General features: G+C 33.2%; 2 protein-coding genes and 1 pseudogene across 3 annotated transcripts; 2 read left to right on the top strand and 1 right to left on the bottom strand.

Moving 5' to 3' along the window:
* Positions 1-6,920: 6,920 nt before the first annotated feature.
* On the top strand, positions 6,921-8,798 carry LOC111400049 (UPF0481 protein At3g47200-like). 2 transcript variants are annotated; one of them, XR_002703828.1, is made up of 2 exons: positions 6,921-8,366; positions 8,464-8,798. XR_002703828.1 is itself a non-coding variant. In XM_023027507.1 (2 exons), exons 1-2 carry the CDS (start codon positions 6,958-6,960, stop codon positions 8,299-8,301), a joined length of 1,251 nt encoding a protein of 416 aa, XP_022883275.1. In that variant the 5' UTR covers positions 6,921-6,957; the 3' UTR covers positions 8,302-8,440. The 2 variants fall into 2 exon arrangements, 1 of the variants encoding a protein (XP_022883275.1); XM_023027507.1 differs by lacking the exon at positions 8,464-8,798 and having other exon boundaries at positions 6,921-8,178; positions 8,272-8,440.
* A 12,614-nt stretch (positions 8,799-21,412) lies between these two features.
* LOC111399884 lies at positions 21,413-23,623 on the bottom strand (annotated as a pseudogene).
* Positions 23,624-44,123: 20,500 nt separating this feature from the next.
* LOC111399883 lies at positions 44,124-46,373 on the top strand. The gene is made up of 2 exons (XM_023027367.1): positions 44,124-44,700; positions 46,234-46,373. The coding sequence occupies exons 1-2, from the start codon at positions 44,124-44,126 to the stop codon at positions 46,371-46,373; spliced, it is 717 nt and encodes a 238-aa protein (XP_022883135.1).
* Positions 46,374-72,089: the final 25,716 nt, after the last annotated feature.

The raw sequence follows: 72,089 nt of genomic DNA, 5'->3' as shown, positions 1-72,089 counted from the left end.
CCAAGTCTTGGTTAGTGTTAGGCTTTGGGATATTTTTTGAATTAGTAGATTGTGGGTTGGATTAATTGGTAGCCCATTAATTTAGGTTTTAAGAAGCCCATTTGCACAAGTTTTTGGCCCAAGTTGTATGTCTAACCTATGCTATATTTATCCAAATATTCCCAGCCATTTTTTGGATGGTGGTGAGTGGGTGTGTGTGGAAGAGAGGACCGTGAGAGAGAGAGGGCCGAGAGGGTTGAGGGGCAGCCGACTTGGAGCGTTTGTTGGAATGATTCCCACCATTGTTGTCTCTTCTTCTCCTTCCTATTACCACCATCATCCCTTCTCCTTTTATGGGGTTTGAGTGAGTTTGGGCAGTCCAAAGTGAAGGTGAAATTCTTGGGTCGAGCTAAGGTAAATCGGTGTTCGTTTTATTATTTTTTGAGCCCGGAATCAAGATTTATTGAGGGATTTCCGCAACAAATGGTATCAGAGCTTGTGTTGTTGATAAATCAATGATTTTTGGGGCTAAAGTCAAGCAGGAATTGGCCAGAAATTGATCTGGAAAATAGGTAGAAAACTGGACGAAATCTGGGTAGATTTTTGCAAAATTGGACAGATCTGTTTTGGTGTTTTTCGGACAAACAAATTGCCATTTTGAGAAATGGACACCACCATTGGACTATGCAGGTGGAGACGGTTTAGAAAGGTCGGGACATCACCGACGCGTTGGTATTCCGACGAAGAGCGTGCGGGCACATGAGGATTAATCTGGGGAAGTTTTCAACAGACAGAATGTTTCTGGAGAGGAGATAGCCCTTGTGGTATTGTCAAATTTCAATTTTGAGCAATGCAGTGAAAGTTGGACAATTTTGCCCTCGGTCGTTCGGGTGCCGGGTGCTGTTTTCGTGTTGCTGTAATTGCTGGTGACTTTAGGACAAACAGTGATGATTCTAAAGTGGTGAATTCACGTTTCTCAATATTTACGACCTTCAGACGTGGTCCGCTTGGTATCGTGTTTTTTACCTTTTATTATTGCAGTTAAAATATTGTTATGGTAATTATTTATTTTTCGCATTAGAAGTCATCATGTAGGATGATGTTAGGTTTGGGGTTACCGTAAAGGGGTAACCATTGTCTGTTGCTAGACTTAGAAATTATATGTTAATTAATTGTCTTAAATTCTATGTGAATTTGTCACCAATTTTTTCTACACCGATAGAATTGCATGTGATCTTAGGAAAGTTTACTTGACTATTCTGTGTGAATTATATGTCAATATTTTACTTGTGGTCATTATTTAGTATTGTTGGCATGCATAGGTCTAAGGCAAGTGCGAAAAATAAAATATATAGTTGAAAGAGATTGTCCAGGATGATAATAAAAGGAAAGATGAGGATAGAGACGAGGTGAATGTGACTTTAAGGTTGAGTAGTGATCCTAATGAGGTTTATTAAAAGAATAAACATGGTTACCGCATTGCATCTGTGTGTAATCCTTTCTGCATGTATGTGGTCACTTAATTCTGTTGCAATGTTAATGTTACACTTTCAATTTGTTTGTTATGTGTAATTGCATGAATTGAGTGTGATCTTATTACTTTGTATAATATGTTTACATTCATAGTGGGTTGAGTTTTGTGACGTACTCTATTTGCTCTGTGAGTGGTGTGAGAGTGTGGTAGTGATAAGAAAGTTGGGCAGCTACGTTTCTCCTTTATCTTTGTGAGCTTGTATGGATTGTGAAATTATGTGAGGCAGCCATGTTAGGGTTACCTTCTTTTTCTTTGTGAGCCTCTTTTGTGAGTGTAGTGAAGTAAACGACTCTTTCTTCGATTCTCTTTGAAAGTGCCACCTTCGCTATTTTTCTTTGTGGATTTTTTGGAGCATTGGTGAGTAGAGTAACCTTTGTGGTCACCGAAAGGTGTTGTTTTACCACAGTGAGTTTGTGATGCATTAGTAGTGAGTTGGATTTCTTTTGGTAAGGTGGAGTATAGATGCCTAGAAGTGCATTAGTGATATGCATGGGGGATAGAGTGTGACATTTGGATCACGAGTGGAGATGTGATCAAATGTGTAGAATCCTTTATCTGTAAAAGAGACCCTGATTAGGTGGAGTGTGAGAGAGGCACTTCTATCACTTCGATAAGGTGGAGTCCCATTATCCACGTAGGTTAGGAAAAGTGATGTGGTGATAGAGGATTATCCCGTGAACTTAGTATCTACTGTGACTTGCCAATTAGACATAAGTTGAGTGATCTGTTTAATGAACATAGTGGGCAATGAGAGGAGATATGTGTTCTCATGGTGGGAGTAACACGAAATGGGATAGGATAAGTGTGGTGAGATCTTGCTTGGGGTCATTTATGTATTTGTTGCATATGTGCGTGACCGTGTGTTGGTTAACTACGTGTTAATCTGTGGTTCTGCGTGAACGTGATTTTGAAAAGATCTGTTTGTGTGTTATCCTATATATCTTCATTACATGATTATTTGTTCACTGTGAATACTTGTTTCTACTTGGGTATTCTTGACCTTAGCCTTGGTAAGTACGTGGAGCAAGTATCGTATGCGTTTCAGGTTGGAAACACGAGGTAAGGTCTATGATTCCAATTTTATTGGATTACCTTGATTGTGCAAGTATAAACTATGTGTTTTGGTTGGTTGTATATTATTGGGCATCAAGGTGGATATTGTTGGGTTTTTTGATACCCAATAATCTAGGCGATGATTTAAAACAGTTGTCGGATTATTTATCGACACCATGGACTTGGCTCGGCTCGGAGACGAACTACACTTTTGGATGGCCCAAGTCTTGGTTAGTGTTAGGCTTTGGGGTATTTGTTAAATTAGTAGATTGTGCGTTGGATTAATTGGTAGCCCATTAGTTTAGGTTTTAAAAAGCCCTTATGTACAAGTTTTTGGCCCAAGTTGTGTGTCTAACCTATGCTATATTTATCCAAATATTCCCAGCCATTTTTTGGATTGTGGTGAGTGGGTGTGTGTGGAAGAGAGGGCCGTGAGAGAGAGAGAGAGGGCCGAGAGGGTTGAGGGGCAGCCGACTTGGAGGGTTTGTTGGAATGATTCCCACCATTGTTGTCTCTTCTTCTCCTTCCTATTACCACCACCATCCCTTTTCCTTTTGTGAAGTTTGAGAGAGTTTGGGCAGTCCAAAGTGAAGGCGAAAGTCTTGGGTCGAGCCGAGGTAAACTAGTGTTCGTTTGATTGTTTTCTGAGCCCGGAATCAAGATTTATTGAGGGATTTCCGCTACAATCCAAAGAAAGGTACTAAACCAGAATGCAACTAAAAAGAGATACCTCCTACTTAACATGTGTTGACTTGTCAATCTAACATCTATTTCCTTCAACCTTAAGGCCTCTAGCACATCTTCTAAAACATTACCACTTTATATAGGATATATATACATCTTCTAAGTCACCTATGACTCCATATAAGGTTTAAAAATGTCAAATTTGGCTGCATGAAGCCGCATGCTACTTGGACACGTCATGCTTGAATCCACTTGTCCTCTAATCACATTTTCTTAATCCTTAAGCAAGTCCCACGACCTCAATCTATTAAAGACCTATTATTCACTTCCTAAATAAGATAGCAATTCCTCTAACTCATCCCCAATTGATTCCAAGTGAAAAAAAGAGCAAAAGAGAGAAGGAAAATAGAAAACAGGAAGTCAGAATTGAATGTGTTGGGGCAGCCGTGTTAGTTCACTGTTTTAAGGTATGTATTCATTATTTTTGAATATTTTATGATCTCTTGAACACTCTGATCTTGCTTGAGACCATGTTATATGTTGTTAATGATTTTATGATGGCCAAATAAGGGTAATTAATTACTAGAACTTGGGAGAAAACAACCTGGACATAGATGTAGGTTGCTAGAGTTGAATGATTTAGACCTTGATTTTGGATGATAATTAGAGTATAACTTATATTTATCAATATTAACATTTTTATATGCAAGCATGTAGTATAGAGGTAATTTTTAATGGCCTAGAATTCTATTGGTGGCATACTAATACAATGGGAAACCGAAAACTGTCACAAGGAAAACAAAACTGCCTGATTTGACGTGGTGAAAAAGGGACTATTTTTTAGGCTGAAAACACTTCATTTGTCACGATTTTAGAGCATGATTACCTTCACATACATGTTATAGAAATGTAAAATTTGGAAGTCATCGGATATAGATAAGGGGGTGAAAGGATTGTACAAATAATTGGACGGGAATGGAAATCTGAAAACATGTTTGTCCATTTGAGTGTTTAATGTGATTTCAACATTTACATGTCAATTAATTATCTCTTGGACCTAGAAAATAGATTCTAAGGAGAGTTAGGTCATTGACAACAATTGGATGACGTTGATGTTCATAATTGGACTCGAGAAATTTATTGGACGAGATTGTAATGGCGTTAGTAACTTGAACTGATAAATTCGTTTAAATTATTTTGATATGAATGGACATATTTTGGGATTGTGTGTGTTAAGGCTATTAAATTGAGGATATCTTTAACATTAGTGGTAATATACATGATTTTTCGACGTTGAGTTAAAAAGGAAAGTAATCTAATCTCCGTAGAAGCTTGCACACACAAGGGCAAAAGGTAAGTAAAATTTCATTTGCAACTACGATGCAGGAACCTAGTATCTGTGATAGAGTAATGTTGGAATATTTACATGACTTTAGTAAGAGGCTCATTTACAGCATATGATGGTTATGATTATTGAGTATGTGGTTGCGGATCCCATTGACATTGAATTTCATTAAGTATGTCATTGAAAAGCATTTTCATCTGGATGCACGATATATGATCATGGTTGAAAATCCAACATGCAAAACATGGTTTCAAATCGAGTTTTCCATATAAATGTTTTATTGACAAGTACTAGGGCACCGAGGCATGTGAGAGAGAGGAAATTAAAGAATAATTCTTCTTCCAACCCCATCCCATCCCACCCCACTCCATCCCACCCCACCTCAACTTCATACTTCATTAATTATTTGTTAATTTCAATCCTTCGTCTTCTTCCCCTCTATTTTTTTCCCTCTTTGTCCTTTTTTGAAACTGGGTGCTTGATATTCAAGAAAATGGAGAATCAGGGGTTTTGTTAAACGTGAATTATTGTCTTTATCATATTACTTCCATGTTTTATTAAACACAATTCAATATTTATATTTTTTCTCTCTTTTTTTTTGGGATTAATAATAATTCCTATTCATAATTTACAGAATTAAATATTAAATTTTATTTGTACTCCTTTTGCATAAAATAATAAATGAATAGTCCATTCAGTTATTTATATGGTATTTTTTTTCATATTTACAAAAATGGCCTTCAGATTATTGTTTACTAGGTTGACTTATACGAGATTGAAAAACAAAGCTAGTATTCATTTCTATAGTGTCCCATCTCGTCTTGTCTAATTCAATTTATGGATTTATACATTTTTTTTTTCAAGATTTGTGGGATTTGGATTCCTAATTATTAACATAATGTTAAATCCTGGATTTTTTAATTTTCTTTTGAATTTTTAAACTCAATGCATTTTCTTGACAAATGTACAAAGGGGATTTGAAATTTGAATTTGATGGAGAGAGTCTATGACATTTCTACCAAATTAAATAAAGAAAAAAATTTCATTTTAGATATTTTAAAGCCCTCTTAAAATTTAATTTGTTACATGTATTAAAAATTGTAATATGTCTTGTACATCAACCGATTCTAGTCAAGAGTTCCAAAAGATCACACTATCTAATTGTTTATTAACATTTGTAATATGTTACAACTTCCATAAGATATGCAAAGCTCATTTCTAACTTTAGCTTTGATTATTATTGTTATTTGGTGATTGGTCTCTTTCTTTGATTCCTTTCTCTTTTCTAAGGAGAAAGTTAAGAAGGCAAGAAGATAGAACCAAGAAGGGATGAAATAAAAGTAAAATACTGAACAATTAAGGAAATAATATTCATCATGGGAGAATAAATTAGAGTATATCATCAACTTCCAAGGAAAAACTAGGAAATAATTAACAATCCTGCACCAAAAATCTTTTTCTCCTAAGCCAAATCTTCAAAATCTAGTTTTCTTAATTTTTGCTTTGATTTTTCTCTCCAATTTCTCTCTATTTTTCAATAGTACAACCCTCTTTTATTGACCTAAACAATTTCTTCTTAAATGGGGCAAAAATTCCAAAAATTGAGTTCTGGGGGAACTTCGATCAACTGCTGTCCAGGCTGAGCCCCTGTTTGTCGTAATTATTGCTGTAGTATTTGTATGCTTTTCTTTCGTTGTAGGTGAAGATTTAAGTTTAAAAAGTATTGTATTGTTTTAAGACATATCATATTAAATTTAGTAAAGTATGATGTTAATGGATCATGAGATAAGTAATGACATGTTGTACTCCAATAATTAAAGACATCATGTTAATGGATCATGAGATAAGTAACAACATATTGTACTCCAATAAGTAAAGGCATCTTCTAATAGCAACTGGAATTTTATATTTCATTCTCATACTATGAGTTGATCTAACGAGATTAGAGGTTGACAAAAAGTTGTCTTACATCGCATATAGCTCTTTATTTATGAGATATGTTGGATGCTATTAAGCTTTTCCTCATCATATACTTATCTAGTAATTGATAAATCATATGCTATTTTGGTTATTGGTAATTAATTCACAATTGGTTGAGGCCTGTGAAGTTAAATTCCAATGTTTAACATCATAGCCCGGAATTTATCGAGTATCAAAACCTTTATAATGTATGGAAAAAAGCTGTCAAAAATTCAAATAGGTATCTGGTCTGTCCTGTGTGAAAGTGGACATGTAAAGGAAAAGTTGATGGCCCACAGGCCCAGTACTTGACTTATAAAGAGAGTTGAGAATGCTGTTGCAGTTTGCATCAATTGTGATAAAGCAACCGTACGGCAATTGGAAATTTCAGTTCTTGAATGTAATGGAAGACCAGAACCCTTCAGCTAACAACACCAGAGATACTGAATGTACAATTACAGTAGATGAAGATCATCATCTGTATTTCGATGGTCGCCGAATACATAGAGTGCCCGAAGTAATGCGATTAAAGAAACACAAAGAAGAGGATTACTACGCTCCTAAGATTGTTTCCTTTGGACCTTATTACCATGGCTCGTCAGAACTTCGCATGGCAGAAGGACTCAAGCCTGAAGTCCTCACAGACTTTGTTTCACGCAGCGGCAAAGACAGAGAATTTTTCTACTGCCAGATCTTTAAAGTGATCGACCAGATTAGAATTTGTTACGTTGGGGTTTCTAGAGATGAATATGATGATCGAGCACTAGCAGAAATGATGCTTCTAGATGCATCTTTCGCTATATATCTTATGATGATTTTTGTGGGAGATGTTAGAAAACATGTCCACTTCTGCCAACATCTTGGAATGGCTTTATATACATTTGCATTCCAGGATCTGATTTTACTTGAGAATCAAATTCCACTCTGGGTTATTAAGCACTTGACTACATTAATATATGGCAAACGAGAAGAAGGGGCTAAGTTAATTTGTGATTTCTTAAGTACAGCGAGTTTCGGGGAAAAGAAGCTAACAAAAATTCCTAGAAAAGATGGAAGGCAACCACTTCACCTTCTGGATGCCGCTCATAGAATATATCTCCAAGAATTTGATAATTCAGGAGAACTTGTCGAAGATTTGGTTAATGAAGAAAAAAAGCCTGTTAGCAAATGTCTATGGTGCCCTTGGAGTGAACACAATCGTCAATCTCGTTCAGTCACTGATCTTAAAGCAAAAGGCATCCACTTCAAGCCTAGTTCACATTGTTTAAAGAATATTAAGTTCAAATCCTACAAATATTATGGGCAACTTGAACTCCCTGTTTGGTTTTTCACTGTCAATTCCAAGCCATTCTTTACGCAGATGATTGCATACGAGGCATCTCCAGAAATCAACACTGGCAATGTTATATTGTGTTATGTTAATTTCTTGAAGTCGCTCATTGTTAAACCTGAAGACGTGAAAGAACTGCGAGAAAAGAAGATACTCTTTAGCACCCTCGACACTGACGAGCAAGTTATGAAACTAATCAAAGAGATTGACAATTACGGACTTGAAGATGACTGGATTTTTGATGATGTGAGGATAAGAATTGAGAAGCACAGCAACAACAAGGCAAAAACATGGGTTAGTGAATTAATTAACACTTACTTTCACAGTCCATGGACTCTTGTTGCCTTACTCGCTGCCACTTTTCTTCTTTGCTTAAATATTCTCCAGACCTATTACGCAATGAATCCTCCTAGGTAAAGGCATGCACCAAATTCCATTCAAGTTTTAGTTGATATGTGTTTCGACTCTTCCAAATAAGAGAGGTTTGATGCTTTTGTATTCATTTTATCAATCTATGTTTGTATTATTGTAACAAATCTATCGAAGTAGGCTTCTAACAAAAGTTTTATCTAATTGTAGAGATTGAAAACAATGGTTATAAGCTCTTGAAGTCATATTTTGAATGCTAAGAATCCGGGGACAAACTATACCCTCAAGATGTTAGCTGAATTGCCTTGCCCAGAAGATTTCAATTACAGCACCATTGTTTCAGAAAGAAAAGTAAGAGAAGGGTGTGCAAATTAATGTTTCTAGTCAATTAACTATTCACGATAGTTAATATCACTTGTTCAAGATGAGTTGATAGAAACGTCAACATCTTATTAAAGGAAAAACCAGTAGTGCAAGGACTTGGGGAAATAAGATTGGGAAATGATTTTGTTTATGGGTATCTACCACAGCTCTAATCCAATAAATATGACAAAACTAATTGTTAGAAAGTTCTCAGCTGTGTAACAACCGCATTCATTAAAATTCCCCAAAAACCACCCTTCTCCATCTCATGTGCTTACCATATATTTTCTCTAATAGTGTATCTTTTATTGTTTAGTTTAACGTAAAGTCTAAAAGAACCTAAAATGTCCAAAAGCATTTAACGAGGATAAATATTAGTAGATATATTTAGAGTGATAGATTTTTTTTCTTATCTATGTGAATAAATTTGCAAAAATTTAAAAATATAATATAATTGTTTTAAAAATAAAATAAATATATATGCAAGAAGGGGATGATTTTGCAAGAGAATTTGATGCAAGAATCATATAGAATAATATGGGATGACCTAATGACATCCATGGGGTCCAATTTATAAGATGAGGGGTTGTGCCAAGAGACACGCCCCAAAACCCAGCATCTTTCTTCAAGGGTTATAGTCCTTTGTGGCGTTCGCCTAGAGCCCATGTGGCACTCAAGCACTATTAACAGGGACCTAGTGCTCGCCTAGTGCTAGAAGGCACTCAAGCACCAGTCATATATGCCGAATTCCTTACTTTTTCTTCCAAATTTTTTGTTCATCCGAAGTATATTTTGAGATTCCAAATATACTACGATTATCTATTCGATGAGTAGAATAAGTTAATCTATTTATTTTTGTAATTTGACTATCGGATCAATTCCAAATAATTGGCCAAATTTGATACAAAATAAAAGTTTTAAGGTTTTACTTAACCAAATTTCATCTTCTTTAAACGAAATCCCAATAACCTTCCACATGAACTGAAATTCCAATTATGCAAATGATAATGTTGACATTAATAGAGAAATAAGTGGAAAAACATTGCATCAAGAGATGTAACTTCTGGTTTTAGATCTTCCTTAGTGAAATACTATCATTGGCTAATTGATGAATGCGATGTCTTGAACCATTTAGACGTCGATGTAAAGAATGAAAACAATACTTCTATTAAGAGTATTATGCCATACTCGACTTGATTTAGTCAAGATATAGGGATGATTAAAAGCGTAATTTAACCTTTGAACACTCTGCAGAAAGCTCTTTGACTATCATAAAAATGAGTAGGAATTATTTCCTAAGTGCTTCATGAAATCTTCATAACTTAGTTGTCTATTGAACCAAGATCTTAGAATCTTCAGTCAACAAGGTTGGTTTACTATTACAAAGACTTTTACATAGTAGGCGTTGACCCCTTGCCATTCGTTTGATCTCTTGGTAAGCCTTTCGTAAGCAGATCTGCGATGTTTTCTTGTGATTTCACATAATCAATGAAAATAATACCCTTCAAGATCAATTGCTTCATGGTATTGTATCTGCAATACGTATGTCTAGGCCATTATACATACTATTTTGTGCCCTTCCAATATCCGATTGACTACCACAATGTATACTTATAGCAAGTACCAGCTTTAAGTCAACATGGAATGTCCTCCAAAAAGATACGAAGCAATTCTACATTTTCACTAGCTTTGTCTAAAGTAATAGATGCTGATTCCATCATTAATCAGGCAATACACGTTTGCTTTGTTGACTTCCAAGGTACAACAATGCCACCAATGGTAAAGGCATAAACATTCTATTTTCGATCGAGTGTAGTTCATAATATACATTAGGCTGCCTACTAAGAAGAATTGACTTAGGCACGAGTATCCGACATGATACGTGCCGAATATCCTGACACGTGATTTTTTTTAAAAATGTTTCTACATGATACGTCATCAACAGGGTGATTAAGATAATTTTTAGCTTATTTTAGTTTAATAGTCTAAAGTAATAATTTCTTATACTTATTGTATCATATATGCAAATAATTAAATAATAAGTAAAAATCAAAATTGACATTACATTCATACATGTTTGTTAATGCACAAGTTCAAAAAGTAAAATTTAATTACATCATTCACCTTGAACCTCTTCAACATCTTCATCTCTATCATCCGCAAATACTATCACCTCTAGTTTTGGTTCTTCTAGAGAAAAATTAGCAACTTCAAGCACACTGATATCTTCAAATGTATCTCCATCGATATTCCACATTTTAGTCTTTCCTCGTGAGTATAGTGCACTCCTCCTCGACAAGAGACGAAGATTGTTATAGATGAAGACTAAATTTTTTGCACATTTTGGAGTCAGCCTAGTCCAATTACGAGAATGCAAAGAGGAATAAGCACTTCAATTTTGCTCACAACAAGATGAAAAAGATAGTTGCCCCAATAATTTCTTTGCGTAAATTTGAAGCATAGTTGTGGAAGCGCCATAAATAAATTACCAAATCTTCGGGTCCAAGCAGAAACGATCGTGGATGCCCTCCAAAAAAATCGCCAAAGTCGTCTTCCATAGTTGAGAATTTAACATATTCCTTATTCACCATATTACAATCTTCATTTGACAAGTATCCCTTGATACATTTATTTTTTCTATTGAAATCTCTGCATCTCTATATAGACCAAGTCGAGTGGGATCTCACTAAGCCATTTGCGGCTATAGTACCTAAACAATAGAAAAAAATTAAATAAATGACAATTTATTCGATAACTAACTAATAATATTAAACATTATAAAATGTAAATAAACAATAAATATATGAGTAAGATTTTAAAATTACCGTGAATTTCCAAAATGAGACAAGCAATGAAGCGAAGTGTTATTTTTGTTACAAAGATAGAAGTATTCAATGAACAACATTGTAGAATGGTAATTCCTTTTATTTCCTCAATCATTGTATCCTGTCATAAACTAAGTAAAGACACAGTTTATCCATATCACAAAATCTGCGCACATCATATTTCGGAGAAGTGAAGTAAAGAACATAATTTATAGAGTCCCGCCGTAGATCATCAAGCACTTTCAATGTCATAAAGCTTGCCTTCGTCATGTAATTTTCTCAATAAAAGGACCATTTTTAACCAATAACCAAAGCTCGAAGACCACATTGGATAGGCTTAAATCTTTTAACATGACAATAATAGAAGTAAATATTGATAGTCTCATAGAATGGTTCATGATAAAAATAAAAAAAATAAAAAAATTTACAATCATTAGATCATCGTGAAAACTAGTAATATAATTGCATTCCTCATATGCGATCAAATTATTTTCAACATTCTTCGTGGCACAAATGTTCTTCAAGACAAGATGTAGTGTGTATACAAAACATGGTATCCAAAACAAAATGAGGATATTCCAATTCAATTATAAGTTCGACACCTTTGCAATTTGGAGCATTATCGATTATTACTTAACCACCTCGTCATGATCTCATTCACAAAGTCAGCAATAAAATAGTTATATTTCGTTTCATCGGAACAATCATCATTTTAAAAACATTGGTCCAATCTCGATCGCTGCCATAAAATTAATTATTTACCTTCTTTATGGATCACTCCTTCCATCACTTACAATAGCAACTCCTTTTTATGTCCACATGCCATTAATTGGATTTAATAACCTTTCCACATTTTTTCTCTCTTTTTCGAGAAGAACGGTTCTCAACTTGTTATAACCGGAAACCCAATACCCCAAAATTCAACTATTGGAAGTAAGGACTAATGTAATAAGGATTTCTTGCAGGAGTAAAAGGCAAACCACTTGAATAGAACATCCTAGCAATTTTGGAACCCAATTGGTCACATGTTGTCACATTAAAAGCGAATTCTATTGGACTATTCATTCTTTTCTTTTCCTCCAAAATATAACAATAGTTAGAACTCATATTATCCGACAGCAACGGTATTCTTTTTCCCCGCTTGGTTTGCGTTCTCAACTTGGCTTCAGTTTCCACTTTTCTGCATTTCAAATATATCTTTTATAGTTACTTTTCCACAAGCTCAAATTCCACAACCTTGTAATTTTAACAAATGTGCCCTCATTCTTTTGTATGAACTTGTCTTAGTTGCGTTAATGAAATTGCTTTGCCAAAGAATATTGCCACCATTTTCATTAATTTTATAAAGTTTTTAAGCATATTCCCAAAGAGTTCTAGATAAATCATCATCCATATCATTATCACTCAAAACATCAAAAGAAAAAAAATTTCAAAAAAAGTTAATTAAGATAGCAATGATATTATCCGAAACTTGAAAAAAAAATAGCCTTTCCTGGTCATGAATTTGATTCTTGAAGTGTGGATTGATGAAATTTTTGAAAAAGATGGAACAACAAAGAAAATTTTGAAGTTGTTATGAAAAGAGAGAAAAAATAAGAGAAAATATAATTCAAAAGACTTTTGTGTATTTTACTAAGAACCAAAGCCATATATTAATAGTCAAGAATCAAGGATACAATGGTAATAATTTTTAGGGCCGCAGAGGTACAATTGTCATTTACTAATAAACTTACCATTTACGACACTCCCCTTGAATGACACGTTACAAAATATTCGCCTCGTTAAAACCTTGTTTAATAAAAATTTAATGGGACAAAAAATCGAACGAAGGAAAAGAGTACGGTTATTTTGGAGTAAAAGTAAATGTTGCCTCATTAAAACAACCCAGTAGGATAAAACCTAAGTGAAAGAAGAAGAGAATAGCTACTCTTCCTATCGTTGATCGCTCAAAGTCGTAGTCAATGCATTTCAATTTTGTGAATCGATTTCTTGAATTTAGATGTCGGTAATGCTTTTGTGAATTAATTAGCTATATTGTCACTTGATCGAATTTGTTGAATGTCAATGTTGCCATTTTTCTAAAGCTCATCTGTATGAATTTTTTTTTTTTTGGACAAAAGTGTCTCTTTCTATCACCATCGATATCGCCTCCTTTACGTTGTGCAATAGAAGCAGCATTGTCTTCACATAAAATTGTTGGACTATCTTTTTGTTGAAATTAACTTGTATGTTGCTTAAATATGATCGGTCATGTTCCTTAACCATATACATTCTCAACCTGCTTCATGAATTACAATAATTTCAGAATGTTTGGAAGATGTTGCCATCAAGGATTGCTTTACAGATCTATACTAAATAGCTATTCCTTCACGTGTAAACAAATATCCCATTCGTGATTGATCTTTATGTAAGCCGGAGAGATAACTTGCATTTGCATATACCACTAAAATAGACCCCGACTTTTAAGAATAAAATAATCCCAAATCAATAGTGCCCTTTAGGCAATGAAAATATGTTTAACACCATTTCAATGTCTTTGAATTGGTGTAAAGCTATATCTTGCAAAGAGATTTATAAAAAAAGTATGCCGGGTTGAGTGCAATTTGTTAGATAGGTTAATGCTCCAATAGCATTAAGATATTGTTTCAGGACCAATAACCTTTTTTCCGTCTCCAAGTACACAAAATTGATCATTTTTCACATCAAGTAAGTGAACAACCATATGTGATACCAATGGATCTACATTATCCATATAAAAAAGCTTTAAAACTTTTCTTGTACACATAGATTTATGAACAAATAATTTTTTTGTGAAATATTCAATCTGCAACTCAAGACAAAATTTTTCTCAAATCTTTTATCTCAAATTCATTTTTCGAATAATCTGATATTTTGTTGAGCTTTTTAGAAATTTCAATTAAATTTAAATCATCAACGTAAACTTCCACTGTTGCAAATCCAATATTTCTGTTCTTTATGAAAACACATGGGCGGATATCGTCATTTTTAGAACCCTCATTCAACAAATATGCACTAAGGCATTATACCACATGCATCCATATTATTTCGATCCATATAATGATCTTTGCATTTTAATTGAAAAAAAGGTCCTTGGGTATGTATAATTTGTTCGTGGTACCTTAAGTCATTCAGAGACTTTCATATATATGTCACTATCAAGTGAACCGTTCAAATTGACAGTTACCATATCTATAAGGCACATATCAAGCTTTTACGATACAGTCAAACTAATTAAGATCTAAATGTGATGGTGTCCATTACGGGAGAATATATTTCCTCATAAGCAATTTTCTAGTCTTTGTGAGAAACCTTGAACCATGAGTCGAGCTTTGTATATTGTAATTTCATTATTTTATTTCTCTTTCGTTGTACAAAAACTCATTTGTATTCAACGGTGATTATATTTTCAAATGTTCGAACTACAAGCTCAAACATTTTTCATTTTTCTATGGAATTCAATTCCACCTGTATAAGTTCTTTCCATTTTAGCCAATCATTTCTATGTTGACTGTCTTTAACAAACTGTGGTTCAGGGATTCTTATTTTGCGTGATATCAAGAGCCACGTTAAAGTAAAAAATATTGTCTATAATAACATTATTTCATTCCCATAATGTAATACGCCAAACTTCAAGTGATACATTTGGCCAATATGATTCATGCATTTCATGCTAATTACATTATTATTCGCATCAATTTCCTAATTGCTTCTCTTAAATTGGTGCATTCAATTATCGAGGCTTTAAGATCTTTATATGGTGGTAGTCTTCAACCCCTCAACCTAAGTGGTGGATTTTATATTGAGGTATGATCGAAAATTAGGTTAACTAAATGTTGGAGATTGGCTTGGTAAGTAATGGAATATCGAAAAGGCCGGAAATTATTATCGAGAAAGGTTCAAGCTTTCCATTTGGTTGATCAAGGTCCCCTTAAACTCTAGGTAAGTAATTGACATATTTCGGACATTAGGCATGAAGTGACATGAATATATGTTTCATATGACATTATAAATATTGAGATATGAATTGTTGAAATCGGTCAAGAATTGGGTGTCAATCGGGTAAGTAGTTAAATGAACAGTTAAGGAATTAACACTATAAAATATGTTGCGAAGTTAGGACAAGTAAAATAGATTGTAAAAACATTAAATAAGCCAGGGACTCTTGATTTATACCTGCAAGGATGAATGCAAAATCAAATTTTAACCATAAGAGACCACCTCATGCTTAGTACACCTCATGCCTATTGATTTTTTCTTGTAATGGTCAATTCCTTGGCCCTTAAGCATTATCCACGTCTACCACTCCTTTGACTTCCTATATGGGGTATATATTCCCTAAGTTTCATGCAAATCATCCAAAGAAAGGTACAAAATCAGAATGCAACTAAAAGGAGACACCTTCTACTTAACATGTGTTGACTTGTCAATCTAACATCTACTTCCTTCAACCTTAAGGCCTCTAGCACATCTTCTAAACCATTATCACTTTATATAGGATAGACATACATCTTCTAAGTCACATATGACTCCATATAAGGTTTAAAAATGTCAAATTTGGCTGCATGAAGCCGCATCCTGCTTGGACACCTCATGCTTGAATGCACTTGTCCTCTAATCACATTTTTTTAATCCTTAAGCAAGACTCACGACCTCAATCTCTTAAAAAACTCTTATTCACTTCCTAAATAAGATATAAACTCCTCTAACTCATCCCCAATTGATTCCAAGTGAAAAAGAGAGCAAAAGAGCCAAGGAAAATAGAAAACAGTAGAAAGTGTTGGGGCAGCTGTGTTAGTTCACTGTTTTAAGGTTTGTATTCATTATTTTTGAATATTTTATGATCTCTTCAACACTATGATCTTGCTTGAGACCATGTCATATGTTGTCAATGATTTTATGATGGCCAAATAAGGGTAATTAATTACAAGAACTTGGGCGAAAACAACTTGGACAAAGATGTAGGTTGCTAGAGTTGAATGATTTAGACCTTGATTTTGGGTGATACTGAGAGTATAACTTATATTTATCAATATTCACATTTTTATACGAAATCATGAAGTATAGAGGTAATTTTTAATGGCCTATAATTCTGTTGGTGGCATACTAATACAATGGAAAGTCAAAAACTGTCACAAGGAAAACAAAACTGCCTGATTTGATGTGGTAAAAAAGGGACAGATTTTAGGCTGAAAACGCTTCATTTTTATGATTTTAGAGCATGATTACCTTCTCATACATGTTATAGAAATGTGGTAAAATTTTGGGAGTCATTGGATATAGAGAATGGGGTGAAAGGATTGCACAAATAATTGGATGGAAATGCAAATCTGAAAACATGTTCTGTCCATTTGTGTGTTTAATGTGATTTCAACCATTACATGTCAATTAATTATCTCTTGGGCCTAGAAAATAGATTTTTAAGGAGTGTTAGGTCATTGAAAACAATTGGATGACATTGATGTTCATAATTGGACTCGAGAAATAGCGAAATTTATGGGACGAGATTGTAATGCCATTAGTAACTTGAACTGAAGAATTCGTTTAAATTATTTTGACATGAATGGACATATTTTGGGATTTTGTGTGTTAAGGCTATTAAATTGAGGATATCTTTAATATTAGATGGTAATACAGGTGAGTTTTTGACGTTGAGTGAAAAAGGAAAGTGATCTAATCTCCGTAGGAGCTTGCACACATAAGGGCAAAATGTAAGTAAAATTTCATTTGCAACTATACAACTACGATGCAGGAACCTAGTATATGTGATAGAGTAATGTTGGAATATTTACATGACTTTAGCAAGAGGCTCGTTTATAGCATATGATGGTTATGATTATTGAGTATGTGGTTGCGGATCCCATTGACATTGAATTTCATTAAGCATGTCATTCATAAGTATTTTCATCCGCATTCACGACATATGATCATGGTTGAAAATCCAGCATGCGAAACATGGTTTCAAATCGAGTTTTCCTTATAAATGTTTTATTGACCACTACTAAGGCATCGAGGCATGCGAGAGAGAGGAAATTAAAAATTACTTCTTCTTCCGAACCCCACCCACCCCCAGCTTCATACTTCATTAATTATTTGTTAATTTCAACCCTTCTTCTTCTTCCACTCTAATTTTTTTTTTCTTTTTTTCCCCCCTTCTTTGAGACTGGGTGTTTGATATTCAAGAAAATGGACATTTAGGGGTTTTGTTAAAGCCGAATTATCATCTTTATCGTATTACTTCCATGTTTTATTAGACACAATGCAATATTTATATTTTTTTTCCTTTTTTTATTAATAATATTTTCTATTCATAATTTACTGAATTAAATAATAAATTTTTACTTGTACACCTTTTGTATAAAATAATAAATGAATAGTCCATTCAGTTATTTATATGGTATTTTTTCCATATTTGCAAAAATGGCCTTCTGATTATTGTTTGCTAGGTTGACTTATACGAGATTAAAAAACAAAACTAGTACTGATTTCTATAGTGTCGCGTCGCATCTTGTCTAATTCAATTTACGGATTTATACATTTTTTTTTCAAGATTTGTGGGATTTGGATTCCTAATTATTAACATAATATTAAATCCTGGATTTTTTAATATATATATATATATATTTTTTTTTTTTTTTAAACTCAATGCATTTTTTTAAAAATGTACAAAGGGGATTTGAAATCTGAGTTTGATGGAGAGAGTCGGATATGACATTTCTACTAAATTAAATAAAGAAAAAAATTTCATTTTAGGTATTTTAAAGCCCTCTCAAAATTTAATTTGTTACATGTATTAAAAATCGCAATATGTCTTGTACATCAATCGATTCTAGTCAAGAGTTCCAAAAGATCACACTATCTAATTGGTTGTTAACATTTTTAATATGTTCCAACTTCCATAAGATCTTCCCTCTGGCTCAAAACCAAAGAAATTAAAAATAAAAAAAGAAAAAAAGAATCAAACCTCGAAAAGGGAAAGGGAGAAAAACAATTAAAAGTATGCGAAGCTCATTTGGAACTTTAGCTTTGATTATTATTGTTATTTGGTGATTGGTCTCTTTCTTTTATTCCTTTCTCTTTTCCAAGGAAAAAGTTAAGGCAAGAAGATAGAACACAAGAATGGATGAAATAAAAGTAAAATACTGAAAGATTAAAGGAAATAATATTCATCATGGGAGAATAAATTAGAGTATATCATCAACTTCCAAGGAAAAACTAGGAAATAATTAACAATCCTGCACCAAAAATCTTTTTCTCCTAAGCCAAATCTTCAAAATCTAGTTTTCTTGATTTTTGCTTTGATTTTTCTCTCCAATTTCTCTCTATTTTTCTATAGTACAACCCTCTTTTATTGGCCTAAACAATTTCTTCTAAAATGGGGCAAACATCCCAAAAATAGAGTTCTGGGGGGAGTGCGATCAACTGCGGTCCAGGCTGAGCTCCTGTTTGTCCTAATTGTTATTGTAGTATTGTTATGCTTTTCTTTCATCTTAAGCAAAGAATTAAGTTTAAAAAGTATTGTATTATTTTAAGATATATCATATTAAATTTGGTAAAGTATGATGTTAATGGATCATGAGATAAGTAATGACATATTGTACTCCAATAATTAAAGGCATCTTCTAATAGCAACTGGAATTTTATATTTCATTCTCATCCTATGAGTTGATCTAACGAGGTTAGAGGTTAACAAAAAGCTGTCTCACATCGCATATAGCTCTTTATTTAAGAGATATATTGGATGCTATTAAGCTTGTCCTCATCCTATACTTATCTAGTAATTGAAAAATCATATGCTATTTTGGTTATTGGTAATTTATTCACCATTGGTTGAGGCCTGTGAAGTTAAATTCCAATGTTTAACATCATAGCCTGGAATTTATTGAGTATCAAAACCTTTATATTGCATGGAAAAAAGCTGTCAATAGTTCAAATAGTTATCTGGTCTGTCCTGTGTGAAAGTTGACATGTAAAGGAAAAGTGGCCCAGTACTCGAATTATTAAGAGAGTTGAAAATGCTGTGCAGTTTGCATCAATTGTGATAAAGCAACCGTATGGCAATTGGAAATTTCAATTCTTGAATGTAATGGAAGACCAGAACCCTTCAGCAAACAACAGTGGAGATACTGAATGTACAATTACAGTAGATGAAGATCATCATCTGTATTTCGATGGTCGCCGAATACATAGAATGCCAGGAGGGATTCAAGAAACACAAAGAAGAGGATTACTACGCACCTAAGATTGTTTCCTTTGGACCTTCTTACCATGGCTCGTCAGAACTTGGCATGGCAGAAGATCTCAAGTATGAAGTCCTCGCAGACTTTGTTTCAAGCAGCGGCAAAGACAGAGAATTCTTCTACTGCCAGATCTTTAAAGTGATCGACCAGATTAGAAATTGTTACGTTGGGGTTTCAAGAGATGAATATGATGATCGAGCACTAAGAGAAATGATGCTTCTAGATGCATCTTTACCTATATATCTTACGATGATTTTTGTGGGAGATGATAAAAAATATGTCCACTTCTGTCAACATCTTGGAATGGCTTTATATATATTTGCATTCCAGGATCTGATTTTACTTGAGAATCAAATTCCACTCTGGGTTATTAAGCACTTGACCACATTAATATATGGCAAACGAGAAGAAGGGGCTATGTTAATTTGTGATTTCGTAAGTACAGCGAGTTTTGGGGAAAAGAGGCTAACAAGAATTCCTGGAGAAGATAGAAGGCAACCACTTCTCCTTCTGGATGCCGCTCATAGAATATATGTCTAAGAATTATGCAGGAGAAGAACTTGTCGATGATTTGGTTAATGCAGAAAAACAGCCTGTTAGTAAATGTCTATGGTGCCCTTGGAGAAAACACAATGGTCAATCTCGTTCAGTCAGTGATCTTAAAGCGAAAGGCATCCACTTGAAGCCTAGTTCACATTGTTTAAAGAATATTAAGTACAATCCTACAAATATTATGGGCAACTTGAACTCCCTGTTTGGTTTTCACTGTCAATTCCAAGCCATTCTTTACGCAGATGATTGCATATGAGGCATCGCCACATTGGCAATATTATATAATGTCATGTTAACTTCTTGAAGTCTCTCATTGTTAAACCTGAAGACGTGAAAGAACTGTGAGAAAAGAAGATAGTCTTTAGCACCCTCGATACTGATGAACAACTTATGAAACTAATCAAAGAGATTGACAATTACGGACTTGAAGATGACTGGATTTTTTATGATGTGAAGATGAGAATTGAGAAGCACTGCAGCAACAAGGCAAAAACATGGATTACTGAATTAATTAACACTTACTTTCACAGTCCATGGACTCTTATTGCCTTACTCGCTGCTACTTTTCTTCTTTGCTTGAATTTTCTATAGACCTATTACGCAATGAATCCTCCTAGGTAAAGGCGTGCACCAAATTCTGTTGTTCAAGTTTTAGTTGAGATGTGTTTCGACTCTTCCAAATAAGAGAGGTTTGATGTTTTTGTATTCATTGTATCAATCTATGTTTGTATTATTGTAACAAATCTATCTAAGTGGGCTTATAACAAATGTTTTATCTAATTGTAGAGATTGAAAACAATGGTTATAAGCTCTTGAATTAATATTTTGAATGCTAAGAATCCGGAGACAAACTATATCCTCAAGATGTTAGCTGAATTGCCTTGCCCAGAAGATTTCAATTACAGCACCGTAGTTTCAGAAAGAAAAGTAAGAGAAGGGTGGACAAATTAATGTTTCTAGTCAATTAACTATTCACGATTGTTAATATCACTTGTTCAAGATGAGTTGACATCTTATGAAAGGAAAAACCAATAGTGCAAGGACTTGGGGAAATAAGTTTGGGAAATGATTTTGTTTATGGGTAGATACCACAGTTCTAATCCAATAATTATGACAAAACTAGTTGTTAGAAGGTTCTCAGCTGTGCAACAACCGCATTCATTAAAATTCTCCAAAAACCACCCTTCTCCATCTCATGAACGCAACTATAGTTGTCCCTCCAGGAGATGAAACATCATCTTTCAGCTGACCGGGATATTTTCCTGTATCCACTGTCATTGATGCTTCTCCCAATACCTGTGACACTTTAATAGCTTTGACTGAATGAAGTTTTGATGCCTTAAAATATAGAATTGTGAAGTACAATATGTTGAAGACATAATTTGAATAAACAAATTGTCTCCAAAAGATTTAGATAAGAGCAAGCACATGTCCCGACTGAGATGAAAAACATATATCTAGTCTACATGTGAGGGGTCTGTTAGAAGACATTCTAAATCCAAATCAAAAAACAAGATGAAATATTGCATTAAGCAATTTCATGCTTTCGAATAGGTTATAATAATAAGCTTACACAGGACATATTATATAGCTTGATAAAGTTGATATATCCATTGGCTTACGGTTTGAGAAGCTAGCCAGAGTGCCAGATCCCTAGGAAGACCCACAGCTACCCCTCCATCAGCTAAAGCTTCTATTGTGAAAAATACGTATGCTGGTCCACTACCACTTAACATTCCAGGAAAAAATATAGTTAGAATAGGCCACATTAGCACTTTATTTTCATCTCTACAAAATATGTGGCTTATCCACTCACGCAGGGTGGTCATAGTGGGGGAACTCAAACACTCCAACCCAATAATGTCAGAGATAAACCAAAAGCTTTTGCTTTAAGAATTAACTATACAACAGGGAACATGAAAGAAGTAAACAACACCACAGGCCAGTGATTGCATCAAACAGTTTCTCATCAGCTGTCCACACCTTACCATAACTCCAAATAACTTGGAAATTAATTCTCAATCATCTTTATTAGTAGCAGCGCTGGGCAGATAATATGTATATGTAATTAGATTTGTAAAACCATCACATATGCACATCTTTGTGCAGTAGCCAAAAAATAATAATAATAATAAAATAAAATAAAAAATAAAAAAATTGAAAAAAAATAAATAAAGTGAAAAATTCAAACTTGGATTTAACAGAGTGGCGGAAAGGAAAATCTTGAAATAGTCTGACAGATAATTGAGATTTGTGGCAGAACTCGGGGAGGAGGGGGGTGTGAGGAAATAATACTTGATGACAAAGCTTTCCTAGATCCAAAATGAAACTCAAAAATGATGTTGTTTGCCATTTATTTTCTCTGATTAACGATCACAATAACAATGAGGATCCAGTATGCAAGTCTATCATGATGTGATTTTAATTTAAGTGAAGCCCCAAGTTTTCAGGCACACCATTAACTCTGGAATTGTTAATTGATATTAGGCATTTTACAAGTCACAAGGCAAAGACAGGAGAGACAGAACTGGTATACCAGATAGGGGAGAATCCAGCATCGAAGTTCATCTGGGACGGAGCTTGACTACCGACCGTTGACCATTGACAATCAATGATCGTAATAGCCTAGTCGTTTATTAAAATTTGATTAAATAATATTAAAATTTATTCAATATGTATATAAATGCACTAAAACTTAAAAATTATACACTTGAAAACGTAATTTAATACAACCCAAAATACTAAAAAAAATATACGATACAACCTTACTCTATGACTATAAACTTAGAGCACTGCTTTCTATGGGGTCTCATATTTTGGGAACGTAGCAATATTTCCTCATTCTCAAGTTTTTGAAAAACATCTTTCTCCATGTAAACTACCATTCAACTAGTCATCTTCCATATTGTTACACATGTCACTCTTGATTAGATTTATAGCAGAAAAATGCCCTTTCAAAATGCCCCAATTTATTTTTCATTTAGAATTGATTAAAAAAAGAGTACTGGTAAGTTGAATTGAGCCCAACGTCTTCTCAATTAACTTTTTTCGCTTCTCCTAATTTCCTAAACATAAATTCTCAAATCAATAATTGTAACTCATAAAACATAAATTATTAATTACAAATCACAATTCTCCGTAACAACTCATAAAACTTAAATCATAACTCGTAAATAATAATAAAAACATTGCCTTTTATGTGAATGTGATTACTTATTAATATGACTAATAGCACAGTTACACAATTTCAGACAACATTCAACAATCAACAAGTCAAGTAGAAGTAGTGAACAACATAGAACCCAAAAAAAAAATTAAAAAATAAAAAATAAAACAGAGAGAGGAGTGTAAGAGAAATAAACTCACAGTCATCACTCACCAATAAACATGGTATTGTATCTGAATAGTGTCAATATCCGACACGCCATCGAAGTACTCATGCAACACAGGTTAGCAGGCCGTCTCTATTTATTCAAGAGCACATACTTTTTTACAAGTCCAAATATGATGGGTAAGATGGACTGGAGTCATAGTATTAAGTGAGAAATTCGAATATATGAATGATCGGCTTTGAATTCTTGTTCATTCACTTAAAATATGATAATGTAATAGCACCAATTGGACAATTTTTTGTTGTACCACCACCTTGCTACCTGTTTTGGAGACTTTGTAGCATCTTTCTTTTCTTCTAAACCAAATTAATGGTTTGCAGGTGACCCGTGCTTGGAAGTCATTCGTGGTGGTGGAACTCAAGAAAATTACTTTACAATAATTTCTTCTTTTTGAATTTTTTGGGATTTTCAACGGTTATTGTTAAAAAAGTATATATTTAAGTCAAAGTCATGAGACATAAGGTTTTTTGTAAGTATCAACTTTTATTTATATATGGTATAGTATGATTATTGATTTTAATTTTTTTTAACATCATGTTATTATTTCTCTTTAGGTCTAGCATTTCTCATGTAGTAAGTTCAGTCACACTTGAATCCAGTAATAACAATAATGAAGTAAAAAACATTCCATGACTATTACAATCGAAAGCAATGAACCGTATAGCTCTATTTTAGCGGCAAAAATCAAAAACAAGTTTACTATTATATGTACTAAACATAATGAGGTGCCAGGGGGATTTCTAAGGATTAGGGTGAAAATGGGGCACATTCCTTATTGAAGCCAAATAATAAAGATTGTCTTAAAAAACATTAGAGAAGTAGGGCGCCAAAATATTTTTTTGTGGAAAACTTATTGGGGCAAACTTTTTATTTCTTGCAACAAAGTGTTTGTGTTGAGAAAGGGTATATTTTTTAAAATTTTACAAACAACAATATCTTTAATAAAAGTTATATGAATTTTATTAAAGATATTGTTATTTGCTTCTTCTATAGGCCAGGTTATGGTTATACCATAAAAATCGATAAATAAATATATATATATATATACACACACCCCAACTCGATTTACCTACTTAAAAAATTTTTTAAAAAATAATGCCCTTTTCACTAATCATTTGTGTTATTATTTTCACACTGAAAGTGGTTTGCATTATAGATGAACGGCATTTGATTACTATTTACTTGGCCCATTAGAACTAGCCCCGAACTGTTGTCTATTAAAAATTTGTTGCAATAAGTGGTTTGCATTATAGTTGAACTGCATTTGATTACTGTATATTTTGCGATATACCAAAAATTGTCACAATAAGTGATTTAGCGAAACACATTTTTAAAGTTTGTCGCAAAGATTGTTACAAGAATTATAAGTGCCAAAAAATATAAGGCGACATGAAAAGTTGTCGTGAAAGATGAGAAAGCACGACAATTAATAAAGATTGTCGTAAAAAACATTAGAGAAATAATCTGCCAAAATATTTTTTGGTGGGAAACTTATGGCGACAAACTTTTTATTTCTTTCTACAAAGTGTTTGTCATGTGAAAGGGTATATTTCTTTGAGACAAGGAATATTTGTTGCTAAAAAATCTATACATGGAGGAAAAAATCGCTACAAAAAAACTATTTTTACAATAGATAAAAAAAGGTTACCATATGTCTTTCGCAATGTTCATCAGTATGTTGTCATGGAATAGAAGGATAAGGCAACGACGGTTTCACTTTGCAAAAGGCCTTAAATATGCGTTGTTGTTAAGTTTTTGCAATGTTCTTAATTTGTTGCTTTTATTGTATTTTGCAACTTTTTTGCTTGTTGTCTTAAATTCTTTTTGCAATGGTCAACGACTATTATGTTTACTTTTTTTCAAACATTGTGGTGGAAAAAGTATTTACCCAAAACGATAAAGTGTCATAAAAATTGTCGCGAAATTCAAACAAATAATAAAGTTTGTCAACACTAAAATATTCTTTGGTGGGAAACTATGGTGACAAACTTTAATTTCTTGTAATGAAGTATTTTTATTTTTTTTTCATGTACCTAAGGGCAACATTTTAATATGCAATATAATTTTTTTTGTTCTTATTATTTCCGACGAAGAGGAAAATTATGTTGTTTTTAATATTTACGAATAACAATCTCTAATAAAAGTTATTTGAATTTTATTAAAGATATTGTTATTTGCTTCTTCTATAGGTCAGGTTATGGTTGTACCAGAAAAACCGATAAAAAAAAATACCCCAACACGATTTGCCTACCTTAAAAAATTGAAAAAAAATAATCCCCTTTTCACTATTCATTTGTGTTATTGTTTTCACACTGAAAGTGGTTTGCATTATAGATGAACTGCATTTTATTACTATTTACTTGGCCCATTAGAACTAGGCCCGAACTATTGTCTATTAATTCATTCACTTTTGTCCATCTCTTCTCCGTTTTTTCGACCTAGAAATTTTTTCTTCGACCACAAACACTAGAGAAAGATAAACAATGCAAATCGCATTTGAAGTGGAAGTGACGATGGTAGAACCTGGCAAAATACTGCCTGAGCACAAGATGGACATGGCGGTGGTGTTCGAAAACAAGTTGTGAGAGAGTAAGTCTAAGGTTGAGGAAATTGTGGCCAAGATGCTTGCAATCAAGAAAGAAGCCCAGCCCAAAACACAGCTTCGGGAAACTCATCACTCAAATTCTCGTTAATTTCATAACCCTCCAATAGGTCTTTCCCTATATATGCGCTTGCGTGAGTGTTTAAATAGTATATTAAGTTTCTTTTGCGCTGTTCGGGTTGTGATTTTTTTAAACTTTTTTTGTGGCGTATTGAATATAAATGTAAATGATATTCGATTAAAAGTAGAGTAAACTTTGCGGTTTCTAGGAGAATTTTGAAGAAATAGTTTTTAATTATGAGTAGAACCTAGGGGTTTTATATTTTTCTTACTCTTTTTCCTAATGTAATTATTTTCAGCCTGCACAACAATGGAGATTTTAATAATGACAGGGGCATAGGAGATACAAGTGTAAGGGAATTTCTTTGATTCGCCATGTTAAACAAATTGCAAAATTAATTCATAATATTTTACTTGTTGAAATGATCAATTGGAGCATAAGCACAGCGTAAGGAAGTGAAATCATCAACCACCAAGGCGATATACAGGCTTAGTTTACCAAAGTCAAACCAATACCAAAACAAATGACCCAAGAACACAACAAAGGTTTTATCTACGGTTGCTAAACCTTTTGCCACTTAGAGACCACCACAAAGAAGAGAAATATCACCAAGAGATATGCACTAAAGAAAATGGCAGAAGGTAGAAGTGATGAAGTCGAGGGAAAGCACGCAGGAAGAAGAAAATAGAGACACCAAGTCTTGTTATTCAAAGTGGCATGCAAGACCAAATAATATATATTGGGCCAAGTAACAAAATAAGGTAAGTTAAGTCTAGGTAATGGGTCAAGGTCCAATAACATATAAGTGGACAATAGAGTGGGCCTCAAAACTAGTTAGCCATCCAAGTAGGTGAAAACATGGCTCATGAGCAACACAATTTAATTGGTTGCTTCAAATGGTCCAATCTCTTCTTGGGCCGGGTCGTTACAATTTTGGTATTGATTTATCGCTCAGTCATTTCGCAATCGCTGACTGATAATTAATAAACGGTTTACATCATCGCCCAGGAGGTCATTTGACAACAATATGTCCAACACACAGGAAATGTGGGATGAGATCAGTTTGTGTGAAGGTACTTTACATCCCTAATTTAAGCTCTGGATTTGTTCATATGCACAGGAGTGTGCTTAATTGCTGATCTGTGTAACTTTTGATTTGAACTTTGTATCTCCTATTTGTTCAATCAAATTCATTGACGTCATCTTTGCTTTTCCTGCTCTCTTAATTTTTTCACTGGGTGGTTCTTATATGGATACAAGCTCCTTAATGATGATTATTTTGATTAGATTAAGAAAAATTGTATTCATGCGTTTCATTTTTCAGCACGAGTACAAATATTATGTGAATTGAAAGAGAAGCGGATGGTGGTTTAATTCTTTTTAAATAGCCATCTTTCACTTCATTTAGTAATACTAATTTTTTACCATACTTATTGGTTGTTTGATAATTTGATTTTGAAAAATTGTTTTCCTGTACTCTATTCAGGTGATGAGTTTTTGGTTTTCAAATTTTCAGGAATTCTGTTTCATATTGGCATTTTATTTGTAAAAAATGTGCAGGAAACAACATTAAATCATTTATGGATGTCAGGCTTCTTGGTGATGGATTTGGAGCCACTAATGGAATGATGAGAAATAATCTCATTTGGGTTGTTTCAAGAATGCAAGTTCAAGTGGATTGATCATTATCCGATCTGGTATTGAACTACACTATATTAACATATATATTCAAATGACACTAGCATTCAATTTCGGATGAATATGTGTAATAGAAAATGAAGTGGGCATTCTTATTTTTAGCGTAAAAAAGATTAAATTTGGACATTTGTTTCATAACAATGTCGTATGTGTCAATAGGGGTGAAGTAATGGAGATGGACACATTGGTTGGAGGAAGGTTGCACGCTTGGTGATGGGGTAAGCAATGGACTGGTAAGAAAGCTTGTATTTTGCTTTATTTTCTCAAACTCAAACAAGATAAAAGGGCCGAAAGATTTGCATCATTACCTGCAAAAGTTACGTTAAATGCTATGGCTGAATCTTACACATAATAAGAAACTTCTGTGGATAAAACTGTTGAATGCATTGTGTTATCCGTTCTTTTGTAATATTTTGTGCATACAAACTATGAAAATATTAATTCTTGCTCTCTCGTTTATTCTTTATTGGACGAAGATATTAGAAATTATATTACTTTTTACTCAAAATGAATTTCATTACTATATCTCTCATTTATTCCTTAATGGAACGAAGATATCGGAAATTATATTACTCATTACTCAAATTTGGAGAGAGTAAAGAAGTTCATCTCAATAGCCAAGGATGAAGGTGCCACCATCATGTGTGGGGTTGAATGCCCTGAAGTGAAATTCTTTAATCATAGCCTATGGCAAGTTTGTGAATTATCTTATAAGGATATTGACCTAACTTCATGATTGATTTGCAGCATTTAAAGAAGGGCTACTTCATCAAACCTGCCATAATAACAGATGTAAAGACCTCCATATTTCTAGTGCAACGTTATTTCTTCAATCTTTCTAGACCTATTTTCTTTTTTTCTGGTTTGGTGAACCACTCTAAGTAGTTCGACCTTGAAATCAATAGCAGTATATTTGTATTTGCTTTTGTTTTGGAGGTAACTAAATCTATAAATAATACCTTGGTCTATTTCTATTTTGTAGACAATAATATGAATTTTTTAATGTATTTTGGAATTATTTATATTGAATTGTTGTACATTGAAGCATTATTTTTAATAAGTCATGAGTTATTTTTAATGAAGTTACATTTTCAAATAAATGTGTACCATAGTAACAACTCTGTTGCAATGTAAGAGTTTGAATATTATCATATTTGAAAGTATGGTGCAATCAATATCTACTGTTGCAAAATAAATTCAGCCACATGCAGATGTTATGTAAACAAATATCTATTGTCACAAATTGTGGCTTAACTCACAAAACATGATTTGACAACCTAACAAAAGACACGCATACTCATGTCCGAAGGAAACAATTATCAATCCCGTTTAACCGAATCTACCATTAATGCATAGTTCTTGGCACATAAAGTTACATTGTTCGGTACTCAAACTGTTCCATGAAATTCTGAGAGATCAATCAAATCCAAGAAAAATAAAACCCAACAAAGCTGGAAATTAAAATCCAAAACCCAGTAAAATAAACATCAACTTACTCAAGAAATTTGGATTTTTAAAATGCATATTGAAATCCCATATCAAGGAAAAAAGAAAATGAATCCCGAACCAAGCTTGTCACAAAAAAAAAAAAAAAAAAAAGGGAGAAAAACATAGATACTTACTAGAATGACGTCAGAGTGGACCAAGGAATGTGATTGCCATCGGTGACGAAGTTTATTACGAACTCGAAGAATTTAGAAACCTTCACCTCCATAGAGAAAGAAACCAAAATGAATCCAAGAAATGGAAACTGAACATTTATTCCTAATTCTGTTATATCAAAATTATTTTTATACTTTGAACCAGTTTATTTGATGAGGAAAAGTGAAGATATTATTATAATATTTCTTATTCATTCTTCTATGTGTTGTTTAAAATAAATTGTGGAGTCGTTATTTTCATTCACCTTTCTTATATATTTATTTAATTCTAAATTTATCCCTATTACAATTTTTTTTAAATAATATATTTATCCAGTTAATGGTTTCAATAATCCCCTGACTTGTATCACGATTACGGTTTACTCACTAAATTTCAAAGTGTTTTACAATGTTCAGTAAACCTTATTTGTTTGTACTCCATCTATCACCCTCAAAAATTTGTTACCTTATTCGCTGATGTGACAAGGTATGGTCGTTAAAAATAATTACAACTTAACTAAATCATTGTTTCATTACTCATTCATCTTACATTGGTTATACTATCGAAATCAAAACGCTTCCCAATAGTCACTCATCAACCATCCGCCATATTTCGTTCCCTTCATTTCTAATATTTGTAAAGAAATTTCACGTGATAAGTTACAAATGTTAATAAAATTATAAGTCAACCAAACTATCATCACACCAAAATCACCATATGTGACACATCACTTTGCCGATCCCTTAAACTTATTTAAAACCCAATAAATCATCCCCAATAATTCTTTTAGAAGAAATATCATTTTCCAATTCGAACGTTTACTGTACGAGAAATAGATTTTAGTTTGAGAATAAAAATCTGAATCATAACTTGTTCGCCTAGGAATTGATTTTGAGAAAATACTTTGTCCATTCTAATTTCATTCGATCGACCATATGTGATCTTCAATCATTATTTTGTATTTCGAATCAACTTTTGGATATTTTCACTTTGGTCCAAAACTTTAGATTTCTTGCAATTTTCACACTTTTCTAGTTCATTGTTTCCAGTTCTGCCAATTTTATAGATCTTTACCTAACAAAGACAATATACATAAAATTAAGCCATAAATTGACTAAAATATACAACAAATACTCTATTTTAAAGACTTAAATAAGTGTACAAAATGCACTTATCACTAAGATTTTTAGGGCTGAATTTGGATACACTTTATTTGATTTTAAAGTTTATAGGGGTGTTGAAGTCATTTCAAAAATGGTGATTTTTGTGAGTTATGATTTGGTTGAACTGTAATTTTTTTGACGATTGTAATTTACCTGGTTGAACTTTCGCAAAATAAATTAGCAACAAAGTGAACGATATATGATGAATGATGGATGGAGTACAACATCTCAAAGATGAGTAATCATTGAGAAGTATTTTGAAGTTCGATGAGTAAACTATCACTAGTGTAAGAAGGATGAGTAATGAAACAATGATTTGTTGAGTTGTAATTTTTTACAACTGTAACTTGTCACATCAGATTTTTGTTAGCCACATCAGCAAATAAGGTAACAGATTTTTGAGGTTGATGGATGGAATGCAAATAGACAAAGTTCAATGAGGACTATGAAGTTGAAGTTTAGTGAATAAACCGTGAGCATGATATAAGTTGGATGATTATTGTAATAATTACATTCCAATATTATTATTCTTAACTTTATTCATTTATGCATTATTTATATCTACACTACTTCTGCACAATACATTATATAGGACTACAGAATACACTTACAAATCATTCTTCATGTGAGAAGTTAAAAGACGATACAAGAAAAGATTTGTAATACTCGATCTTAGCCCTTTTTTGACAATGAATATTTGAAAACTCTTTTTTCTATAGATTAATCCAATAAAATATTATGCATGTAAACCAAACTTTTTCTGACATTTAAACATATATTCTCCTAAAAATCATTATTCAAAATTTTATTTTGACTAAGTAATGGCCATCAAAAGGTGGCTTATAATTTAGTTCTTGAAATCAACCCCTCAACAGGTATGGCCAAAAAAGAAGCAAAATTAATTGCAACTAACAAAGATAAATTACCTGATACAAAAATACAATTATATCAATTCTGATTGTTCTCTTCATCCATCAACAAGAACTGTAATCTCATTGTACACTTTTGTTTCTTCTTTTTGTTCAACTCTAAGGCAGGGATAAAATCATATTAATGTGGTGATTGAGCAAATAAGTGTGCAAATAAATTGGTAAGTGTAATTGAGATTACCGTAGATCAATATTATCGAACTTCAAGATATGATTCATGTAAACATCTGTACAATGATCGTACATTGGACAACCTTCTGAAGAGGGTTTGCATTGATGAAGTCTGTGTTTGGACATGGCCTCAAGACTGTCATGCCACCTAGAGTCAATCGAAATAATGTGCTTACCATATATTTGCTCTAATAGTGTATCTTTTATTGTTTGTTGAGACTTTAATTGATGAAGATATTTTATAAATATTAGGTTTTAGTTAAACGTAAAGTCTAAAAGAACCTAAAATGTCCAAAAGCATTTGACGAGGATAAATATTAGTAGATATATTTAGAGTGACAGATTTTTTTCTTATCTATTTAAATAAATTTGCATAAATTTAAAAATATGATATAATTGTTTTAAAATTAAAATAAATATATAAGAATGATTGATGAAAACAGGAGAGCCTTTTACTTTGTTCTATCTAAAAGTTCATTAATTAAGCTCATGTTTGTTTGGGATTAAAATTACTATTTTAATTTAAGACAAAGTCAATAATTAATTTTAATTACATTTCGTGGAATTCACAATTTTTAACTATACATTTCATCAACTTTTATTAAAACTTACTAAAAATTTAATTTTAATCCCCACCAAATATGAGTTAAATAAAAGGTTTGTATTCAATTGGGATTGTTAAAGACTTTTTGGGATTTAAAAAAATTAGAAGTATTCACTGTAAACTTTAGAGACACTCGAGAAGTATTTGGATATTCGATTGACACTCTGATAAACTTTTGAAAAATCTTTAAAAGTTAAGGTGTATTCCATTAAAAAAGTTTAGAAGTCTTCAAGTTATAGAGTATTGAAATTATTAACGACCCAAACTTTTATAAAAGCCTTTGTGGTACTAACTTTTAATTAGAAAGTACACAAATAAAATCTCAAATTTGTCTATCATTTAGTCAATGATTTTGGAAGACTTTCACGATGAAAAATAATATGTATTTTTATTTCTTTGAATATTTCTCTTTCCTTTTCCCATCTATTGACTACTAGAGTCATGATTGAAAAACTTTCTTTTTCTACTGATTATATTTGTCTTCATTTTTCTTTCCTTTTTTTTTTTTTTTATCTTTCATTGCTTATCTCTATTTTATATGAAAATTTTTAATTGTAACTAGATTCTTATGACCTTTTTTTTTCGTTTCTCATCATGGAAAAGATCTATCTATAGTTAAATTATAAATTTTATATTAAAAAGACTAATTTATAATTAAATTTGAACATATTGATTTTTTGTTACTCTTTAAAGGTATAAATTTTTTTAACAATCCAAAGCATAGGAGCAGAAATCACGAAGAGGCGATCCTGGGCGATTTGGGGTGATCTGATTAGGGCTTTTCTATGACCACCATCTGGGGGACAGCGCCTTCACTGTCGGGACTTCCGATAACGACGGCCATGACGTCAACGGAATCTGTAGCGTCGGCAGACACCTCATGGAGAGGAAAATTGATTCAACAAGGGCGATCTTTCTTGGATGCTACAAAATCCACGGTGGGTGGGGAGATCTCGACGAGCCCGCCTCTACCATTAAAGAAACCAAAGATGACTGAAGGAGACTTGGGCTTCATCTTCACGGAGGTTGAGGTAAAACACTTGGTAGAGGAATTTGGATTTGCATTAATTCTCATATTCTTATCATATAGTCCGAACATTGATTTGATTAGAGTGGCCATTGCCAAAACTTGGGGGCTTCAGGAAATGCCAGTGGTTAGTAGTATGGATGCTTCACATGTATTGGTACAAATGAAAAACGAGACTGATTTCTTGCACGCTTGGGGCAAGAGAGAGCAGATTTGTGGCTGGGGCTTCATTCAGATTATTCAAATGGACTCCAGATTTTGATTTCCATAGGGAGTCATCTTTGGCTCCCCAATGGATATACTTACCTGGACTTCCATTGCATCTCTACCGACCAAACTGTCTTCGTATCTTATGAACGTGCTTTGGCTGATACTTTGGAACAGATCATGGTACCCTACATCGAACACGGGCATCTGGTGCTCGAATCTGCGTGGAAATTGATTTATTAGCCGATGTGGTGGAATGCTTTCCAATCATAGTGGGTTCAACCACTCATTAACGGAGTGTTAAATATGGAAAAATGGGCTTCTACTGTAAAAAATGTAAGAGACAGGGTCACACGAAGGTTGTTTGTAGAGTTGGTCAGCAACTCCATGAGAGGCAAAAAATGAAGAAAGTGGCTACTGTCGGTCCGAAAAAACAAGAGTGGAGATGAAAAAATGGAGACATGGCTAGTGATGTGAGAACTGAAAAACAACATATGCAGGAGGCTGGAGAAATGACTAATTTGTATGCTAGCATTCATATTGGCAAAAGTCAAGAGCAAGGAGGTAATAACAAAACAAAGGTCGGTCAAAGTATTAGAAGATATAATCTGGCCGTAGAAAATAACAAGAAGATTAGGGATGGAATTGGAGAGAGACGAAAATATGAATGAGGATGGAACTAAAGCCTCGAAGACGAGTGGGAGCAATCTTGTTATGCTTGGAGGAGACATTCTTTTGAAACATGTAGGTGGGACTTATCTGGTGGATGGGGAGGAAGTAAGGGAAGAATGAGAAATAGAGGAGTGAGAGGCAAATTTAAATGAAGATTTGATGGTCACGATTGAGAATAATGAACAAATAAATGATGATAAGGTACAAGAGGATGATGAAGTTGTCGAAGAAAATAATGAGGAGGTACAAGAGGAATATATGGAACGTGACATTGCAGAAATGGCTATGATAGTATTAGATATAGAGGTGGAAGGTGTTGTGGAGGAACTGGGAATGATTCTTGGTTGCATTTCAGATTCTGAACAAATGGCTCAACAACACACGAGGAAAACAGTACACCAGGTCAGAAGCTTTACTAGGGTTCCAAGCAAACCTTATAGGCTTAATCTATGAGTTGCAACTATCTCCTTTGTAAGGTGCGAGGTATAGGGACCTCGATACATAGGTTACGAAAGTTAGTGAGAAGGTATAAGCCGAAACTAGTAACAATAGTGGAGCCTTGGCAAACAACGGATAGAATGGAAAATTTGTCGAAGAAACTAAAATTTAATTTTGGTTTATCGAACAACGACATGGAAGAAAAAATATGGATTATTTGGGCTTAGGAAGTACAAGTTCATTTGATGAATAGAAATAACCAACAAATCACTTGTCCGGTGACAGAAGGGAATTACAGAGTAGTGGTTTCTTTTAGTTATACAAAATGCATGGCAGTAGAAAGAAGACTGCTTCGGTCAGAATTAGAATAGATGAATCATTCAGACATTTCCTGGGTAGTGGTTGGAGATTTTAATAGTATTTGAAACAATTCAAAAAAGGTGTGGAGGCCGACCTAGACCAATGGGTGCTATGGAGGATTTTAATCAATTTATTGATAATTGTTGGTCGATGGAAATACACTCACATGGTGGGGAGGCTTTTTCCTGGTATAATGTTCAAAAAGGTTGGACTAGGAGTTGGGCAAAATTGGATAGATCATTTTATGATTCTAACTGTCTAGAGCATTTCCCAAATCTTCATATGAGGTATTTAGCTCATACCACATCGGACCATGCACCAATGCTGATCTGGCTAAAGACAAATATGGATTGCTATAGACCTATGTTATTTAAATTCCAACAAATGTGGACTACACATGAGAGCTTTAAGGATTGTGTACTAAAGGTATGGGAAGGAAACACAGAAGGGAGCGATTTATGGCGCCTAGCTGGAAAACTCAAAAGTTTGACTATACTATGTAGATGGAACAAAGAAGTGTTTAGGGTGGATGCAAGAACACATTCAATGGCTGGAAAAAGTAGCTAGAAGTGTTTGATGCTAATCTACAAGGGGCTCATTCGAAGGAGATTGGGGATGCCTATTTTGCTACAAAAGCAGAACTTGACATTTGGGAAAAGAGAGAAGGAATGCGCCTGGCACAAATAGCAAAGTAGAGGTAGATTGAGAAAGGTGAAGTAAGCAATCAATTTTTCAAGCAATTGAATGGTAGGACCTTTCACATGTTGAAGGAGATGAGACTAAAAGACGGGTCGGTGCTTGAAAATCCTGAGGCTATTCATCACGCAGAGGTTGACGATTTTCAAAATTTATTAAGAGCTAGACCTAAAAGAGACCAACCATACTTATTATCCTGAATTCAACTAACTATTTCAGAGACAGAGAACAAGGAAATAGGAAGGCTTCCTACTCCCCATGAGGTCAAAGAAGCAGTCTTTTCTATCCTAGTTGACAGTAGCCTTGGGCCTGATGGATTTGGCTCAAGTTTCTATAAATCTTGTTGGGACATTGTGGGTGAATATGTCATGGAGGCAGTGTGCAATTTCTTTCGAGGTACAGATATTCCAAGATTTTACTCCTCCTCCTATGTGGTGCTAACTCCTAAGATAACTTTCCCTTCGAGCTTTGACAAGTTCAGACCAATTAGTCTATGCTCAGTAATGTAAAGGTATGGTCGAAAACTTTGGTAAAAAAATTAGCTTTAATTCTACCAAGAATTATTTCTATGGAGCAAGGTGCTTTTATCATGGGGAGAAGTATCTTTGATAATATTACTCTATTTCAAGAGATGATTCATTACCTTTAAAATGTCGATAAGGGGTGGAAATGTAGTGCTTAAAGTGATATTGCCAAAGCATATGTAGCATTGACTGGGACTTTCTTATGTACGTATTGAGATCTTTTGGTTTTTCCTCCAATATATGTTATCTGGTAAGACAATGTGTAACTTCCCCTTAGTATTCTGTGATGATAAATGGAACTATGTGTTGGGTTTTTGATACCCAATAATCCTGGGCGATGATGTAAACATTGTCAGATAGTCGAATTTGATTTCATAGGTTTCGGCCGATGATTGAAATATTTATTAACACACTCGATTAATTGGCTCAACCCGAAAAACAACTTGAGGGTCGTTTGAAGCAACTTAATATAGTTAATGTTGCTCACGACCCATTTACTTCTTGGATGGCTCAATTTGTGTTCCCCCTCCCCCCTTTAACCATTAGTTGGTCCATGAGCCCATTATATTATTACACCCTAAACCTATATATTGCTCTCATTTGTGAAGGAGCCGCGTGTGTGTGCAATTGAAAAGAGGCAGCCTACATTTTTCTCTAGTTTTCTCTCTTGAGCCAAAAACTGAATCTATCTTCCTCTATTCTTTGTGATTCATTGCAGCCACCATATTATGTTCTTTGTGAACACATTGAGTTAAGCAACCGAAGTAAGAATCGTTGTTTGGGTTGGAGCCTTTGTTGGGTGTGTTTAATAAGATAGAGATTGGTTAAACTGAGCCCGGAAAATCCACCATTGGAGGTCGATTATTCAACACTATGAATGGATTCTTCAAAGGTGGAAGAGGTCTAAGACAAAGGGATCCCCTGTCCCCATATCTCTTTATCGTGGTCGAAGAAGTTTTGTCCAGAATGTTGAGAGCTAAATATGAAGATGGAAGCATAAGACCTTTTTCCTTGCCAAGAGGGGCTCCCCTAATTTCTCACCTGCTGTACGCTGATGACATTGTGATATTTGCAAATGGTGGGAAGAAATCTTTAAGAGGCATTAAGGAAGTATTTCGAAAATATGAAGAATGGTTGGGACAGGTTGTAAGTGTTGACAAAACATACATCTTTTTGTCTAAATAGATCAGCGTGTTAAGAAGACAGAAGCTCTTACAACTCACTAGATTCACAAAAGGTAAATTTCCTTTCAAATATTTAGGGATTCCGATAATTACAGGAAGATTGAGAGCTCAAGATCTTGAGGAAGTGGTAGAAAAAATTCGTATGAGATTGGCAGGTTGGCAAACCAGAGTATTATCTAAAGGGGCTAGACTGCTGCTTCTGAGTTATGTTCTCACAAGCATACCTCTACATCTGATTTTTTGTATTAAAGCTCTTGTTTCGATTATAAAAGTCATCAACGGAATCTTTAGTGATATCTTCTGGGGATATGCGGATGGAAAGCCTAAGAGGAAATGGGTAGCATGAGACAAAAATTGTATGCCTATCAAAGAAGGCAAGTTGGACTTCATAGTCTACATGAAGTGCAATTATCCTACATATGAAATTTGCTGGGAAAATTTTGACTCAAACATCTTTTTGGTTAAAATTTTTTAGGGCAAAATATATCAAAGACAAATATATATCTCAGGTCGATGCTACTAAAGGATCAAGATTCTGGAAGATGGTTATGAGGTGCATGCTAGATGTTCTTAAACAATCTAGATGGCAAGTGAATGAGAGTAGTGTTTCATTCTAGTGGGACAGATAGTCAAACATGGATCCTTAGGGAGATCGGATGATGGTGGTCGAACAGCCTAAAATCTTGATCAAAGATCTTAAAGCTGACAACAGGTGGAATGAAAGGCTGATGGAGGAGCTTGTTGGGAGAGATCAAGTGGGAGAAGTTCTTGTTAAATTGGGAAAAATGATACATGAAAAGACAAACTGATTTGGACTGAAAGCTTGGATGGAAAATTTTCTGTAAAAAGTGCTTGGGAAGCTACTACACATCAGGGGCAGATATCACAGTGGCATGATTGGATTTGGTACCCAACCCTACCAAAGAAGATTTCATCAAGTATGTGGTTGGCCATGAATGGAGGCCTCTCGATAGATGACAAAATTCGAAAGGCAGGCATTCCCATTGTATCAAAGTGTATGTGTTGCTCTCAAAGGAGATATGAGGATCTAAATCACATGTTGGCCTCAGGTGACATTGCTCAACAAATCTAGCAAAAAGCTTCAACCTTACTGGGAATTTGATATTTGCAAACTTGAGGATAGAGAGAGCGAATAGAAACTTGGTTCTGAAGAGTAAAACAAACATCACATAAAGGTACTCTAATGGGTATTATTCCTAGTATAATTTGCTAGCACTTATGGATGTGGCGATGTTCAGCCAGGATGGAGGACAAGAGGGAATCTATGGAAGCTACTTGGAGGAAAATTAAAGTTTGCATCCTTTGGGTGGGGCTAAAATTAAAAGAAGTAAGAGCATTTAACAGAAGAGATGAATGGGTGTTGAGGGATCTTAATATCTCGAACAAGCCGATTAACAGAAAAAACTTTAAAGTAGTGAGACCATTGGAGGGGTGGTAAGAACTCAATACTGATGGGTGCTACCTAGGTAACCCTGGAATTTGTTGTGCTGGAGGTATTATTCGGAATGAAAGAGGTGATATTGTCATAGCTTTTGCTGAGGAACTCGGTGAGGGTACTAATAATGGACCTGAGCTATTAGCATTATCATATGGGCTTCGACATGCTAAAAGATTAGGGATCAACCATCTCGAAGTGGAGATTGATTCAGTGATTATCGTTAATTGGTTAAGGATGAAGTTTTGTGGTATTTGGTATCTAGAAGATAACTGGGAAGAAATACAATACCCACTGTCCACAATCTCTTATAGAGTTCAACACATATATCGGGAGGACAACTCGTTAGCTGATATCCTGTCGAAATTGGGAGCGTCTTATGTTTCAAAGATCTAGATGGACTCTATCACAATCCCATCATCGTTTAGAGGAGCTTTGCATACGAATAAACTGAGTATCCCCAATTTGCGAGGCTTTTCTCCTCATAATTTATCTTTAAAAATTCCAATATTGTTTTAGATTACAAAGAGTTTGGCTTACTTTGATTTGGATTGTAAATTGCAAATGTAACTATAATATTTCTTCGCCACAAGTAAGGTTTATCAATGAAAGAATAATGTGTTTTAAAAAATAAATAAATAAACAAATAAATTTTTTTTTAACACACACACTGAATTGATCTCATAAGTATCGATGCTAAGCACCATGTGACATATCACACCACAATAGGTGGAAATCACAAAACTCGTGTACGAGAACTTCACACCATTGTACTAAACCCATATACATTATGTTTTAAATTAAAGCCTTTAAAAGTGTGTTGAATTCTACAAAAATCTATAATAAATTTAAATTAAAAGTCTATAAACGTTTATGAAAGACTTCCATTTATTTTATACAAATCTATAAAAGTTTATGAAATCCACAAAAATCATCACTTAAAGTAATCTATTAAAATCTTGAAAAGTCCAAATTAAGCCCCTGTCCAAAAATGTTCCCCACTTTTGAATAAATACACAGCTTAAATAAAACTTTCAAAACAATAATAGACATAAAGATGCTTTTTTGTGACTTCAGTTAAAAACCATAACATTGATAAAAACAAACTTCCAGCTGCCAGTCACCACTAATTTTGCATTCATTCGTTGCTGTTCACCGGCCATCCCTTTCTGGAACACATATGAAAAATCAAAGAAAGGGTATTTATTCACTTTTACAGATTTACTTTAGTCTTTCTCCCAAGATGTGCATAGCTCGAGGCATTATGCAATTAATTGCATTCTAAATAACGTTTGGGTTTTCATTATTTGGTTTATATTGTTTGCTTCCGCAATTGGTATTGAAAGGTATAACAACTTTCAAGTATTAGACCTTTGCTCTGCCATGGCATGCTCAATTTCTCTTATTATTCTGTTCAGGATTAGCCTTTTCGTTGCTGATTTATGGGAATGTTATGGCTATTTCCCTTAATGAGTAAAATAAAACATGTTTTTTTTTCAATTTAGTCCCTACACCAGTAAAACACTTTCGTTTGGAAAATAGTGAATATTGTTTTGATGATCCATAGAAGACTTTGGCACGAGTATAACGCTGCAGAAAAACCTTGTTAAACAACATAAGTAAATGGTACAAAACAAAGAAGGAAACCAAATAAAGTATTGGAACATAAGGTCTGACGCAAGTGTTTAATACTTTGTCTTTAAGAGAAATTTGCCCCTCAACGGTACTAATGGAGGTATGACAATCGTCTCCTAAGATACAATGAAAACCCCTTGTAGTAGAAGCACTTCAAACTACAAGGCCAAGGCGAACCAATTCAGAATTTCCTCTCTATACTTTCAAATATTTTATATGCAAGAAAGGGATGATTTTGTAAGAGAATTTGATGCAAGAATCATATAGAATAATATGGGATTACCTAATGATATCCAAGGGGTCCAATTTATAAGATGAGGGGTTGTGCCGAGAGAAAAGCCCCAAAAACCAGCATCTTTCTTTAAGGGTTACAGTCCTTTGAGGCGTTCGCCTAGAGCCCATGTGGTGCTCAAGCACTATTGATAGGGACCTAGCGCTCGCCTAGTGCTAGAAGGCACTCAAGCACCAGTCATATGTGCTGAATTCCTTATTTTTTTTCTTCCAAATTTGGACCACAATTTTTCGTTCATCCGAAATTTATTTTGAGATTCCAAATATATTACGATTATCTATTCGATGAGTAGAATAAGTTAATCTAATTATTTTTTGTAATTTGGCTATCGGATCAAGTCCAAATAATTGGCCAAATTTGATACAAAATCAGTGTTTCAAGGTTTTACATAACCAAGTTCCAATAACCTTCCACATGAACTAAAATTCCAATTATGCAAATGATAATGTTGACATTAATAGAGAAATAACTGGAAAAACATTGCATCAAGAGAGGTAGCTTCTGGTTTTAAATCTTTCTTAGTGATATACTATCCTATTTACTTGACTAATTGGTAAATGCGGTGTCTTGAACCATTTAGACGTCGGTGTAAAAAAAAAGATTAAGAGTATTATGCCATACTCCACTTGATTTAGTCAAGATATAGGGATGATTAAAAGCGTAATTTAACCTTTTAACACTCTACAGAAAGCAGTTCGATTATCATAAAAATGAGTTGGAATTATTTCCTAAGTGCTTCATGGAGTTTTCATAACTTAGTTGTCTATTGAACCAAGATCTTAGAGACTTCAGTCAACAAGGTTGGGTTACAATTACAAAGACTTTTATATAGTAGGCTTTGACCCCTTTCCTTTCTTTTGATCTCTTGGTAAGACTTTCGTAAGCAGATTCGCAATGCTCTCTTTTGATTTCACATAATCAATGAAAATAATACTCTTCAAGATCAATTGCTTAATGGTATTGTATCTACAATACATATGTCTAGGCCATTATACATACTATTTTGTGCCCTTTCAATATTCGATTGACTATCACAATGTATACTTATGGTAGATACCAACCTAAGTCAACATAGAATGTCCTCCAAAAAGATACGAAGCAATTCTACATTTTCACTAGCTTTGTCTAAAGTAATAAACTCTGATTTCATCATTAATTAGGCAATACAAGTTTGTTTTGTGGACTTCCAAGATACAACAATACCACCAATGGTAAAGGCATAAACATTCTATATTCGATCGAGTGTAGTTCATAATATATATTAGGCTGCCTACTAAGAAGAGTTGACAAACATGAGTGTCCGACATGATACGTGTCAAATATGCTAACACGTAATTCTTTTTAAAATGTTTCTACATGATACGTTGTCAACAGGGTGATTAAGATATTTTTTAGCTTATTTTCGTTTAATAGTCTAAAGTAATAATTTCTTTTACTTATTGTATCATATATATAAATAATTAAATAATAAGTAAAAATCATACTTGGCATTAAATTCATACATGTTTGTTAATAACACAAGTTCAAAAAGTAAAATTTAATTACATCATTCACCTTGAACCTCTGCAACATCTTCATCTCTATCATCCGCAAATACTATCACCTCCAATTTTGGTTCATCTAGAGACAAATTAACAACTTAAAGCACACCGGTATCTTCAAATGTATTTCCATCGATATTCTACATTTTAGTCTTTCCTGAATTCTTTAATTATTCATTGCACAGTCGTAGAACACTATCAGTAATACACTTACATACAACATAGAGGAAGAAAAACATGAGTGAAATACTATTAGTGACAAGAGTAGAAACTGAAAATACTTTCTCTGAACCTCCAATTTTAAAACCAAACCCAGCAATATGGTTTTAGAGCATAAGCACCTTAATTTTCTATCGTGAATTGTGAATTACGAACCTTAGATTGGAAGTATGTCTCTTTGTTCCGCAGGAAAGTAATTAAATAACAACCTCCTTAGAGTGTTGAAGAAGTAGTGGATATGTCTCATGAAAATGTGTTCCTCTCTTTGGTAAAACCAGTACAGCAATTCGCCTGCTGATATCAATACACACAGCGGTTTGTGAAGCTTATTATTATAACTTATATAATATATTCTGCTTAAGCATATTATTATAACCTATTCGAAAGCATGAAATTGCTTAATGCAGTATTTCATCTTTTTCTTTTTTTTTATTTGGATTTAGAATGTCTTCTAACAGACCCCACACATGTAGACTAGATTTATTTTTTTCATCTCAATCGGGACATGCGCTTGCTCTTATCTAAATCTTAGGAGACTAATTTGTTTATTCAAATTATGTCTTCAACAAGTTGTACTTTACAATTATATATTTTAAGGCATCAAAACTTCATTCAGTCTCAGCTATTATAGTGTTACATGTATTGGGAGCTGCAACAATGACAGTTGATACAGGAAGATATCCCAGTCAGCTGAAAGATGACGTTGCATCTCCTGGAGGGACAACTATAGTTGGCGTTCATGAGATGGAGAATACTGATTTTTGGGGAACTTTTATGAATGCAGTTGTCGCGCAGCTGAGAACTTTCTAACAACTAGTTTTTTCGTATTTAATGGATTAGGACTATGGCAGATACCCGTAAACAAAATTATTTCCCAATCTTATTTCCCATGTCCTTGCATTGGTTTTTCCTTTCATAAGATTTTGACATTTCTATCCGTAAAGATCGGTTTGCTGAATTTTGTGTGTGGTCTAGCTGTTCTTTAAATGGACTGAAATGTGAGGCCCAAACTTGAAGGCCTAATTTGGTGATCTAGTAAGGAGAAATCTCTAGAATGTGGAAACCGGCTCTTGAACTGAGACGTGTCTTCTGTTATCAAATGTGCTAAGGCCATTGATGAATCTTGGCCAGAAAGTCTAGCTGAGAATAGGAAAACAAAACAAGATGAACTGGCCTGGAGCACTATGTTTCTGCACTTATCTGGTTCTGTGATTAGGAAAGTAAGATAGACAAAAATTGCTATAGAATTATGGACAGCCTTAGAAAAAGAGTATCTCACTAAATCTTTACCAAATAAATGTTTTCTTTGGAGATAGTCTTTCAATTTTAAGTTTGATCATAATCTTGATACATAAGATATATGGATAGATTTAATAGGATCACACAAGACTTAATAAACTGTGGTGAGAAAATCCTAGATGAGCAAAAGGTAGTTGGTCTACTTAATGTTTTAGGAGATAAGTATAAAGACATAAGAAATGCTCCAGAGTATGGTAGAAGTGACATAACTGTTGAAATAATTCACAATTTTCTTCTGAATAGAGAACTGGAATTTAAATCTGAATACAAAGAGGTGTTCAATGTGGAGGGTGTGTCGCCAAAACAAAGAACACATGTTAAAGGTGTGAGCAACTTTAGTCATTCCAATTATCATAAGGATAAAAATTTTATCAAAAAGAAATGGAGTAATACCAAAGAAAAAGACAAGAAACCTAGTAAAGGAAAGGCAAATAACAAGAAGTGCTTTTATTGTGGAAAAACTAGGCATTTGATTAAGAATTACATTGACAAGGCTAATGACCAAAAGAAATACTCTAATACAAAAAATGCTTCATTGGCAATTGCTCCTAACTATAAAGAGGCAAGAGCCAATATTGGAGTAGCCTATGTGTCAATAACAAAAAATTATGATCAGGACTGGGTCCTAGACTCTGGATGTTTGCCACGCATTTTATGCAACATGATTTATACTGCAAGTGTACGGTGACAAGTTTTGTAATATAATTTTGAAGTTAGAGTATCAAACCCACTGGGATTGTAATTTAATTTCTACCAAGTACTATAATTTGGTAGGTTCTATTTTATCTAGGCAAATGAAACTAAAAATCAATATTGTTAAGTAATCTAACGATGATTTTGGTGACGAATTCAAGGGATGCAAATTATACGAATAAATCAAGATGGAAAAGCCCAGGGAATGATTTCACCATATTCTCGACGATGTTTTTCAAGCTCTATAGCTATTTTCATCAACTTTTTTTCGAATTTATAAGCAAGAACCCTAAATTAATTATATCCCTTCTCTCGAGCACCAAATAGAACTTATTTCTATATTTTAATCCCAATATTTCTATTCCAAATTAAACATATAAAAATTATCAAAGCATCTGATTCTAAAGTGGAATTAGCCTCAAAGATTCACACTTTCTCTCGAAACCTACGAAATATAGGTTATGTTATTTTTAGATCACGCCTAAATTTTCCTCTCTCAAGCTCCAAATTTAAAGCAACTAATCATTCAATTGTTGATCAGGCAATTGAAAGCATTAAGCAAGAATAACACAAATAAATTCCAGAAAAATCAAAGGAAATAACTGTATTGGAATCAAAACATGTCTCAAAAATGGCATATCAAGCACTAGATCTCAAAGTTCATAATTGAATTGATTGACGTGATAAAATACATGATAAAGAACATGGAGAAGAACTAGGGAATAAGAGAAAAAAATTAGTTTCGTTGCGTAAATTCTTCCTCCAGTCCTTGCCAATCTTTTTGCAGTTGCTTTTGTTGATATTTGCCTCTTGAGATTTCCTCTCCTTGGAAGCACCTTTCAGCCGTCCAGAAGAAAAACCCCCCATTTTTTTCGTCCTCCTAGGTTAAGTAGTAGGATATATTTTATTTCCATAAGAGTTTGTATCAAAAAAGGAATATGCTCGATTTTTTTTTTTTTCAAAAAATGACCCTTCACGCGTGGTAAACTTCCATTGTTGCACACCACATACCGCGTCTACTCTTTGCATATGAAAATCAAGCCCGTATGCGCGCGCGCCACTATGAAATGTTTTCATGTGTTGCACTTTGGTCCTTATAGTTCATTTTTCGTTCCTTTTAGTTCATATTTGATATCTTCTTGATCTTTTATCCTCCAATACCATTTAATTGCCTCTAGCTCTTCTTCAATCATCAACATCGAGTCTGAATCAACTTTTGGTACTTTGCAATTTGGTCCCCAAACTTTTGATTAAGCCCAAGTTAATAAATTTCCCACTTTTCTGTCTAATTTCATTGTTTTACCTCGAGTTACCCCTAACAAATGAAATATGTATAAAGTTAAGCATCAATTCATCTTAAATAACAAAAATAGCTCTAGTTTAATGAATGAAATAGTGTATAAAATACACTTATCAATGTTCTTTTCATATGACACCCAATATTGGCTGCCTGACTAACTATTCTAGTCTTGATGAAGGGTCTGTGAAACTTGGGAATGATGAGTCATGTCAATTTAAGGGTATTGGAAATGTGTTGTTGAAACTTCAAAATCGTCATAACATGTTGTTGAAACATACAAGATATGTGCCAGCACTTAGAAGAAACCTCATATCCTAGGGAGTTCTTGATGATGAAAATTATCAAATTGAAATAAAGAATGGTTCTACTAATATAATAAAAAATCAAGAACTTATTGTCAGTTCACCAAAGCTTAATGGAATTTATAGGTGCTTAAATCATTTCACCTAATAATGGTTTGAATCTTGTCACACATCCCGATAAATTAGAATTATGGCATAAAAGGCTTGGCCACCTAAGTGAAAAAAGCTTAAAAACTCTATCATATCAAGGGACATGTGGAAGGATAGTGTTCAAAATTTAACATTTTGTGAATATTGCATAATGGGAAAGCAAGTCAAATTGCCATTTAAGGCAGGGTTGCACAAGTCCCAAAATATCTTTGAATACATACGTTCTAATTTATGGGGACCTATCCCTGTTCTACAGTATCTGGATACATATATTATCTTCTTATCACTGATGATTACTCAAGAAAAACTAGGATTTTCTTATTAAAATCAAAATCTGATACTTTTACAACTTTTAAAGATTGGAATGGGTGCTAATTGAAAATCAGACAGATGAGAAGATAAAAATTTTAAGAACTGACAATGGGCTTGAATTTTGTAATTCAGAATTTGACCAATTTTGTAATAAACAAGGAATTATGTAACATATAACTGTGTGTTATGCTCCTCAACAAAATGGAGTTGTTGAGAGGCTAAATAGAACCATTCTTGAGAGGATTAAATGTATGTTGATTAGCTCTGGCCTTCCAAAAGTTTTTTTGGGAGAGGTAGTAAAAATTGCATGTTATTTGATCAATAGATGTTCTTCCAGTTCACTAAATAATAAAATTCTTGAACGAATCTGGTCAAGCATAATGCCAGACTATTCCTATCTTAGAACTTTTGGATGTGCAGCTTATACACATCACACAGATTCAAAATTGGACCCTAGATCACTAAAGGGTGTGTTCCGATGATATGAAGAAGGAGTTAAAGGATATAGATTATGGTTAAGAGATGAGAGGGGTTTTAAAGTGATAATAAGTAGATCTATAATCTTTAATGAGGATGATTTCTCTTGTCTTAGTGACAAATCTGGAGAAAAATTAGGAAACTATGACTTTATTATCACTGAAATAAACCTGAATAAGGAAACTTTGAATAACCAGCCTCAGTTTGAGGTGGAGCCACAATAAATAGAACCTCAGAATGTGTTTGATGTTGAAATACTGGAAGATGAGCAGCATTTGAAGCCTACACACGACCTGCAGGACTACCTGCTTGCTAGAGATAGAGAAAGGAGGCAAATAAGAACTCCTTCTAGGTATCAGTATGCTGATTTTGTGTCTGTCCCGCATGAATCTGATCTGTTTGACATAGAACCTACCTCTTATGAAGAGGCTATTTCTTCCAAAGAATCCCTTAAGTGGATTGCTGCAATGGAAGATGAGATGAACTATCTACATAAGAATAAAACCTAAATCTTAGTTGAGAAACCCAAAGATTGTAAATTAATTGATTGTAAATGGGTATATAAGATCAACGAAGGTGAGATTAAGACAAATGATAAAAGGTATAAGGCAAGACTTGTAGTTAAAGACTTCCATCGAAGAGAAGGTATGGATTAAATTGAAATTTTTTCACGAGTAGTTAAATATACATCTATTAGAGTCCTACTTGCCATTGTGACACAATTTGACTTAGAGTTAGAACATCTTGATGTGAAAACTGCCTTCTTGTATGGTTCTTTAAATGAAACCATACATATAACTTAGCCAAGAGGATTTGAAGTAAAAGGAAAGGGGAACTTAGTGTATCTCTTGAAAAAATCTTTGTATGGCCTAAAATAGACTCCTAGGCAATGGTATAAAAGATTTGACTCTTTTATACAAGGTTTAGATTTTAAGAAATCATAATATGATCCTTATTTTTACTATAAAAGAGATGGTGAATCTTAATTTTTTTTTATCTTCTCTTGTATGGTGATGATATGCTCCTTGCTATTCATAATTCTGTTGCACTTAACTAAATTAAAGAAAAGTTGAAATCAGAATTTGAAATGAAAGATTTAGGACTAGCTAGAAAAATTTTGGGCATGGAAATAAAAAGGGATAGAATAAATGGAAAGTTGTTTCTAACACAAAAATCTTATGTTGACAAGGTAGTTAAAAGATTTTCCCTTCATGATGCTAAGCTGTTAGTCTGCCTGTATGAAATTATCTGTTGATCAATCACTTAAAACTGAAGATGATGTAGAAGAATGATGAATTGTCCCATATTTTAATGCTATTGGATCTGTAATGTATGTTATGGTATGCTTTAGACCTGATATTGCTTATGATATGAGTGTGCTAAGCATATTTATAAATGACCCATGTGAATTGCATTGGCAATACATGAAAATTTTTATTAAATATCTGAAAGGAACAAGTCAATTAGGTCTAATGTTCAAAACTAATAAATGGACTTACGTTAAAAGGTTATGTGGATTCAAATTTTGCTAGAAATCCAGATAGTAGAAAATCCAGAACTGCATATTTTTATGTCATTAATGATACATGCATTAGCTGGAAATCCTAACTTCAAAAACTGATTGCATTGTCTTCAACCAAGGCTGAATATATTGCTGCAACTGAGGCAGTAAATGAAGGGTTATGGTTGAAGGGTTTGTTAGGTGAATTAGGTCTTATAGAAAATCAAGTGGAGCTATGTTCTGATAACCAAAATTCGATTTTTCTAAGTAAAAATCCTATTTTACATGATAGATCCAAACATATAGATGTTAAATTCCATTTTATTAGAGACATTATATATAAGGGTGACATTAAACTGATTAAAATACCTACTAAGGTAAATCTTGCAGATGCTGGAACCAAGGTAATCCTTGTTAGTAAGTTTTTCGATTCTTTGAAATTAATTAATCTTGAAGAGTACTAACTTTGTTTTCTTTGCAGGTGAATAGAGAAAGTGAAGTTAGACTAAGTTTTTTGAATCCACTTATGTACTATAACAAAATGCAGCAAAAGGTGGAGATTGTAAAGATTGGTTTGCTGAATTTTGTGTGTGGCCTAGCTATTCTTTAAATGGACTAAAATGTGAGGCCCAAACTTGAAGGCCAAATTTGTTGATCTAGTAAGAACTATGATGCATTTTTTGCTATCAAATGACACTTCTCTCAGATTCATGACGCATGGCAAGTGATGGACCGTTGGATGACCAAAATCTATCACTCTCATATAAAAGGAACACGAGAAGGCTTTAGGGTTTCAGATGATTCATTTTGAGCAGCTTCTATATTCTTCAAGTTTTCATCTTCTCTGATTTTTTCAGTTATTCTCTCTTAGATCTTGTGTGATTTGTTGAAATAAATAGAAATTAGATGAATCTTGTGTGAGTTCATTATGCTGTGAGAAGTTTTTATGGTGATTGAGAATCTGAAACTGCGTGTTCTCTGAAACTCGAACTCTTTGCCTACTTTTGGGCGGTACATAGTGGATCTTGAGCTAAATCATAATGGATGCTTAATGGGTATTAGGCATTTGAAGCAGTGGCCGAACCTCGGGACCTTTGGGCTGAAAAATCTTGTCTTTTTCTGATCTTATAATTATTTTTATGTTTTCGATTTACAAATTCCAACACAAATATCTTTTCTATGTTCAACACTATCAACGCATCTTGAACAAGTGATATTAACTATCGTGAATAGTTAATTGACTAGAAACATTAATTTGCCCACCCTTCTCTTAATTTTCTTTCTGAAAACTATGGTGTTGTAATTGAAATCTTCTGGGCAAGGCAATTGAGCTAACATCTTGAGGGTATAGTTATCTTGAGGGTATAGTTTGTCTCCAGATTCTTAGCATTCTGAATATGAATTCAAGAACTTATAACCATTGTTTTCAATCTCCATAACTAGATAAAACATTTGTTATAAGACTATTTTGATAGATTTGAATTACAATAATACAAACGTAGATTGATATAAAGAATACAAAAGCATCAAACCTCTCAACTGTGTAATATGTCTGGAGAAAAGTAAAACAAAGAAGAAAAGTGGTAGCAAATAAGGCCATAGAAGTCCATAGACTGTAAAATAAGTATTAATTAATTCGGCAATCCGAATTTTTGCCTTGCTACTGCAGTGCTTCTCAATTCTCATCTTCACATTATCAAAAATCCAGTCATCTTCAAGTCCGTAATTGTCAATCTCTTTGATTAGTTTCACAATTTGTTCATCACTGTCAAGGTCGTTAAAGAGTATCTTCCTTTCTTGTAGTTCTTTCACGTCTTCGGGTTTAACAATGAGCGACTTCAAGAAATTAACATAACATGTTATAATATAGCCAGTTTCGCTTTCTGGAGACCCCTCACATGCAATCATCTGTGTAAAGAATGACTTGGAATTGATAGAGAAGAACCAAACTGGTAATTGAAGTTGCCCATAAAATATGTAGGATTTGAACTTAATATTCTTTAAACAATTTGAACTATATTTGAAGTGGATGCCTTTTGCTTTGAGATCTGTGACTGAACGAGATTGACGATTGTATTTCCCAAATTCATTTGGATTTTCTTTCCTTCCCCGCCACCATTGACATTTATTTACAGGCTTATTTCCTGCATTATCAAAGTCTTCCTCAAGTTCTTTTCCTTCATTATCCAATTCTTTGACAGTAGTCGATGCAAAGCATCCAGAAGGTGAAGTGGTTGCTTTTCATCTTCTCCAGGAATTCTTGTTACCCTGCTATCCGCAAAAACAAAGTGACTTGAGAAGTCACAAATTAACATGCATCCTTCTCCATGCATTAATTTAATCAAGAGCTTAATTACCCAGAATGGAATTTGATTCTCCAGTAAATACATATCCTGGAATGCATATATATATACAGCCATTCCAAGATGTTTAGAGAAGTGGGAAACTTTTGTATTACCTCTCAAGTACATCTCAATGATATATATAGCGAAAGATGCATCTAGAAGCATCATTTCTGCTAGTGCTCCATCATCATATGCATCTCTAGAAACCCCAACGTAACAATTTCTAATCTTGTCCATCACTTCAGAGATCTGGTTGTAGAATAATTCTTTACAGCTGCTTGAAACAAAGTCCTCAAGGACTTTACGCTTGAGTTCTTCTGCCGTGGGAAGTTCTGGCAAGCCATGGTAATAAGGGCCAAAGGAAACCTCTTAGGAGCGTAGTGATGAGTTTGTTTCACTCATGATTTTCGCACAATTTTAGCTTGATTAAATGCTAGATCTTGTGAGTATAGAACGTTTTTTATGTGTTTGTTAATTTTGTTTTGAAGATTAGGAGAAGCGATGTGAAAAGAAGTATTAAAGTGGACGAAGAGGCCAAAAACACGGAATTGGGGCAGAAAGACAGCGCTTAAGCACTGCATCATAGTGCCTAGGCGCTACGAAACTGAAAAAAAAAAGATGAAATTGGACTCGAGAGGCAGCGTCTAGGCGCCGCAACCATAGCACCTACGCGCTACCATAGTGCCTAGGTGCCGAAACTACAGTGCCTAGGCGCTGAAGACATAGCGCCCAGGTGCTGTCTCGTAGCGCCTAGGTGCTGCGATTGAAGATCCAGGGCGCATCTTTTTGGGCCGTTTTTAGATCCATAAAAATCCTACTTCTACATAAAACGAAGGGGGCACCTATAAATACATCTTCCTCATACTTTTGAAGGGTTCTGGACATATTGAGAGAAGATAACAAAAATGGAGATTCAAAAGAGAAATTCAAGAAGATTAACACCAAGCAATTGTAGATTAGAAGCATTCATTGGAAGAGGAAGGAGATCTTGGTGCAAGAATTCTACTTTTTCTTCTACATCTTTATTACAAACTCGGTGATGTATTCTAAGACAAATTCCTATTTTTCTTCTTGCATTATGAGAGCTAAATTCATTGTTAGGGGGAATAATGTAACCAATTGGGCTCTTTTACATTCTCTTATTAAGACTTTCAGTTTTTAATTCTTATGCATTAAATTATCTAATCAATAATTTAATGATTTTTGTGAGTTCTTTACAAATAGAGATATGAGTTTAAAATTTAGACCATGTAGTAAAATTCAGTACATTGGTATAACGAGTAGAGATACCTATATCATTTATTGCGGTCATAATTGAATTTCTAAGACATAGAACTCATTTAACTAAGTTGAATTTGCATAGAGATATGAAATTTAATTAGTTGAATAGGCTCAATGAGAACTCGAGTGGGGTAAATTGAATACAATAGGAGAATTCGACCGAGCACTACATTAGAATTGAGTTTTAATTTGAGATGTAAAGGTGATCAATTAGTGAAGTTATTCTACCCTAACATCCATTCATTATTTGATTCTCCAACTAATCGTGTGAACATTCATTTATTTTCTAGAATTTAGATTAAAATCCAGATTTTACAACCTTTAATTTGTTTTAGTCAAATAGTAGTTAAAGAAAAATTGAATTAAGTGCTAGAAAATAGTCCTTGTGGGATCGACAATTCGGACTCTTAGGTTCACTATTACTTGTTACGGATCGTACACTTGCGAATCAAAATTTTACAATAAGTTTTTGGCGCCGTTGCCGAGAACTATTTCTTCTAGTCTCAATTAATTTTTATTTTAACTGTTATTTGATTTATTTATTTTTCTTTTATTTACAGAAAATTGCGTTCGTTGTATGCTCCGTGCCTAAGGCAACGATCTTGAACCGTTTGATTCGCAGATAGAACGTACCTTCAGATGAAGACACAAAGAACACAAACAAAAACAGCAACGTCAAATGGCTGACAATCAACAAATCCATATCCTATTCAGCCGATTGGACAAATGGCCGCAAGAGTGGCACCACCGGAACAACAGCATGAGCGAGGGGAAATAAATGAAGGTGATTTGCTAGTATCAATGTTCCTAACACCTATAGCAGCACTCATGCGCTCCAGTATCGTGTATCCAGATTTTGGGGTGAATAACTTTCAGAACAGGCCAGATTAGATTAACTTGATGAGCAACGCCCTGCAATTCTACAGGCTACCTCAAGAGAATCCAAACACACATATCTCTAGATTTCTCAAAAACTATCAGAACTTTCATGCTCCGGGAGTCAATGAAGATGCTATTAAACTACGACTATTCCCATTTACATTGAGAGATGCTGCATTGGAGTGGTTAGATGCTGAGCCTCACGCTAGCATTACTACATGGGAAGAACTAATCAGGAAGTTCTGTAATAAATTTTTCCCACCGGCGAGGGTAGCTAAAATCATATTAGAAATTCAAACTTTTCAACAGAAAGATGGAGAAAGCTATCACGAAGTATAGAATAGGTTTAATGAGTTGATGAGAAAATGCTCAAACCATGGAATTACTATAGGTAATCAAGTGCAGTACTTCTACACTGGACTTACACCACTGTCAAAATCCCAAGTCAATGCCTCAGCTGGAGGATCAATTATAGGAAAATCTGTACAGCAAACCATGGAACTGTTTGAGTTGATTGCCACTACGCATTCAATGTTCTCATCGGAAAGAGTGGCGCCACAGAAGACAGGAGGAATGTATGAGTTAGATAGCACAACAGCTACCAACGCCCAAATAGTAGCATTGACAAAACAAGTGGAGTTATTGGTGAAATCACAAACGAAAGGAGCATATGCAGTGACAACTGGTCCATCATGTGAGAACTGCGGGGCTAACATCTGACATAAAACAGCACATCTATAGGCTATCCCGACGAGCAGGTCAATTTCATTCAGAATGGGTCTCAAAATTTTAATCCATTTGCTCAAACGTACAACCCAGGATGGAGACAACGCCCAAACTTCAGATGGTCGGATAATCAACAAGGGAACAGTTCAAATAATGCCCAATAGGAGAAAAAACCAAGTTTGGGGGAGATGTTCAACCAGTACATGCAGAAGACTGACAAGGTGTTTCAGCAGATTGACACTAACTTTCAGAATCAACAAGTATCAATCAAGAAGTTGGAAACACAAATTGGTCAGATAGCTGAACAGCTTGCAGAACGCCCACAAGGGACATTGCCAGGCAACACAATGGTCAATCCAAAAGAGCAAGTGCAAGCTATTACTATCAGGAGTAGGGTGCAACTTCCAAAAATACATGTGAAGAGACCTGAGCGAAAAGAAAAGGAAATAATGGGTGAAGAGGCTGGGAAAGAAGTAGAGTTTGGACAACCAACTGACAAGGAAAACGAAAGGAAAGAAACACCTGTAGTGAGAGCACCTAGCCCCATGAAGGCTTATGTGCCAGCAATTCACTCTCAATCCTCTTCGTTGTGTTTCTTAGATTGCATTACCTGGGGCACTCTATGTATTCGACGACCATCAAAATACTGATGATGATCCCATTGATCCGTAATTGGAATTTCACATTCGGTATCTTTGGAGTTATTTGCTGAAGGGTGTTGGTCTTCCATTACATTCAAGAATTGAAATTTCCAATTGTTGTACAATTGCCTTATCGCAATGTTGCAAACTACACAGCATTTTCGACTCTCTTAATAATTCAATTTTCGGGCCATCAACATACCTTTACATGTCAGTTTTCACTTAGGACAAACCAGACAATTATCTGAAGTAATTATTGACAGCATTTTTCCATACAATATGCACTTGTGTTGTTCCATATTTATTGCTCATTTTTAGAGCAGTTAATTGAAGGTTGCATAGAGCAGTCCAATTTCAATTAATTGAAGGTCCAACAGTAAAGGACGACTGCATGTGAATTTTGTAGAATTTACTTTAAGTTTTTCCTTTTTTATCCCATGCCTCCAACTACCCATTGTTCTCTTTAATTTTGAAGGTGGTTGGTGCCCCCCAGGGCATATCCCAGTGGTACAAAAGACAAGGGTGAGGTATACTCAACCTTGCTGGCAGCCGCAGTATGAGGGTTTGATTCTTGAAACATGGATTGAGACTCTTTGTGGGCACCAGTGTACATGCAACTCTTGTTCTCTGACTTGTTAGGGCACATCCTGCGATTAACCTCTTTCACGATGCTCCAAAGGCGTGGCGGTGGGTGACCCTTAAGGTTGGGGTTCAACCTTTAATTTTGGAGGTGGTTGGAGCGTAAAGGGGTAAAAACGAGAAGTGGTAAATAAAAGGATTCCCATTGTATAGGCACATGTCTTTTACGTGTCAACTCCCTGTCCAATCTCCTGTTTGATTAGCATTAGTGCAAAGGACCATGCTACTTGTACATTGTCTTTTACATCATCTTTGACATTATTTCACGTGGCGGCACATGATTAGACAGTTTTTGAATTCAACGCACTTTCCCGCCAAATACATTTTGAATTTGTAAAGGATGTCAAACTCCATGTAATCCATAGAATGTACAAGAAGCATTATTGTAGTGCAAATTCAAAGGCCCATTTGCTGTGCAACACTCAGATAATATCTAAAAGTGAATGGGAAATGGCTACCAAACACAAGCAAAGTACCATGTTTTACACACGCTTATAATTGACCAGAGGAAATGAAATTTAAATTTGAATTTTTAAATCCTCTTCTACCAGCCAAGTTGTTAATTAATTCTTGAATCATGGAATATGTAGATGGGTTACAAATACCTAGAGTCATGGACCTTCCACTATGGCAAAAAATCTGTAAGGAGACATCATATATGTATAACATGAGGAGACCAATATTATCAACAAAACAACCATGGTGAATGACGGTTTAGAGAATATCATAGTACTACATCTAGCCAGCTCACTAGTAGACAGTTAACAAGAAGCAAAATGGTTTCGTGACCTCACATGCCTTGTGTTTAGGTTCATCAACTATGGTTTTGGGATGTCATTTTTGGGGATTAATTAGGCTGTGTTTGATTTTGACTTAGTCAAATGGAGTGGTATGGTTTTAAAGCTTAACTCAAGTTTAACTTTGGTCAAGGTAGTGAGATAATTTTTTGGGGTTGAATGATTATAGATGTATTCATTCTTTATTGTGTGTCTTTTCACCATCCGAGTTCGGCACATGTTCAAATCCTACATTTGGCTCAATTTTTGACTCGTGGTCGTGAGCTTCATTCTTTGAGCCAAGCCGGCTCACTTATTTTAATAAATTAACGAAATCAGCTCAACACAAGCAACTTTTTTAAAAAAATAATAATAAAATAAATTCAAAAATGAGGAAAAATGAATGAAAACAAAAGTCAAGCAGGGACTCATGAAAAAAAAATTGAGAGTAGCTTGGTTTCATGACTTCTCAAAATGAGCTTAAACCGTCCGTGCGTACAAGGGTAAGGTTCGCAAAATACTCACTTTAATTATGAAATGATCCAAACTGCTTTTAAGTGGTTTTGCATAGTTTGAACCATCAAATCATTTACAAAGCAAAACATAATAATAATAATAATAATAATAATAATAATAATAATAATAATAATAATAATAATAATAGTTTAAATTTTATTCAATTATATTGGTTTAAATTTTATTCAATCTAATTTAAACTAAATAAATCACAGTTAAAAAGGCACATTGTTTAAATCATACGGAGTAAATGTGTAAGTCACCCCCTTCCAATTCAAAATGGATTTACATAGTTTACCCAATCATTTTCTTTTGCATATGACATGGACAAACATTTGGATTAATTATTTTGACTTCGAATAAGCTCTTGCAAGCTAATAATTTTTTATTGGATTATAAGATGATAAAATGAATATAATTATGAAGCTAATTTCCATGTATAGGTACATCTAAGCTTTTTCTGCTAAATAATTCTTAAAAGATGACATCCAACTTTTATACCTTAGTTAAATTTTATATTTTTAATTTCTTGTATGAATTTTCGTTTTACTCATAAATGATTTTTTACTTTTAATTAATTTTGTATATATAAGCTAACTTTTAACTTAGAAATGAAATATTTACTTACCATAAAAAATTTTAAATTATAAGCAATTTTTTTTATTTTTTTTTATTTTTTTTTATTTTTATGGATAAGTGAATTTTACTGTTATAAGTTAATTTTACACTTATACGTAATGTTTTACATACAAGTGAATTTTTACTTATAAGTAACTTTTAAATTTTATAAGTGCATTTTTATTGTATTTGTAGTATTTTTTTTAAAAACTTTATAAGCTTCTTTACATAATAGTAAAATTTTATTTTATAAGTGATTTTTTACTTATAAGTAAATTTTTAATTAAAAATAATAAATTTTTTTTATAAGTAATTTTTTTAGTTATTGCATTTTCATTTATAACTACCTTTTTTTATGTATAATTGAAGTTTTGTCTCATAAGTAATTATATGCTTAAAATACCTTGTAAGAGTTTAAGGTATTGTCTGATTGCACGCTAATTCAATGGAAAATGGAATTGCAATTCCATCTTTTCAATTTTTTGGTGTTTGATTGGCAAAAATTTCCATGGAATTCAGTTTCTACCTTTTGATGCCACATAGACATTTTCCTTCTTTTTGAGGAAAGAATTCATTTTCCCGAATTACTATAGCAATTATTGTTTTTCGTTTTCTTTTTCTTTTTTTTTCTTTTTTTTGTAATGGAAACAAATTCTAAGAATGATTGTAAAAAAATATTTTTCTTTAGTTGGCAATTTCCATGTAAAATAAAGTCAAACGAACATCAAAAGATAGATGATTTTCTTGAATTTTTTTTTTTTTTGGATTGGTAATGGAAACAAATTTCATCCTCAATACCAATAAAATTTATTCCTCTAATTGATAATTTTCATGTAAAACAAAACCAAACGAATACCAAAAAATACTTTTATTTCAATATTTTTCACTGGGAAAATTATACCAATCAAACACAATAATTTACAATTCCCAATAAAACAATTTCTAGGCAATTTAATTTCTTAAAATTCGTTTTCAATTCAATTAAATTCTACATTTGCAATCAAATGGACCCTAAGAGATGATATCCACCAGTCTTGAGCAATATATATGAGTTTAAAATGATTGTTTTGGAGATGGTAAAATTGGAGGAAATTTTTAAAGGTTTAATCCATTTTTAAAAAGGGTCCAAAGATTGACCTCACAGAGGAAAATTTGAATTTTCAAATCCTTAAGTCACTCGTTTCTGCTATCGCCAAGATGTCTTAGAATTAAGGAATGCGTAGATCACGCGAATAGTTCTACCATCAATTTTGGTGTTCTTATCTATTAAGGACCCTTTACCACATAAAAAAAAAATCAGTAAAGATGCGTTAAGGTCAGGGGACCAACTTGCGATGGTGGATGACGCTCTAGAAAATACCAAACTACTTGCGCGAGAGTTAGCAACGACCAAAATAGATTAGCATGTCTTGTTCCTATATATACACGGAGGTATCATGACGCCACATGCCATGAGTTTGCGTTCACCAACAATTTTTTTTGGGATGGTGTTTTTCTTTTTTCTTTTTTGTGAGCTTATTTTATTATTATTATTATTTTTTTTTTTTGGGTCGGATGGAGCGCTATGGTTTTCAAGCTCAACTCTAGTTGCATCTATATACTCTAGTTACGATAGTGAGATATTATTGGGGTTATATGATTCTAGATGCATTCATTCATTATTATGTGTCTTTACACCATTCGAGTAAGGCAACATTACAATGATACATTATTCTTTGTATGAAGTGCTTCGCTTGTTTCGTAAAGCTTCTATTTTTTAAAAGTTGGTCAAACTTTATTTTTAAACCACATTTAATTGCACATACAATATCTACCCACTTTTTCATGAGACACTTCACAGAACTCATCAACTTTTAACAACATTAGACATCCCTAAAATATGGTGTCGTAAACGAAATTCTTTGCCTAAGTTAATCAAATAGACACCTAAACATGATGTCATCATATCGATTTGAAGTTTAAATAAAAAATTTAGGCCTCGCACAATCTATTTTAAACAATAAATCCAAACTAAAAATTTTGAAAAATACGAACTCTTGAAAACATATCTATTTTAAATTTTAATAAAACTTCTAATTAGAATGAACTCCTAGACAATAAAAAAAAAGGACTGTTAAATGAATTAAAACTAGGCAAATAAAATATTGAATTAAACATGTCATCACCCATCACCTGGGGCATGCTTGGGAATTTTGCGGTACCGATTATGGAGTTTTTAAAATATTAGTTTTCCGTGTTTACGAGGAGTTCGATTTTAGGTATCTTTAGTAGCCATTTTTAAAAGAGCCCAACCTATATATATGAAAGTTTATTATCCAGTGATTCTCAAAATTAAAATAATAAAAAATATAAAAGTACATATATTAAACAAAAGGTAGATGTGTGTAAATAATATGAAGTCCATGTGCATTTCATTCATTACCATTCAATATGGATTTACGAGGTATACTTGGACTAATTATTGTTGCATTAAATAAACTCTTGCAAGCTAATTATTTTCTACTGGATTATAAGATGAAAGAAAAAAGTGAATATAATTGTGAAGCTAATTTCCATTTGTAGGCTATGCTCTTTCGCTATGAATAATGCTATCAACACCAGCTTTGACATGGCTACACTTGACAGATTCAATTAAATGAATCACTTGACATTAAATTTGAGTGAATTTATCGTTTAATAACATGTAGTTACTATCTAGAATGGTGTTTGACACCAATACTATTGAAGAGCATTACGCTACTTCTAAATACCTCTTAGAAAAATAACATCCAACAAATTTATGAGCATTGGTTCTTCCAACATCTCATAAACCATGTAACCCAAAATAAATCAAAATCACTATTGACAAACAGGAAAATTCCAATTCCAGTTTGTGTGGAAGATCCTTTCCCATGTGGTAATGTATATCACAATGTGAAGACAATATCTCTTGGCCCTGCTTGATGGTTATTGTAAAAAGAAATTGGGGAAAATAGTATTTTAAGTAGTGTTTGTATAGTGTGACTTGAAAGTGAGGAAAAGTTTTGAATTTACCTGCAAAATATTATATTTTTGTGAATGTGATTAAAAAATGAGTATAAAAAATAAAGAGTTCTGAATTCAAAAGTGTCAAACTTGTTCTTGATCTTTCCCAATTGATTCAATGTTCAATTAAAATATTAATTAATCTAGATGTACATTTCCAAATGACATTATTGTTGACATTGTGTGAATTGTCAAAATCCGTGTTATTGATTGTTTAAAATATGGAAATTGTTGTTTGTACAGCTCGAGCTACAGCCCCTTCACAAGTGGGGGCCTGCAAATTTTTTATTGCACGTGGGCCCCCGAGCTGTGAGGGGGCTGTAAACGGTGATGTGTGCACAACACCGCTCTTAAAATATTGTTAAATTCAAGAGAAATGCTATATGTACACCTCATTACATTCCCTCACACAGAGGGGGCCCACGAATATCTTATTATATGTGGGCCCCCCTCCATGTGAGGGGGTTACCCTAAAATCAATGTATGAAAAATTGTCAACTCATCAAAATGTCGTTCATGATGTCAAAGTTGAGAGTAATGTTATTTAGCTCCACTGGGGTTGCAACCTTATTCTAGGTTGCGTTGATGTGGCACTAAATCATAAGTGGAATTAATTGACCTGTTGATGTGGCACTAAATCATAAGTGGAATTAATTGACCTATTTAATTTCATCTTTCATTTAGTCAATAATCTAAAGCCACATAGCCTAGAGTTGCAATTTTAATTGGGCTACATAGCATTTTTCCGAAGTTAATGTACAAGTAATAAGATTGTTAATAAATAGTAAATGTTAGCTTCCCCGAAGGACATGACATAGATCAAATAATTAATTGAAGTAATCGACAACTTTTTTCCATACAATATGATAATGTACAACATTTCACACGCTCCTAATAATTGATCAAATATTGATCCCAAGGAAGGAAATTTCAAATTTCAAATCTTCATTCAGTCACTCATTTCTTCTATAGACCAAGATGTGTAGAATCATGGAATATGTAGAGGGGTTAAAAATATTGATAGTCCTCAACCAACCAGCAAAGATGGATGACGTTCTAGAGAATATCACAATACTATTAGCAACAAGCAAAATGGTGTTGAGCGCCTCTTGTGCCTAAGGCCATCTCCAACGCTGCACCAAAATTTACACCATTTTACACCAAACCAAAAATTTTTCCAACCATTACCCAAAACTTACATCAAATGAACAGTGATTTATTATTTTATTCATTCTTTTGATTTTTGACAATATATTTATTTAAAAAATTTATTTATTTATTTATTTATTTTATAACTATATAAATTACTAAATCATAACTTTGTTAAATTAACACATATATTGATTATTAAATTATTCACGTGTTTTATATATTACGTTAAATTGACAAAAATAATTGATTATATTATTAATTTATAATAAAATAATTACTTTAAATTTACAAAAATAATAAACTTTAATAATATAAACTTTACGTTAAATTAAATTTTAAACGTAAACTTTACGAATTAAACTTTACGTTAAATTAACAATTACGTTAATTATTATTGATTATATTATTAAAAATAATAAACTTTAATAATATAAACTTTACGTTAAATTAACAATTACGTTAATTATTATTGATTATATTATTAAAAATAATAAACTTTAATAATATAATTAATTATGATTATTATTATTATCATCATCATCATTATTATTATCATTATAGAACGAAAATGATACAAATACCCTTAACTATTATCCTGAAAAATGAAAAATAAGAGCAAAATGGACACTACACCATTTGTTGCAAAAAATGGTGTAATGAATAGTGTTACACCAAATATGATGCAACACTATTCACTTTATACCATTTTGCACCAAAAAAGTGCAAAGTTTGGTATTGTATTGTAGCAATTTCGCACCAAAAAATGGTGCAAAATGGTGCAATAGTGCAACCATTGGAGATGCCCTGAGCCTATACACGCATTGAGTTTTCTTGACCTCGCTTGCATTGTGTTTGGGTTCACCGCGGCTGTTTTGGGATGTCATTTTTTCTTTTTTCTTTTTTTTTTCCTTTTTTTTAATAAGGCTATGTTTTGTTTGTCTTGGTCAAATGAAGTGCTATTGTTTTCAAGCTCAACTCAAGGTTAACTATGGTCAAAGTAGTGAGATATTTATGGAATTATATGATTTTCATCGTATGCATTCATTGTTGCCCGTCTTTTCTCCAACTGGGCAAGGTTATGCTACAAATAATTTTGCACACCCTTAACTTATCAATGGTATGAAGTGCCTCGCTTGCTTGGTAAATTTTTATTTTTATTTTTTCTTTTTTTCAGAAATTGATGTGTAGGTACATCTGAGCTCTGTCTACTAAATAACTCTAAAAAGACGATATCCAATTTTTATTTAGTGAAATTTTCAATTTATAATTTCTTGTATACTACATCTTTTGACATAGCGTGAAACAAGAAACTCAATTGAAAATTTTAAGAACGTAATTTTTGGAATCCATCAAACTATGAAAAAATTAAACCCACAAAATTTTATTAATATAAGATGCCCAAAAATGAATAATTAAACTTTATTTATAAGGGTTTACATGAAAACTTGTTTTAAAAGAACTAAAATTGAAAAGAATTCGACATAAATTAAATGACAAAAGTAGTTTTTTGAGTTCTAAATGAACCTAGTTGACAAACATCCATCATATGTCACAGCAAATCAGTGAGTTCAGTTCGATTGATTTTTCTCTTTCCGAAAGATATTATGGGCCCAAATTGGAGTTCGAATGTCAAATCTACAACTTAAATTTTTTTTTTTTCCGATCCTACTATTCCTTAATCTATTCAACAATTTGCTCTGCATCATATTTGATGGGTTATGAAATATAATCAAAATTATGCTTCTCTGATTTTGGGTGACTTTTGGATATCCATAATTAGTATCCAAAAAGCTAATAAGCATTGATTTTTTCACTCAAAAACAGTCAAAATCAGTGGAAAATACTGGTTTACAGGTCCATAGTGTGTACTGAACAGTCAAAATTAGTGGGGGGGAAAATGCAAACAGTCTTTGAATTTATGGTGAGAATTCAATTACAACTTTACCTTCTCTGCTAAATGAGGGGGAGGGGTTCCATTTTCATGATACACGGTGACAAACAACTTTTTGTATGAATGCAATCAAGGATTGCGTGGCCCTGATTATTTCAAATTTTAATGAATGGAATAATATTTATTATTTATCATTATTATTTTTTTTTTTTTAAGAATGAGTAATTGAAAAGAATGAAAAGTTTTGATTTACGTATAATATTATTTTATAAAAGATTGTGTATTTGAAAATAGAAAGAAAATAAAATTTAACTTAATAGGACCAAACGAGGCTTAATCTTTCTTAGTTGACTCAACGTTAAATAAGTAAATAGTATGTCAGATTCCCCTACAGGACATGACATAGACCAGATAATTAATTAAAGTAATTGACAACTTTTTCCCATACAATATAATAATGCACAACGTATTACACACTATTAACAATTGATCAAATATAGACCCTACAGAAGGAAAATTTTACTCTCTCTGCTAAATACGGCGAGGGATTCCATCTTTATGATGTATAGTGACAAACAACTTTTTGTGTGAACGCAAACAAGGATTAAAAATTCCAATTCCAATTTGTGCAGAAGATCCCTTCCCATGTGGTAAAGTATATCAAAAAACTGCCCTAGGGCATATCTTCCAGTGGCAAAGGGGAGGGCGGATAGGGCTCAGCGCGGTAGTGTGCAGAGTTCGATTCCCCGCAAGGTGGAATTGGTTTTGTTGTAAGCGGGAGTTACCATATGGGTTAACAGCCTTGGCCTATCCATGTGCTCTCCACCCTGGCTCCTGGGAGGCACATCCTGCGATTTACCTCCTCCACGATGGCCCAGGACAGGGTCGATGATGGCCCTTAAGGTTGGGGTTCAACGTTATATCAAAAAACTCAAAGTGATTGATTGAACTTTCAATTAATAAATAGTACGTCAAATTCCCCTACAGGGCATGACATAGCCCAGATAGTTAATTAAAGTAATTGACAACTTTTTTCCATGCAATATAATAATGCACAACTATTTACACACTCCTAATAATTGATCAAATATCGACCCTACAAAAGGAAATTACTAAAAATGTCCACTAGATAATAAGAGGAAATTACTAAAAATGTCAACTTCAATATATCCATTATAAAAAATGTCCACCATTACAAATCGTTACAAAAATGTCCATTTTGGAATAATTTAAACCAAAATACCATTGTTAATAATTTATAATTCCACACAATGACAAAAAATGGACATTTTTGTAATTAAAATTTTATTGGCTAATAAATTTTTGACACGTAATCTGTCATATTTATTTCAAAAATGCACATGTCAAATCACAATAAATGTTATTTTTTCTCATTGAAACAAAAATGTCGAGAACTACATTTCGAGTGTAGAGAAATGTCATGTTCAGAATGAAATGTCATTCTAGACATCTAATATGTCGAGAACAACATTTTAAATGTCAAGAACATTTAATATTGTGATTTGACATGTGTGCTTTTGAAATATAAACGGGGTCCAAATATCGAGAATGACATTTGAAATGTCGAGAACATCATTTTAATTTAACTTCTCATGGAAGCTACTTCTTGAAATGTGCTACAAATTGGGAAAAAAAAAATTGCTTCATTTTTTCGTTAAGAGAATAATAGATAGTTTAGTATTAAATTTGAAAAGTGAACATTTTCGAATTGACATCAATGAAATTGGATATTTTTGAAAAAACCCCTTAATTAAAGTAATTGACAGCTCTTTTCCAGACAATATAATAATGCACAACGTTTTACACACTCCAAATAATTGATCAAATATTTACCCCACAAAAGGAAATTTTGCCTCTGTTCGTTAATAATTTTTCATCCAAAAAAATTAATTTTTTGACCATTTTTTTACTTTTCTAACCATCATTTTTTTACTTCTTTACTCACAGGTGAAACTCACTTTTTTCTCTAATGTTCAAAAAATTAATTCTCATAATTACTATTGAACAGACCCTTTATTTTTGAAATCCTCATCAAGTCACTCATTTTGGCCAAGATGTGTAGAATCATGGAGTACGTAGATTGGTTGGATGACGTATTGACGTTCTAGAGAACATCAAAATACTTCGTATAGCTAGCAATCTCCCTTGCTCGACGGTTAGCGACAAGCAAAACGGCGTTTAGTGTGTCTTGTGCTTGAGCCTATACGTGCAGTCAGGTTTCATGACCTCACATGCCTTGTGTTTGGGTTTTTTTATTTTTATTTTTTGTATGGCCATTACTAAGTACGTTTTTGGTTTTGACTTGGTCAAATGGAGTGCTACGATTTTCAAGCTCAACTCTGGTCAGGATAGTGGGATATTTTTGGAGTTACATTATATGATTCTAAATGTATTCATTCATTATTGTGTGTCGGTTCAGGTTACGCCGCAAATAATTTTACATACCCTTAACTTATTCTTTGTAAAACCGCTTCACTTGTTTGGGTAACTTTTGTTTTTTGAAAATTGGCCAAATTTTATCTTTAACTATACATTTTATTGGATCCACAATTTTTATCCACATTTCCACTAGACATTTCAAAAGACCTAACAACTTTTGTGAACTTTTAATAACATACACAGCGCCAAAATATGGTGTTGTATATTAATTTGTTTGGGTAAGTCATGGTATCGATTTTACATTTAAATTTGATGATATTCGATTGTTTGTACAGAATTATGGATTTCAAGATGTTTTAGTATAAAATTATTATTTTATGCTTTTATAAAACAATTTTTGATTATTGTCAAATTGAGTATGGATTTGAAGATTTTAAAGATTGGTATGAAATCATTGTGTGAACCTGACGTCCAAGGTCACTCAAAACCATACTTTTATTATTGTTTTTGGGTTCATATAGGGCTCGGGATCGGAACCCAATGTATGAAAGATTGAAAGGGTATATATTTAGTTAACTAAAAATCGACAATTTTTGTTAATGTTAATATCATATAGAAATACATAGCTGTCAAATTTAATGCAAAATTGAAAATTCCTAGAGGGACTGGGACATCTCATGTCGTAAATCATAAACAGTTTCTCTGCTTGTAAGAAGCAGAGCTGCCAAAATTTTACCTAATCCTGTTTCTATCTCTCTATTTTTATTTATTTATTTATTTTTTTGCACGTTGTCTAACAGAAAACCATCATGTGTTGAAATTTACATAGCTAATTTCAATCATAAATGATGAATGTATCTCTTACATGTATGGGTGCTTGATTATAGTTGATTCGACTGTGAATTAATGAATATTAAATTTCAGCTTCCCTATTGAAGTGAGTTCGGTCACAACCAAATAGTTGATGCATCTTATCATCATTCAAGCTTTCTAAAAAAAAGACAAATAAATAAATAAATAAACAAATTTTGCAATTTGAGTGCGTTTGGTGATAAATGTATTTTATACTTTTGTTCGGGCCTTAAATAATGACATTTTATAATTTTTTTTTATTGAAATATTACCTATTTTATTATGTATTGTGTTTAATAGGTAAAATGTATGATTTGATAAAGAATCGGAGAAAAGAAGTTAAAAATAGAGAAGAATGGAGAAATCCAAAGTGTAGGAACTAAAGTGCAAATACTTAAAAGTTGTGATGAACCTCACGATGAAAATTTGAGAGTGTTGTGTGTTAATTGGATGATAAAATGAGTCAAATGAACTATAGTCAAAATGTTGTCAAACATCAATTTTCAATCGGAAAAAGTTATGCTATGGATTTTCAGCCTCAATTTGAGACCTGTTTTTGGTATAGTAAATATTCGAATTGGAAAATATGATAATTCTAGAAGAATTGTAACAATTTGAGTTATCTTTCCAATGTATTTTCAATCATTTCAATTCGATATCGGGAGAGATAATTATGATAAAAATACTGAATAACTCAACCAAAAAAGGGGTGTCCGAGGTGCCCCAAGCAACCCAAGCGCACCTCAATATAAAAACAAGAAAAATCCGATTTTCTTTAATTTTGTTTACAATTAAATGCAATATTTTTGCATCCTATAAAATATCAAAACTCGAGCAAAACATGGGAATCCTAAATTTGACCTAAACTGCATCACATTCTATATATTTTGGGGGATAATAATAAGTTTATACATCAATTCAAAGCAAATCATACAAGGAATTTGAAGATTTATATCCTTGTTTTAAGATTTGAGCCAAGAATGTGAATATTTTCTACTTCTTCCATCTTTTTTATTTTTGGGTGATCTTTTTCCAATTATTATTGTATAATTTAATGATATAGAATGTAAGCTTAGTTTTTCATTATGTTGGATGGATGGTGAACCTTATTAGTTGTTTTTTTTTTTTTTTTAATTCGAGTCTCATTAATTTAGTAATTTCTTTAGTGTCTTGATTATTTATGCATCTACATTGTTTTATTTGAATGCTTGATCACCATTTAGATAACCTTTTACTTATTCATAGTGTGGGGAGGCTCAAAATGAATACAACACTTCATATTTAATATACGGAAAATAGATATTAGGAATAATACATATGGCTATGGACAGACCCAGAATTATTCTTTAGTGGGGGCGAGAAGGAAAATTGACTAAAATAAATTGTGGAAAAAAATAAAAAAAATTATGAAATTTTAAATTTAACAAAATCGAATTGAAGATTTTTGAAAATTCAGTGGGAGTGCCCAACCCCACTTGTCCCTTAGTGGGTTTGCCCTATATATGGCGTGTCCATTTGAGTGAAATAATCGTATTATTAAATGCATAATTTTTTCATTGAAATTCTGATTAGGAACAGGACCGAGTCGTGCTAAACATAGATTTGATATTTCTAAAAAAAGGATATTAAATAAAGTTGGATTATTAATTTTCATTAACTTTAGGAAATAATACTACTTTTTGTGGGTCGAAAATTTGAAAATAACACTAATAAGTGGATTCAGAAATCAAATACATTCATCACATATTTGCTAAAAACTACTCTTAATTGTTTTCTTAGGGTTTGTTTGATTGCAAGAATGAAATTTGGGTGAAAAAAATGAATTATAGGGAATTGAATAGTTTAGAATTTGTCATACTGAGAATTGTCAATTAAATATGTTTGATTGGTATAATTTTCTACTTGAAAAATGTTGAAATTTTGGATCTTTTGATGTTCGTTTGATTTTGTTTTTCATGAAAATTGTCAATTAAAGGGATAAAGTTTGTTACAATTGTGGATAAAATTTATTTCTATTACCAAAATATATATATATATATATATATATATATATTAAAAAAAAGTTGGAAAACTCATTTTTCCACCTAACCCATAAGAATTGCAATTTTTCAAAATGGTGGAAAATTTGGTCACGTGGTGGTCAAGCTAGAAAACCAATTACCTAGAAAAATTTGCCAATCAAACACTTAAAAATGTGGAAAGTGAAATTTTTTTTCCAGTTTCCATGGAAAATTCACCCAATCAAATGGGGGCCTTAGTTAAAATTAGATTAGAAAATCACAACAAATTTCTTTTGATGATACTCTTTTATCAAATTTGATAATAACTAGTATACGGAAATTAAATATTATTCCTCGTGGAATGAAAACTCTAAACTCACTTTATCTGTTGCTTATCAACAATTTCGTACGCTTGCGAAATTTATATTTGGCAAAACTTTTTTATGTTTATAGTGTACATATAGCGCGATTAATAAAACAAGAATATGCCCACTTTCAACTTTTAATAATAAATTATAGTTTTCTCCTTCAATTATCTTGTCCATTAGAATTACTCCTCACTATTTCTATTCCTAAAAAGAATGTCCCATATAAAATCCACTAAACCATTTTAATCTAAATCAATCCCTAACCATAATATAAAACCATCAGTCCTTTGTTAATCAGGTTGGCCATTATGCCTCTCTCCTTAGTGTACCTTGATACTACGTTTACGCCAATTCTAGTTCATGTCTCCCACACACACATATTGCCCATAAGGATTCAAAAATTCAATTTAGGATACGTCAAGTACATGTGGCTGACTAATTTGGTCATTTGTCTGACCATACTTATATATACTCTGTTGTGAATTGATTTAATTTTTATATAATCCCTCGCAATACCATTCAAAAGTGATATTTTTAATATGTAGAAAGAAATAAAAGTAGAATTGCAATCACTATTAATATGTGAATTTCTAACCAGAAGAAACATTTCATGGCTATCACGACACATTTTCTAGATGATTCATAGAAGCTTCAAAGTCAAGATATGAAGTACATTTTAAGAACTAAATATTACTTTCATATCTTTTAAGACTTCACGTTGTCGTGATTCTTTTGTTTTGTTCGTAGGTTTATGTATCTGCCTTGTCTACATGCAGAGGAATCATTGTAATACTTTGATGGTTAGCTTACTGCAACGGAATATTGATCCTAAGTTGTCTACTTTTATTGTAGATAATTGTCCTACATATAGTGCTACGATGCAATATAATTTCAGATAAGCTTTCTAGTAGATTGCTTCTGGTGAATGGGGAATTTTTTTTCGTTACATGCGTTGTTCTGCCCATTTATTAAACTTGATAGTAAAGCAGAGATTGGAAAGTACTGGTGATAATATTGAGAAAATTTGTGAGAGCGTTGCTTTTTGGACATCAACACCAAAAAGATACGAAAAATAATCACCAAAAAGACACGCACACATATACATACAAAAATAATCTCCTAAACATCGGTACTTAGCTTATGTTAAATACCGGTGACATAACACATAATTTAATTGGTGAATCATGTATGTCATCGGTGCTTAGAAGATCATTCCAAAGAGAACCACAATATAAAAGTTCGCCAACCGATCAAGATTGGAATTTGGCCACAGAAATATATGATAAGTTAATTTTGATTTTCAAAGTAATAGAATTATTTTCTTGAACTAAATATCCTACAATCAGTATTTTTTTTCCATAATATAAAAATTGAATTGCTTTTTACAAGATTTTAATTTTAATGATTGGATTCTTTAGTCTAAAAAACAATTTTTATTTTTATTTTTATTTTTTTAACTGTATTAGAAAATAAAAAATAAAAACAGGATAGTGGATGGGAATTCAGGGATCCTATCATCATTTTAAGCAATGTTGGGATGGTGACGAGGTGGGAAACTCCTCGACAGGGTGAGAACCGAGATGGAAATTGAGTCCTCACCTTGCTGAAAGATGATGATGCATCTCTTAGAGGAACAACTATAGCTGGCGTTCATAAGTTGTGGCTACAAGCAAGTGTAGCCGATAACTTTCTAACCACTAGTTTTGTCATAGTCAGTGGATTAGAATTGTGCATAAATAGAAATCTTCCCGTCTTATTTCCATTAGCCTTATCGGTTTTTCCTTCCATAAGATATTGATGTTTCTATCAACTCATTTGAATAATTGTGAATAGTTACCTTTCTCTTGCTTTTCTTTCTGGATAATCATAGGGATGTAAATGAGATCTTCTGGGCAAGGCAATTAGGTTAACATCACTCCAGGTACTTAGCATTCAAAATAAGAATTCAAGAACTAAAAACCATTGTTTTCAATCTCTGTCATTAGATAAACATTTGTTACAACACTACTTTGATAAATTTGAATTATCATAATAAAAACATAGATTAGTACAATAAACAAAAAACCACTCTTTTTGGAAGAGTTGGGAGCACATCTCAACTAAAACTTGAAGAATGAAATTTTGCACACGCCTTTACTTGGGATTCATTGTGTAATAGGTCTGGAGAAAAGTTAAGGAAAGAAGAAATGTGGCAGCGAGTAAGGCAATAAAAGTCCACAGATTGCGCAAATAAGTGTGAATTAGTTCAGCAATCCATGTTTTTGCCTTGCTGTTGTAGTGCTTCTCAATTCTCATCTTCACATCACAAAAAATATTGTCATTGTCAAGACAGCAAGTATCAATATCTTTGACTACTTCCACAAATTGTTCATCACTGTCAAAGGTGCCGAAGAGTATCTTCTTTTCTCGTAGTTCCTTCACATCTTCAGATTTAACAAGTGATTTTAAAAAATTAACATAACTATTGACACACAAAAAGTTCAGCCCAACTCGAATAGCCCAAAGAATGAAGCCCAATTGGAAGATCCCCAAAATCAAATAGCCCAAAAGAACGACCCAATCAGGCAATGCAAGATAAAGGCCCAAATAGGGACGCCCATGAATGCGGTAATACCATCGCCCAAGGTTGCAAGTCGCCCAAGATTTGAGCGAATGAATTGCCATGTAGTCGCCCAGAGCTATGACCCCGCTCTCGTCCAAACATTCGAGTCGTCCGGCATCTTAGCAAACATAAGATGTTATGGTTACCCAAAAAGTGCAGTTAATAAAGCAGTTATTGGGTAATCCTATCACGTTCCACGATTCAAGGAATTCAATTGAAGCCGGTTGAACGACAAAAGTAATGGCAGCGGGCAGTTTTATGACAAATTGGCCACTACAAGGAAAGTGGGTAGTTATAGAGCGATCAAACAGTTTTTAAGTGGTTGATCACGAAGAGATCATCCAGGGAATATAAAAGGAAGAAAAGATATAGAGCAAAAGACCCCGAATCAAACACTCTCAAACAGAGAATATGTAACTTTCAATTTCTTAGTTTAGATTTAAACACTTCTTTTACAGTAACTCGTGTGCTTGCGCCCCTCGGGGGGCATTCTGTTTTTATTTTTCAATTGTAAAGTCATCGCCAATAAAAACGCACTTTTTTGGGATTTTGTTTCAAGAGGTTTGTCCCTTACACAATCGT

Source organism: Olea europaea, chromosome 9 (genome assembly GCF_002742605.1).
Source record: "Olea europaea var. sylvestris chromosome 9, O_europaea_v1, whole genome shotgun sequence".
Classification (NCBI taxonomy): Eukaryota; Viridiplantae; Streptophyta; class Magnoliopsida; order Lamiales; family Oleaceae; genus Olea; species Olea europaea.
This window is presented reverse-complemented; position numbering and strand designations above follow the sequence as displayed.

Coding starts and splice junctions, on each gene's coding strand:
- LOC111400049 (XM_023027507.1), top strand. CDS start 6,958: ATGGAAGACCAGAACCCTTCAGCTAACAACACCAGAGATACTGAATGT. Junction 8,179..8,271: donor ACAACAAGGCAAAAACATGG/GTTAGTGAATTA, acceptor AATATTCTCCAG/ACCTATTACGCAATGAATCC.
- LOC111399883 (XM_023027367.1), top strand. CDS start 44,124: ATGGATAGATTTAATAGGATCACACAAGACTTAATAAACTGTGGTGAG. Junction 44,701..46,233: donor CTGGGTCCTAGACTCTGGAT/GTTTGCCACGCA, acceptor GTCTTGATGAAG/GGTCTGTGAAACTTGGGAAT.